At 37.5% G+C, this 72089-nt stretch overlaps 1 long non-coding RNA gene and 1 pseudogene across 1 annotated transcript; both read left to right on the forward strand.

Moving 5' to 3' along the window:
- The first annotated feature begins 4151 nt into the window (after positions 1–4151).
- LOC138809362 (uncharacterized) lies at positions 4152–48821 on the forward strand. The gene is made up of 3 exons (XR_011366820.1): positions 4152–4478; positions 47838–48108; positions 48758–48821. It is a non-coding gene; the product is annotated as an uncharacterized lncRNA (long non-coding RNA).
- LOC138809364 (U6 spliceosomal RNA) lies at positions 21826–21925 on the forward strand (annotated as a pseudogene).
- Positions 48822–72089: the final 23268 nt, after the last annotated feature.

Here is a 72089-nt window from a genome sequence, read left to right on the forward strand (position 1 = left end):
TTTCTTGCGTTTTTCCAGCTTACTCTGCCCATTTGAGATGAAAATAGCACCAGTTTTGTGCTAGAACAATATCCTAAGGCAAGCATCCACCAAAGTCTGAATTTGCACAGTCAATAGTCTACAGATACAATCTAGTTCAACAGATACATCTATTCAATATCAAACAACTATATGTTAATGGGCTACGAACCGCAAAGAAGAATTTGGAAAACCAGAAATTATTAGGGTTAGGGAGCAATGTGTGTAAAAAATAGGAATAGATTGATGTGGGAAGTCACAGGGAGTGTTAACTAAATCCTAATCTCAAAGCAGGAAATAGGTTGGGTAGGATGAAAGTAGAAAGAGAGAGAAAAAATGAAGAAAGGGAAATGGAAAAGAAAAGAGACCAGAAAAAATAGAAAAATAAAAATTAATAATATTATGCCAGAATTCGACAAGAATCTATTTAGAGAAGAATGTGAATATAATGAGAGAAGGGGAGGGATATAAAGGAGATGTGAAAACTTAAAAATAAAATGCTTAAAATATTATGTAGGTATAATGAAGTGTTACTGCTATTAAGGAATTTAAGTCTCAGAGGCATTGAATTGAGTAATAAATTTGTGGATTAAGTGTGTACACAATGGAAGATATTGTCTAATAGTCATCTACAGGTTTATCTGAGGATGTGCAGGACAAGAATTAAGTCATATAAAGAAGAACAAAAGAGGAAAAGGTGAAAAGTATAAGAAATGAAGAAAAAAAGATCAGAAGTTCAGTAGAGCTAAACAAAAACCAAAAAGATAATTAAAAAAGAAAAAAAAAAGAGAAAGAAATCAAAAAAGAAGAAAAAATGCACACACGTATCCCTAAAATAAAAATTGTAAGAGGGAAAAAAATATTGTGGAAAACATTTTTTTTTCAATCAAGGCAAAAATTAATGATTAAAAAAAGTTTTAGAAATGAAATTTTTTTAATATAAGGTACCAAAAAAAAAAGAAAGTAAAAAAAAAAAGTTCTTTGATTTTTGGGGGAGGGGTGGGAAAAATCCTGTATCTCCCTTGTGTCCATAACCATCCTCTTGTTGGAGTCTTTTGTCTGCTTTTGGTCCTTTGGCTTGGTTGGTTACTTAAGTCAGTTTATTCGAACAGGCAAAAAAATGCTCTGGTTTACCCAGGATTTTGTGATCCTCCTCCCAGGCTAGTTCAATGGGAGTCAGATCTGCTTTGAGTATCACAAAAGAGGGAGATGCAATGATGAGGCTAGGTTCTGGGTAGAGTTGAGGCCTTTCAACAAACAGTAGATTTTCCTGGTGGCTAGTTTGTGAAAGATTCACAGAGCCCAGCCTGGAGCCATTCTCAGGGTTTCTGTTTACTGGATTTCAATTGATTGTCGAGGCTGCTAAAGGGAGGGGCAGCCTCTGGCTCTGATTACTCAGTGAAGAATGCCATTACTAGGGCTGGCACCCAAGCTGGGTGACTTTTCCCTGGGTGGAGCTGAGTCTGGCAGGTCACGCCTCCGTTAAGTTCTTGTGACCTGCTAAATGATTCATTTTATTCCAAGGCTTCAGTTGGAGCTCTTTGTCAGTATCCAAGATGGAGGTCTCCAGTACGGGATGGGAGGGGTGGCATTCCTTCCTCTTTTCCCTGAGAAGGAGTGAGGACATCAGGCTTCTACTCATGCCGAGTCTTGGTTCCTGGGTCGTCTCTGGTCTGTGAACTGCAGGATGAATATGTCTGCTCCTTGTCGGTTCTTGCTGGTTTTGAGTAGAATCCGTTCACCCGCTGCGTCTGGCTCCTTCGTCCCGGACTCTCTGTTGCTCGGGTATGGCGCCTGTGGTTGCAGCTGCCACCGCTGCCGCCACTGCGGCGGCTGCTGGCAAGAGCTCAGATCTGTCTCCTTGCCTGGATTTTCCTGCTCTGGCCTGACACTCTGTCCTGTGATGGCACACTTGGTGTGATTCTCTGGCTTAGGACTGTTCACTGGAACTCTAAAACTTCTTTCTATGGGAGAGCTTGTTTAGACTCCAGCTTCTCCGCCATCTTCCCAGGTCTGACTTTCTTATCTTCATGTACAGTGATCTTCTCCTTCATCAACATTGCTGCAGATTTACCCAGATCCTGAATTCAAATTTAAAGCCTGGAAGATTAAACATCACGAATTGCAAGCCAGGGAGCTAATTTTTTTTTTAATTTTCTCAGTATGTGCTTGAAGTCAGATTGTGGCAACTCTGCCTCAAATTGGATCACCCTATGCTGGGGTACAGCCACTAGACCTACAACTGCTTCTGGGATCCTAGACCCTCAGGTCTTGCAGGGAAAGCAATGCACAGAAAAACTGTGGCATTTTTATGTTTTCTTCCTTTGCATGGTGACCCTCATGGGTCTGAATGACACTGTTGCAAAGGGTACTTCACCTTGCATTGCTGAAAGCTGCCCACGTGGCAACATAGGCCCTGATTTCAAATCCCCCTCCTAACACCAAACAATGGCAGGAGATACTAAGAAAATTGTTCCCAACCATAGGAAGAACAATGGAATTTTATCAATGTCAATGTTCAATGAGTTGATCATGAATGATGCTACTATAAATTTAGGCAGCATAATTTCAAGAGGCTAATTGATTTTTATTTAATATTTATGAAGCATAAAAAGAATATTATTACTTACAGGAATGCAATAATTTCAGGACACTGATTGATTTCATTAATAGTATAAGGATGAAAACAATAATATTAATTACATGGATGCATGATTAATACCCAGGAATTGGTAGGAATGTAGTCTATATAACTGAATAATATATAGACATCTTTAACACTCTATATAAATACATATTTATTAGCATACTTCCATCTGCAGGTCAATCTGTACTTATTTTGCTAACACCTGGGGCTTGATCTCAGGTCCTAGGAATAGCCTTTCAGCTCAATTTGCCCCAGGATGGCGTGCTGACACTCACCCATTCATGAATTGGGCCTTGTAGGCTTGTAGGCCATGAGTTCAGTTGCCAGCACTCCCCAAAAATGAATTGTGGAGTAAGAAGTCCTGAATGTCAGGTATGAAGTGGAACACATATGCAGACCTATATCTTATGTAATCAATGTTTTATGTGCCATAATAGTCAAAATGAATGGTCAATACATGAATAAAACAAACAAATAAAATAACTGCACTGAATGCAATATGGAGTCAACATATGTATATAAATATGAATCATATATGTAAATTGTACATGAATAGGATGTTTTCTAGTGGTGGGGATCTATTTCAGGCCTAAAGAACCGACTTGAATTTCTTGACTTCAAGGAGGCCAGCTTCCCCTTCCCACACAGTGCAACAGAGTTACCAAGATCATAGGTTCCAATCCCGACAGTCCTGACAGAAAAATGCCACCTTTATATTATGTAATAGTATAGTAATTCTTAGGTATTTCATGATTCCTCCATTTTATGAATGTGATTGTTTAAATGCTTCATAAAGCATTAACTAACATCGATCAGTTTCCTATAAAATAATTCTTTATAATTTTATCCTAGAATCATTCAAGAACTGCTCTTTCAATCATGACATACATCATATTCTATTGGTAATCATATGGAGAGGAATAAGTTTCTTAGGATCTCTTTCCATTTTGAGGTGGCTGGACCAGGATTCCAACTGTGGGCTATAGCTCCCACCACTTAAACCCGAGGATAGGGAACTCATCAGTCTGTCCAAGAACACCAGTAAGACAAATGATTAGGCTGGCACCAGTGGCCCTCAGCAGTCTTCCTTGATACTTACAAGGCTGTGATGAGAGGATCATGGTCGAAGTCACCCTAGGCAGGAAAGTCCAACTTCAGTGCCAACAAAGCCAGAATCCCTGTGGCTCCAGTGTGGAAGGCCAGCCTTGAGCAAAAGCAGCTCACAGACTGTGCCCATATCCTCAGTTCATGGTCTGGGACTGGGAACAAACAGCCATACACAATGATCTGTGCAGCCATGCGGCTAAAGCAGGTCACCCTCTTGTCTCCAACTGAATTGGACATTGTTCCCTGGGAAAAGGGCTGGGGGAGCTGCTATCTTCTTGACTCTGCCCATGCTGTTTGCATCACAGGATTCTGGCCACACCCCCATTCTTTCATTGTTCTTTCTGACCAATGAGATACAAGAATGGTGGCCATGCCCACATTGAATGCTGCCTGGTAGCACCAGGATTCCCTCTGTTAGTTTACACCACTACCAGCAGTTGAGGAAGGTATAGATGGCTGAGTGGTGAGAAGAGGCATTAGGCGACTGGAATATAGAAGGAAATTGAGATGCCTGCCTAGTCCCCAGCCCCCTCCCGCCTTCCCAAGGTTCAGAAATTCAAACCAGGCAATGGCACCCTGCCAGGCTGTGTAAAGCCCCAAATTGGTCAATGGCCTTGGTTCTCTGAGGCCATGTGTCTGCAATGCCGCTGCCATTCCCGCTCGCCCCACCTGGAGCAGCCTCAAGCAACTTCTCCCAGGAGCACATGTGAGTGGCTGCCCCAAAACCACCCCTACCCTGGGTCAGACACCCCTCTGAGGGCACCAAGACCCGCTACTTGTTTCCTCTCCCTGGCTCTGAGGAGCCACCTTTCTGTTTTGGGCATTTCTGAAACAGAGCCTCTATATGCTCTGGCTGGGCTGGATTGATGTCCTCCTATCTATGACAGGTATGCTCCACTGGGCCTGGTCATCTGTAGTTGGGGTGGTTGACATGTAGCAACATGCACAGTCATCGATTTAGATGGATTATCTCAAAAATTTAGTCCACAGCAGCCTATTCTTTTTTTTTTTAATTGTGAAAATACTGTCCAGAGGGGTTAAAATTACATGGGCAAGATATGAGTACATATCTTATCAAGCATTATAGCCTCCTCTTTTGTTTCCCCTTGCCATCCCATCCTCCCCCCCCACTCGACCCTCCCCATCCCCCTACCAGAGTTGTCAAGTTCATTTTCGACATACCACTTCTACGTCTCATTGTTATAATGGGTCCAAATTTAATCCCTATTTCAACGATTTGTTTTTTCCCTTCCCCTCCATAAATTATAACAACATCAAATACAGTCAAAGAAGGGATTATACCGTGGGGGAGAGATATAAAAAGCAACAAATAAATAATCTTATGAATGTACTAGAAACAATCGTATGAAAGAAAAAAATTGAATAGATATCTTAGGGTTCTTTTCACTAACATGAATTTATCTGAACTTTTATGCTTGACTCAGATATATACTAGTTATTGCAGATAAGGGAAAACATGGGACCTATGTTTCGTTGGTTCTGGCTTACTTCACTTAATATAATTTTTTCCAAGTCTTTCCATTTCCTAACAAATAGAGCAATGTCATTCATTCTGATGCAGGCATAGAATTCAATTGTGTATATATAACCCATTTTTTTGATCCATTCATCTACCGAAGGGCATCTGGGTTGCTTCCATATCTTAGCTATGGTAAAAAAGGCTGCAATAAACATAGTTGTGCTGGTAGCTTTAGTGTGGTCTTCTTTGTAAACATTTGGGTAAGTGCCCAAAAGTGCGATTGTTGGATCAAAGGGGAGCTCTATGTTGAGTGCTTTGAGGAACCTCCATAAAGCTTTCAAAAGTGGTTGAACAAATTTACACTCCCACCAACAATGAAGTAAAGTTCCCTTCTGTCCACATCCCCTCCAGAATCTGTTATCAGAGTTCTTCAGTATAGCCATTCTAACTGGGGTGAGGTGGTATCTCAATGTTGTTTTGATTTGCATTTCTTTTATGGCTAGAGAGGTTGAGCATTTCTTCATTTGTCTATTGGCCATCCTTCTTTCTTCTTCAGTGAAGTTTCTCTTTAAGGCTTTAGCCTTATTTATTGGGCAGTTTCTTTGAGGATTTGTTGTTGGGGGATTTAATTTTTTGTTTTCCAAGTATATTTTAGATATGAGACCCTTGTCTCTAGTATGGCTAGTGAAGATTTTCTCCCAATCCGTGGGCTTTCTATTGATCTTGCTAGCTATGTCCTTTGCCATGCAGAAGCTCTGCAACTTCGTGGAATCCCATTTGTCCAACCTTTCTTTGATTTCTTGTGTTTCTGGGTCTCTATTAAAAAAAATTCAACCTGTGCCAAGGAGACCAAGGGTTTCTCCTATTCCATCCTGTAATGTTTTCAGAGTGTCTGCTTTGACTCCGAGGTCTTTGATCCATTTGGAGTTGATTCTGGTGTAGGGTGATATATAAGGATCTAGCTTTAGTTTTCTACAAGTAGTTAAGCAATTTTGCCAGCACCATTTACTGAAGAGGCTGTCTTTCTTCCATTCTATTATTTTAGCTCCCTTATCGAAGAGTAGTTGGCTATATGTCTGTAGGTTCATTTCTGGGTTTTCAATTCTATTCCATTGGTCCTGAAGTCTATTCTTATGCCAGTACTAAGCTGTTTTGATTACAATTGCTTTGTAGTAGAGTTTGAAATTTTGGTATGATATTCCTCCAGCACAGTTTTTTTCTGTTGAGGATCGTTTTGCTATTCGGGGTCTTTTATTGTCCTCTATGAATTATTGGTTTGCCTCTTCTATTTCCTTGAAAAATGAGGTTGGAATATTGATAGGTATCGCACTGAATTTGTAGAGAGCCTTGTGAAGGATTGCAATTTTCACGATGTTGGTCTTTCCAATCCATGAGCATGGGAGTTTTTGGCACTTTCTAAGATCTCTTTTGATTTCCTTTTTCAGGTTTTTAAAATTTTCATCATAGAGTTCCTTCACTTCTTTGGTTAAGTTATTTCCTAGGTATTTTATTTTTTGTGGGGCTATTACGAATGGAGATGCTTTCCTAATTTCAGCCACACTTTTCTCATTGTTGGTATATAGAAAATTCATTGATTTTGAGGGGTTAATTTTATACCCTACTACTTTGACAAAGTTTTGAATCAGCTTGAGTAATTTGGGAGTGGAGTCTATTGGATTCCTTAAATACAAGATCATGACATCTGCAAAGACGTAGAGTTTTACTTCTTCTTTCCCTATTTGGATCCCCTTTACGTTTGCATCTTGTCTTATTCGTGTAGCTAGGCATTCTAATACTAAATTGAAGAGAAGAGGAGAGAGTGGACCTTCTTGTCTCGTTCCTGAGTTAAGAGGAAATGGCTTCACTTTTTCACCATTAAGTATAATGCTGGCTGTACGTTTGTCATATATAGTCTTTATTGTATTGAGCAAAGTTCCATGGATTCCTAATTTTTCCAGAACCATCATCATAAAGGGGCGTTGGATCTTGTCAAATGCTTTTTCTGCATCTATTGAGATAACCAGGTGTTTCTTATCTTTGCTCCTGTTGATGTGATGAATTATATTAATTGATTTGCGTATATTGACCCAGCTTTGCATCCCTGAAATGAATCCTGTTTGATCATGGTGTAGAATTTTTTGGATGAATTGTTGAATTTGATTGGCCAACATTTTGTTGAGAAGTTTTGCATCAATGTTCATCAAATAAATGGGTCTATAGTTATTTTTCTGTGATGTGTCCCTGCCTGGTTTGGGCATGAGGGTTATTATGGCTTCATAGAATGAGTTCAGTAGTGAACTTTCTCTTTCAATTTCATTGAAGATTTGGAGGAGTATTGGTGTGAGCTGTGTTTTTAAGGGCTTATAGAATTATGCTGTAAAACCATCTGGTCATGGGCTTTTCTGAGATGGGAGGTGTGTTATTGATGTTTCTATTTCAATGCTTGATATGGGCCTGTTAAGATGGTATAACTCATCTTGGTTTAGTTTTGGCATGTCAATATTTGCTAGGAAAAGGTCCATTTTTGCCAAGTTCTCAAACTTATTAGCATAAAGTTTTGCGAAGTATTCCCTTATAATGTTCTGAATCTTGGTTGTTTCTGTGGTGATGTTTCCATTCTCATCTCTGAGTTTATTTATTTGGGTGTGTTCTTTTCTTTTTCTTATAAGATTTGCTAAGAGTCTTTCAATTTTGTTAATATTTTGGAAGTAACAAATCTTTGTTTTGTTGATTCTTTCTATGATTTTTTTTGGATTCTAATTCATTTAATTATGATTTAATTTTAATTATTTCTTACCATATACTGGATTGGGGATCATCTTGCTGCTCTTTTTCAAGGAGACTCAGATGTCTCATTAAATGGTTGGTTTCAGATTTCTCCAATTTGTTGATGTATGAACTCAGAGCTGTAAACTTTCCTGTGAGTACTGCCTTTGCTGTGTCCCAAAGGAGCTGGTAATTTGTGTGTTTATCAGCATTTGAATTTCTTTTCTAATCTTTTCCATGACCCACTCGTGATTCAGCAGTGTGTTGTTCCAGTGTGTTACAGGATTTTCTCTGGTGGCTTTTCCTGTTGAGTTTTAATTTTTTACCCTTGTGGCCTGAGAGAATGCAAGGTATTACTTCAATGTTTCTGAAAAGAGATAAATAAGTACCCACACATATACCCCTAAAATAAAAATTATGAGAGGAAGAAAAAAAATTAAAGTAAAAAATTAAAAATTAAAAAACAACTTTTAGAAAAAAATTATAAAAGGTACAAAAAAAGAGTTCTTTGATTTTTTTGTGGGGGATGGGAAATCCTGTATCTTCCTTGTGTTCTTAACCTGTCTCTTGTTGGAGACTCTAGTCTACTTGTGTTTGATTTTCCTGTGGCTTGAATGGTTTCTTAAGTCAGTTTGAGCAGGCAGAAAAATCACAGGAGACGATTCTTGACCACAGGTGAAGCTCTGGGTACGTTCGTAACAATCAGACCTCATTCTCCTCACAGGACAATTGTGAGGAAACAAGGGATTTATACAGAGGGATCTCTGGAGCATGGCTAGGAACAGAGGGAGTAGTCTTCAGATAAGGTTCTCGGCAATTCTGTGAGGAAATGACAGGAAGATAGCAGGAAAGCGCTCAGGCGGGGCCTGTTATTAATTGTGCAACAGATGTGGGATTATGAAACAAACATTGCTCTCTCTCATCATTACCCTATCCCCATGAGGAAGCGGATCATTCACTGTGTTGAGTTTTGCAGCTGGAGATTCCAAGGCAGAGAGAAGCCAGGTGACCTACTTATGACTTCAACTTCAAAGAAAGCTCTGCCTGACTTTGCTACCATGCTCCATAGGACAATGGGTGCTATTCAGTCTGCTTCTTGTGGTAGGAAGTCCACTTCTTGTCAGTCGTGGAGCTAGAACTCTAGGCATGGGCGATGTTCCCAAAAGCCTCAGCAAAAGGCTAGTGTTCTACCACTTGAACCCACAACACTACTTTTGATTTTCTGGTGGTTCTTTGGAGATAAGATTCTCACAGACGTTCCTGCCTGGGCTGGTTATGAACCATGATCCTCATATCTCAGGTTCCTGTGTAGTTAGGATTAGAATTCTGAGCCACTGGCACCAGACTTAATTGTAATTCTGACTTTTCTCTCTCTCTCTTTCACAAGAACTGGTCACATGGGTGCTGGAGGAGGGGGCCCAGCATCCCCATGTGGCTGGAACCCAAGGTTGGTCCTCTCATTCTGGAGGTTGGCTGTGGGTCAGGAGCTCTCGCCTCAGCTTGTTGAAACAGCTCCATGAGATAAGCCCTTCTGTTATCTGGCTAGACCGTAACAGTTATTCATTGTCCATCCAGCCTTACTAGACTTATTGTATTGTATTGCTTTCTACATCATTTTCTAGCACCTGACCAAAATTATGATACGTAGTTACAGAATGAAAATGTAATGCAATCTTAAGAAAGTTATTTAGGGCTCTGTTAATGTGGCTTCATGGTACGGTGATTTCCTAGCATCCATGAAACCCTGGGTTCAATTCCTTAGTTACACACACACACACACAAAACCACTGGAAGTGGTGTTGTGCCTCAAATGATAGAGAGCTAGCATTGAGCAAGAAAAAAAAAGCTCAGGAATATTCCCTACCCCTGAGTTTATGCCCCTCGACTGGCAAAAAGAACAAAAACAAATCAAATCAAAACAAAACAAAAACATTCAGTTAGTAAATGCAAAATAAATAAACCACACTTGGAATATATAATTGTTCCTTCCATACTGACACCTGACAACAGTTCCTAATTCATGTACTTTACTTATATTAGGATACTGTGTTGAAAAAAGTCTTGTTCATTAAGTCACAGCAATTAATGCCAGGGATGTGCTTAGATGTCAGGTAACGTTTAATTCTGGAAATTCAACCATTCCTGGATTTGTGTCGTCACTGCTAATCACAAAGAGAATGGTAGGCTATGTGTGATTTTGAAATCTTTTTGGTCAATTATGGCACCAAAAATGCAGAGGCTAATTAATAGTTGTGAAAGAAAATAAGGAATATATAACTCCAGATAGAAGGAATAAATGATAGTAATTAAGGTATACCAGAAACTGTTCTTGAGAACCATTTTTGGTTATTGTAGAACTAGTTGTCAGCTAGGCTGTTCCTCATTGCCTTTAGCATTCTAAATCTCTTAGGCTAGCTCTTAATCTCTGTGTGATAAATGTATCTCCTTCTATGCTATTCTTTCATACCTTATCTCCTTTGCTTTCTAAAAATCTTATTCTTTCTATATTTCTCTATGAACATTTCCTGATACTAAATACACCTATACAGATGGCAGAGGATGCTAATGAAAGGGTCCCAAAAATCATCAGTCATTAACGTAACAAAATGGAAAAGAGGACATATTTATTGCTACTTCAATTTTTCTGAAATGCTGCAATATCATTTGGTTAAAATTTCCATTCTTTGTCTACACAGTGTCATTCAGTACACATAAATGCAAATATGAGCAGGAGTTGGTTTACTCCTGTAATCCTAGCTACTCAGGAGGTTGAGACCAGAAGATTGTGGTTCAAAGCCAGCCTGGTCAGGAAAGTCCACGAGAACCTAACCTTCAATTAACCACCAGAAACCCGGAGGTGGTGCTCTAGCTTAGCACCCAGGATCCGAGTTCAAGCCCTACAACCAACAAAAAAGGTGAAATATAACTTTAAGTTTCCCCAAAAGGAATGACAAGTTCAATAATCTTCCCAAACAAAAAAATTCCAAAATGATTCAGTGCACCTACTTTTGCTGAGTTATGTTTTGGATTCTTTTCTGGACATATGCTCTAAAAACAAATCATTTAACTAGGGATACAGGTGGACCCATTTCAACAATGAGATGTACAAGTCGTTATGTTGAAAAACAAACTTTACAACGTTGGTGGGTGGGAGGATCGGGTATGGGGAGGGGGGAATATGGGAAGGGATGGGAAGGGGAAACAAAGAGGAGGCAACAATGATTGATAAGAAATGTACTCGTTATCTTGCCCATGTAATTGTAACTCCTCTGTACGGTATGCTCACAATAATAAAGAAAAAAATTGTAAAATATTAGCTTTACAATAAACATCTAATATTTCTCATTTGAAAAGAGAAGTCTATACAGTTGATGTCACTTGGCTTTCTTACTACCTTAGTTTAAAGCCAAACCAGGTAGGAGATTCTGTCAAACTCTTATTTGTAATTACACAGCAAAAAAGCCAGAAGTGGAATTTTGGTTCAAGCAGTAGAGTACTAGCTTTGGGGGTAGGTGAGCAGGAAAGAAAACTGTTCAGGGACAGGGTTCAGCCTCTAGGTTCAAGCCCCAGAACCAACACAAGCTAAACACAAAAGCAAACAAAAAAACAGATATTTCATTGGGACCCTCCTTAAAGGAGTATTGGTCTGAGAAGTGGCTCCTTTTGCTGATCATATACACTGGATGCTTTTTTTGGAATCCTTACTGCTCTGGAGAACTCAGGACTAAACTAAAGTAATTCATAACTGACTTCTGCAACAAAAGAATCATCTCAGGGGTGAAATATCCATGCAAAAAACACTATAGCAGTAGAATTTTTTGGGGGGTCCAGTCTTGGGCCTGAACTCTGGGCCTGGGCGCTTTACCTCAGCTCTTCAACTCAAGGCTAGCGCTCTACCACATGAGCCACAGCACCACTTCTGGCTTATTTTTGCTTATGTGGTGCTGAGGAACCTAACCCAGGGCCTCAGGCATGCAAGGCAAGTGCTCTACCACAGAGCCAACTTCCCAGCCCCAGCAGAAGAACATATTTAAAACAACGTTATTTCTTTTTGTTCTATGCTGGCCATCAAATGGCACATTTTATCTTTTTGTAATACTCTCAACTACAAGTTTACAGAAAAATTATATATAAGTAAAAACACACTAGAAAAAGTCAGGGACAGAGTTTCCTTCAAGCCTTCGGATTCTCTTCTTTTACAGTAAAAAGGAAAGCACAAGTTAACTTGAACTTTGTCAATCCTCTATGTTCCATTCCTCTACTGGGATCAGTTTCCATATCCAGTAACAGTTACTTCCAGGAACAATCTATGGTGCTGCTTGAGGTATAATGAATGATTTCTGGCTTCACCGAAATAACACAAGAACACATTTGGACCTGATGTAACATGTGTTTCAGAGACAACTTAGTAAAGAGAAAATATAAAATTTATATTTTTTATAAATACATTATGCATGAGTATATTGAATTCAAACTTTGTAAATTCTCTGTAAATTGAGGCGAATTTTAAAGAGGAAGAAGGTTCCTAGATCATTTTTTGTGAGTATATGTGCTGCACATTATTTCCCAAGTGTACATGAATTTGTTAACTCGTGTTAACTATAGCAATAATAAGAGAAAGAGAAATTCTGTGTTTAAGTATAAGGGTTCAATACACTATAGAAGACTCTACAAATAAGACCACATTGAAACAATAAAGCCAAGTCCAGTATGTAGATTTATGAGAGTGATATAGAGAAAGCATTACTCCTACGTGGAACACAAAGTATGAGGCCACTCCCTTCCTAATCACGCTTGCTAATGACACAACTTTGTAGAAATTAGAATGGAAGAATAATTCTGTTTCCAATGCAAGTCAGATATAAGAGCATGGATTTAATAAGGAAAAAATTCCATCTTGAGAGAGTAGGGATTATACTAGCCATCAACTGGTGGATAAGATCACATTTTTTTCTTTCCTTTACTTATATATTTTTTGTTGGTGGTGGTCTTGGCACTTGAATTCTGGGCCTGGGCACTGTCCCTCTGCTATTCCGCTCAAGGCTAATGCTCTACCACTATAGCCACAGTGAGGCTTCCAGTTTTCTTGCAGTAAATTGGAGAAAAGAGTCTCCTGGACTTTCCTACCTGGGCTGGATTTGAACCCCAATACTCAGATCTCACCACCACCCAGCTTAGGATCACATTTCTAACAGTGTACATTCAGCATATGTATTGTGTATATTCATCTATCTTTATATGAATTCTTGAGTTAAAAATCTGGGCTACAGCTTAGACTTTACACTCACAAAAATGTTTATAGTTTAAAAGTTGTTTCTACTGGATAAATGAAACCTAAGTATGTAAAGGAGTCTGGGAAGTTCAAATTGCATCCAGCCTGGGCAGAACAGTGTTTGAGACACTATCTATAATTAACCAGCCAAAAGCTAGATTGGAAGAATGGCTCAGGTGATGGAATAACAGTCATGAGCAAGAATGATGAATAAGAGCTTGAGGCTTTTGCATACATACATATAAACATACACATACACACAGAGGCACTTATATGTGCACACACACATACACAAATGAAGCAACTCTCAGAATACATAGAAAAGTTAGAAAACAATAGAAAGTATGTCCTGAGTGAGACTAGAATCAAGTGATAATTTTTAAAATTAGAAAATCCTAAAGTGAACTTTCTTCAAAAAAGTTTGAGAATATTACATAAGTAGGGACCAGAGATAGTAAGAGAGTCAAGTAATCAATATTAAAGGGATAGGATCCATGGAGGAATGAATCAGAGACCCGGCAGGTGCATTTGAAAATGTTCATACCCTGTGTCAAATGTTAGAACATCTTTGAAAATAGTGCATGAACAGTCTGAAAAGTCTAGTGGATAATATCACTGGTGAAGTTCAGAATTGATAGTCTGTATCTAGATTAAATAAACCAAGAAGGGGCTGGGAAGGTGGCTCAGTGGTAGAGTGCTTGCCTCGCATGCATGAAGCCCTGGGTTTGATTCCTCAGCACCACATAAGCAAAAAGAAAAAAGCCAGAAGTGGCTCTGTGGCTCAAGTGGTAGAGCACTAGCCTTGAGCTGAAGAGCTGAGGGACAGCATCAAGGTCCAAATTTCAGGCCCCATTACCGGACCCAAAAATAAATAAACAAACAAACAGATAAATAAATAAACCAAGAAACTATGGTGGGGCAATGTGATACAAGCCTTGAATTCTAGCACTCAAACTGACAGGAGATTAGAGACTGTAATTACTACTGATACCTTCCCTGGACCAGGTAGTATAATTTTGTCTTAATAAAACAAACCAAACAAGAATGGAATACACAGTTGGAAATTTGGACTAATTTTTTCATTATGTTTTGAAAAGCCAAGTTTTCTATTGAAATACAACTGGTATAGAATCCCCAATTGTGTTTTATTTTTTTTAACTCTTTTAAAAAATTTTTTTTTTGGTTCCGGTTGTGGGGCCTGAAATCTGGGCCTGGGCACTGTGCCTCATCTCTTCAGCTCAAGGCTAGCGCTCTACCACTTGAGCAACAGCGCCACTTCCAGCATTTTTTCTTTTTGCTTATGTTGTGCTGAGGAATTGAACCCAGGGCCTCATGCATTGGAGGCAAGTGCTCTACCACTAAGCCACCTTCCCAGCCCCTCCTCAGTTGTGTTTTAAATGCGCTCTTCATTACAGAACATTCCTAGATGCAAATTGGTTCATGATTCCCATCCAAAATTTGCAAAAGTAAGTAATCATCATTCTGTTAGATTCCAAGGAAAGGATGAAGGATTACAAAAGCTTAAGCCTGGAGCAATAGCAAAGATCACCTAATGTAGGTCTTTATAGATCTTGCTAAATTGGAGTTTAGACTTCAAAAAATATTTTGGTTTCGTTTGTAATTTCATATTCTATAGGATACTACAAAATTCTTTTTAGGTAGAGGGTTTAATTGACAAATTTACAGATGTTTCTTTCATTCTATTTACCTAGCATATTGTTTCAAGTGAGTTATAAGGAGAAGTCAGTTAATAAATAATTCTAACTGTTCATGTAGAAAATGATAATGTGAATAATTTAGACCGAGTTGCCAAGAAATTGATGATATTAATTTATAAATTTAGAAAAAGCAATTTTTGAGGCTTTAATATAACATAGTATGAAGAGAATAATTGTGTGAGATCTTCTTTCTTCTACCTGTATGTAACACAGGAAGCAATTTCCTTAATTACGTGCCTCTGTATACAGTGAGAAAAATGCTAGGATTTGGGTTTGTTTTTATTTTTTTTTTGTTTTATTGCTTTGTCATAGGGCTTGAACTCTGGACCTGGACACTGTCTCTGAGCCTGTTAAGCTCAAGGCTTGTGCCTTACCACTTCAACCTCAGTACCACTTGTGTCTGGCTTTTGCTGAGAAGTTTATTGGAGATAAGAATCTAGGGATCCTTCCTGCCTGGGTGGGCTTTGAACTGTAATCTTCCAATCTTAGCATCCTGAATATCTATGATAGTAAAAAAGTATAAATATAAATAATATTTGCAAGAATACCAGTGGAGGAAAAATGATGCAACCCAGTATGTTGTGGTGTTCTTTCCAGAACACGGAGGGCATCACATTAGCAAGGTGTAATATTTTCCCCAATAAAGATAAGCTATTTGTGATGTGAATTAAGGGAATTTTGAGGTTCACCCTACAAGTTGGAAACTGTTGGTCTAGGATGACTTTATGGCATAAATTTGGGATTGATGGTCATAGAAATAATAGCTTAATCTGATAAATTGCTTACTCTTGAAGAATTAATTATAACCGATGCTTTATAGTTTTATCCTATACCAGAATGTGGCTATTTTTCTGTTCACTTCTCAATCTGTAACACCCCATTGGAAAATGCATCTATTGCAGAATTACATAACATACAAACAGGTACTATTTTGAATCTCTCAGGTATGGAATGTTGAGAATTTGAAAGTGAGTAGTTATTAGTCATAGGAATTTTGAAGAACACACATATTTTGTCCTCTTAACAACTAATTTACTTTTAAAAGTCATGGGTTTCTATAGAATTAAATGGTTTTCGGTTTTAGTATGAGAAAGTACTAATTTATTCTTTTTTGAAAATATTGGCAATATATTGTGAAAAAATTATCTAGTTGGTTAACATTCAAGTTGATGGCCCTCTGACAAAGAAGGGGTAATTAATTCAAATTATATGCCAAATAGTACTGAATTTTTAAAAAGTTACTACATAAAGAATAATATTTACTATACCAATACAATGAAATTTTATTTCATACAGCTTATTTTTTAAATTTAATTTTAATGTGAAAGTGATGTGCAGTGGGTTAGCAATTGTAAGGCAGTGAATGCATAACTTTTCAAACTTGTTATGCCCTCTCTCATTTTTTCTCACATTTTTCCTTCACACCCAAACCCCTCACAAGTTGTAATGTACATTTCCAACATATTGTCTTCTGAGTATTTCTAATGCATTGGTTTGCTTTTTGTCCTTTATCTTGCCATTTTGTTGTTTCTCTTCCCTTCCCTAATTAAGGTAAATGTATACACAAAATGTACCAAAATCAAACACAGTAGGAGTTATACCATAGGGGAAAAACCCAAGGAAAATAGAAATCACATAGTACATTAAAAACAACAACTGCAAATAAATATCTCTTTCCATATCTTGGAGTTCATTTTGCTCAGCATCAGCTTATATGTTCATATATATGCATAACAAAGCCACTGGAAAATAATGGTTTCATGGATACTATATCTTGAAAACAACATGTTAACTGTTTTTGATGGTAAACGTGGAATTAGGATTGGTAAATTTGCGATTCTGATAAAAGAATTTCAAAAGTGTTTTAAAATTAAGACAGGTAAATTTTAATTTTTCTAACTTTTAACTTAGCCTATTAAGAAATTTTAAAATTGCCTGGGAAAATAGGCTTTCATGCAAAGAAATCCATGGAGACTTAGCTGAGAGGGAGCAATGTGGGTAAGGTGGCTCATTTTCACAGTAAACAAACAAACCTCACAAACCTTGCTGTAAATCCTGTAGGTTCCCATGAGAATTGTCCTTACCCAGGAAATATACACTTACTGTGTGAAACAAGGTTGTAGTGGAATTTAAATTCAAAGTTTTTTTTTTTAAATATAAGACATCAAAATTTGTGAATTGACCTTTAATTACTAAACAGTAATTCTCTTAAAAAGATTATTTGGGTCAAAATATTTAGGGAGAAAGTGTCCTCCACAATGAAAGAACGTATTGAGTTTACACTTCTCTGTTTTAATACTTTCCACAATGTCTGCATGTGAAGCACTGAAACACAGAAAAAAATCTGATTGGATACTTCAAACCAGTGATTTCACATTTCTAAGTAGCTCAAAAATATAATATCCTTATTAACATGAGATAGTGAATACTTCTTTTATTACATAAGCCAAAAAGTTTGGGGATCAGAAAAGAATTGAGCAAATAGAAAAGGTAAGAAAACACGTTATTAGAAGCCCTAGCTAAGCGTTTTGGTTTCAGCAGTGGAGGGGGCCAAAACTTTTTTATATAGTGATATAGATTGTGTTAATGTTTTTGCTACCTAACGTGATTTTACTGAGCTTATTTGGCTGAGTATAATGCAGAACAAATTGAATGAAGACATGAAAATAAATTCCACCTCCAAGTAAAAGAGTTTTCAAAGAGAAACCATGAAGATGTAGCATTGGGGACGCATTATAGTGCTTCAGCTTCACTAGAATTGAAGCCAGGAACCTGTGATTAATTGGAAATCAGGCAAGAGCTAAGAAGAGGACATAGAAGTAGGACATAGAAGTATTGTCCTTTGTAACAGACAATATCATCCAAGGAATTGGTGATTTAACTCTCTTCTTCTCCATACATCTTGTTGAGCAAATACAAGACCAAGAGGAAAATAACCTATTGAAATAATTTTGCAAAGAATAACTTCATTGTTCCTGATATTGTATCTAAGGAGATTCTTAAGAGAGAAGATAAAAGTTTTATGAGAGAAGATAAAAGTGGAGTATTCTTAGGTTTCCAAGCATCTTGTTAGCAAAATATCTTTGAGGTTACAAGTGATTGAACCAAAATGTGTTGGAATATTTATTTTTGTCGGCACTTTAGACACAAGAAGATTTCAAGGTAAAAGGAAAAAGAAAAAATTATAGCTAAATATTTGTGATTATAGGTTCTTTGACTGGATTTTTGGAGACAAAGTTTTGCATTAGCGTTGGTCCTCATTAACATAGTTGTTGGATTTTCGTGGCAACCAAATGAAAAGGGGAAGTTTAATGGACTCGCTTGAATAAGTAAACAGCATGATAGAAAATAATGGCAAATAATATTTAATGAATTATTTTGAACAATTACTTTGTGAGAACAAAGAAGGAAAGATATAATTCAAAATCACTTGACGTTATTAAAAGTATGAAAATGGAGTAGTGAGGAGATTGAGAGAAAACAGAGAGGACTGTTTTCTCTCCAGTGGAGGAATAGGTTTTTGATCTTGTTTCTTCCATTCTGTCTTCACAAGCTATCAAGTGTAACTCAGGACTGGAGTATCCAGTTCAGACAAAGAGCACTCGCAGAAGAAAATATTTGCAGAAGATATAGGTGATTTATAACCTTAGACAATCTTTTTAAATCTAGTCAAAATCCTTCCCTACCCCAAACTGCCCTCTTTGAACAGTTTGTTTGCTTTTCCAAAGACTGCCCTTCATTAACTGCTTAAAATTTTGAGAGGTCATATTCATACTCTCTAGAGATTGCTGTTTGGTTGTCATTTTTGTGTGTTTTTGTTTGTTGTTTTTTTAACTGAATTTCAAAAGGTTGTGCAAGTGTTTTACAATTAAATATGTCCATCAAATTGTCTAATGCTCCTGGATCAGAATCACTCCTATCAATGTCAACCAACTCTTTCTCCAAGATTGAGTTCAGGTTTAGCACTTCCTTCATTACATATGTACATTGAGTATACTAGCTGTACTTGCCCCTTGTTCCATTTTTCATTCATTCTATTTTTTTTACTATTGTTCCTCTCTGGTTTCAATTTCCTGATAGTCATTCTGTTAAAGTGCCTGTTAATACTTTGAAAAGTTTATATACATTCCATGGAGTTTCACTCCCACATATACTTGAACTGATGTCAGCTTATATTTCCATAATTCATTCATCTGCAATAGCAATTTGCAGACTGGAGATGTGAAGCACTTAGACATGATTTTATTCGCGTTCATTTGGAAGATTAATCTTTAGTCAACAAGAAAATTTAAAAATGGCTTAGAATTTATTTCTAACTACCAGTTATTATAAATGGCTTTGTACAATGGTGTATGATTATTTTATTTTACATAGGATAATTTTTTCTACTACCTATAAGTTTTGGAAAAAGAAGAAAACTAAAATTTACTACTTAGAGGAATATGACAGAAATAAAAGACAGATTTTATTTTTGTCACATCTCTCATCAGTACCCATATTCAAAACTTAAAGTCATATTTCTTACTATGTTAGACAGATAGGGAAAATATAAAACAACACATGATAAGGCAACTATTAGTCACTTTTTAAAATGTACTTTCTTATGTGATAAAAATTTACTTTATTAGCTAATATTTGGGTTTGAAATATGGGAGGCTGATCAATTTAACACATTTCTGGAAGGCACCTACTGAACAACACAAATGGTGGGGAGTACTATTTCTACATTTTGATGAATGGTTGAACTTGTTTGCTATTGGTGCTGGGTACGTAAATCAACTCTATTGTAACTAGCTCCCTACACTTGAAAACCTTGTAATGTCACTATCATCTACTTGTAAAGTGTTATTTTGGCAAATGTGATTTTAAATAGTTTATTTGAAAATGAATATACTTTCAGGAGATTAAATATAGGTTATCTTTGGTTTGAGAATGACAACATTTTTTTATACTACAGAACCTAGTTTTACTGAAGTACCAGTGTTTTGAAGCACTAAGGATATTATCAATTAATGTTTTTCTAAATTATATTTGACCTCTAAATCAAGTATTCCTAGTTTGGTAGGCCACTTATGGATCTAACATTACAGAAACTATTTTTTGGCTGCACTGAAATCTTTCATTAATCATTAGGAGAGGGGTATTAAAAATAATCTTGTTCATTTGTAATTTTGTTCACTCATATGGGCTGGTCATCTGTAAATTGAAAGTTTGAATTACAGTACTTTCTCTCTGATTTTGTGGTCTCATCTTTCATTTTAACTTGCCTTCCATTTCACAATTAAATTCTGCTACTTCTTGTAAGGAATTGGGGTCCTGAAATATTATAGGAAATGAGAAATTGAGATGTCTTCAATTATTTTCTGTTGGCATGTTGCATGGGCCTATGTGAGAAGTCTTGCCCTTGTTTTCTGATGATACAGATAACTGGGAACTGGTATCCTCGGATCCGTGGGTCCTTCAAAAGAATAATAGCTTTTAGACATCATATCAGCAAAATTTGGGTATAATCAGTAAGAACGTTTCAGAAATATGGAGAAAAACACTTTGGGACCAGCGAGTTAAAACAATAAACAGAGCATCAGAGTAAAATCCGTTATAGATTAGCAGAAAACAATACTGTTATTTTACCATGTGAATTCAGAAGATCACGAACACTTAGAATGTATCACAAGTTTATACCGAAGATATTGCATTAATACTTTTTATATTCTAATATATATCCTAAATCTAATTATTTATATTCCATTCTATTTATTGGAATAAATGTCAATATATTTGTCAAATTATCAATTCTAGTAAGATTCACTGTGTGAAATTTAAAATCAGCACATATTTTATATTTATAAATATAAAATATATAAGTATATATAATATAAAAATTGTTTTGCATTGTTGTGTTGTGGTTAGGGAATCAAAGGCAACTCTGTTTTAAAGTATTATTCCATTATCTCTACCTCAGTGTTTGGTAGAGTTAGACTTCAAGCTTTACCATTTGTAGATTTACAGCCTAGAGGCAAGAGGAAACACTGTGATTAAAACATTACCAATTTAAGGCCTAATATCGAGGAGAAACATATGGACTTTTCCAGGAGCTATGGAAATATTTGGTGATAGAGAGTCAGTAGTGTAAGTTCCTGCTTGGTTGGATGATAGACAGGCCAGGACAGTAGGTAATCATGCGTATGAAAATTTTTTCACCTTCTTGGCTTTAGCTACTTTTGAAATGATAGGTATAATAAACAATTATATTTTGATAAAATACCTTCCATTCTGAACAATTTGGTCTGAACTGTTAATCTCTCTATGATCCCTTGTAACTAAGATTAGTTTTGTTCCAGTAAGACAATCTATGCTGTCAGGGTAAGATATTCTGGTTGGTCTGTTCCTACAAGGAAGAAGGGTAAAGGTTCAGGTAGACATTTGTCCCAGCAAGACCTCATTTGGGAAAGTTTAAGCTGCAGAAGTTTAGAAGTAGCTCTCAAGCAAGGCTTAGTTTGAACCCATTAGCTCTACAAAGCTAACTCAGTTGATAAATAAGTACTTGAAAAGCCATCACCTTTGGTCTTAGCTTTAAAGGCTTCAAAGTATGATCAAATTTAAAATGAAAACGACAAAATAGTCATTGACAAAAAAATTGTAAATATGAGCAATCGACCAAATGATATAAGCTTTTCCACTATACACAGAATTTTAGAGAAACAAGATCAATCGCATTTTAAGGAACAATAAGGGTTCCTTGTTACAAATAGGCAACCATGGATATATGCCTGTATAAAGATTGCATCATTAAGTACTTAAATTTAGAGGGTACTACATGCTTCAGCAGCAGGTCTACCCAAATTACAATACCACAGAGATTAACATGGCACTTGCACAAGGATGATATGAAAATTTGTGAAGTATTCCATATTTTTCATTCTTCTGATGCAAGAAATATAAAAACAGTTATTAAAAAGTTGATTACAAAAATACAAGTGTAACAATACATGCAATTCATAGAATTAAAGGTTAGTTTGACATCAGTGTATTAAATCTTCACCTTAGAAAGGCCTTTACATAGCATAATCTTTACAAAACTTGAAATTAGATAACATTGTCATGTTATCCCAAAGAAATAAAATAATATAAGGACCTAGGAAAAAAAGGAATCTTAAACTTCTTCTATATGGAATGCAATCTGAAAGGACACATTTATTAATGAAACTATACATTATATAAAAATGTAGAATTCAAAGTATTATATATAGGAGCGAATGAAATAGATTATGGATATTGTACAAACATAGATATACTTTTTTCCTAAAAGCACCAGGAACATCTTTAGTTTCTATACTATTCATTTCAACAGATAAGTTAAAATTATTTCTGATTAAAAAATCACAAACTCTGCAGAAATCATTATAGATGTATACAAAAAATTCTTGAATATATTTACCATGGAATCCATGAATTTTTAAAGTAAGATATTGCTGTTGCTTTGTATTGTGAAAAAAATGGTAGGGCCACAAAGGATGGACTGGCATTTTTGAAATTTAATAAACTTAACCAAAACATTAGGACTTATGAAAACAATTTGTACAGCCTTCCACAACTTCAAAGAGGTAGTGATACATACTTATCCTTTTGGCAATATTAAATGCAGTTTCTTCCAAGCTGTTCTTCAAACTTGGTTTGATATAATGGTTCAACAGAGTACCTATTCGATTTCTATTCCCAGCAGCAACATGCAAGGCGGACAAGAGGCCTTTAGTTTGGGGATTGGTATCTGCCACTCTGGTATTATTCCACATATAAGCGCTGTGCAGGGGTGTCAGCCATTTAGAGTTATTGCATGAATATCTGCCTTGAGCTACCAACTCATGGACAATGTCTAAATGTCCACTCTAGGCTTCCATATGAAGAGGGGTATACTCATACTCATCCCTAGTATTCATTTGGGTGGCCTTTTTGGAAAGTAGTCTTCACACCATAGTAAGCGGATTAATTTTGGCATCCCAAAGAAGAAATTTGCTTGGATCCTACTCCATTTTTTTCTTGAAATTGATACAATTCCTCACTCTTTCATCTTGTTCCTTGTCTGAACATGAGGACCTTTGGTTTCTTCATGTGCAGCTTATTCTAGGAATGAGAAAATAGGAAACAATGCCTTCTTTGTAAATGATTTGAGAAATATCATGTTATAGTGTAAGAGAACTCACTATTCAACATATGGGCTTTAAGAGTTTTCTAGTAGCTTTCTAATGTTGGTATCCAACATTAGAAAAAATGTATAATGCAGTAGTAAAATAGAAGTCCTTGGTATGACTACCTAAATTCTTGTTTTTTTAAAGACACTTGTTTTCATCTAAAAATAGGCCTGTCTATTTCCTTCAAGTGATTTTGATGATTGAAGATGCTTAATGAGAAGGCAAAATGTATTAGTAGTCCTTTACTATCAATGAAATTTCACTTTTTCTTCTTGGAAAATATAATGATCAAAGCAATAGTTCAGAATCAGCAAGCAATAGTTCAGAATCATGCTTCAAGTGCAAGTGAATCACCAGTAAGTAATCCTTGATTCCATTTTCCACAAAGTTTTGTCACAGATACAATCTCCCTGCCTTCTGTAGCTGCTTTCCTAGCCTGGACCTATTCCTTCATTGTACAGGAAAATTTTGGATACTGGTGGAGATGCCACTATTATTTCCCAAAAATATTGGCCACCAAGTTGGCCCCTTACCTCGTCCCTAACTGACCTTAAAGGCATAGGGCAGTCAAAAAACCCTTTGGTAAGCTCCAGGGTTCTTAATTGGACTGACAAAGAGGGCAATAAGGGAACTGTTACTCCTTTTGTTGTTCCTGACCTCCCTGTTAACCTATGGGGCCGGGATATCTTGACCCAGATGAAAGTTATCCTTGCTAGTCCCAATTCTGTGGTTACACATCAAATGCTCCGTATGGAATTTGTCCCTGGTACGGGTCTTGGAAAATCAGGAGAAGGAATCGTTGAGCCCATCCAAGCTACCCAAAAAACAGATAAACATGGGCTTGGGTATTCGGATTTTTAGTATCGGCCCCTGACCCTCCTGTGCCCCATGCAGATAAAATCATTTGGGTGGATCAGTGGCCCTTTACCCAAGAAAAATTGGAGGCAGCCTCCATGTTAGTACAGGAACAGTTGGTGGCAGGCCATATAGAGCCATCTACTTCACCATGGAATACTCCTATTTTTGTTATAAAGAAAAAATCAGGCAAATGGCGCCTTTTACAAGATCTACGCGCCGTTAATAAAGCTATGCGCCCAATGGGAGCACTACAGCCAGGCATTCCCACACTGGTGGCTATTCCTAGGGACTATTACAAAATGGTTATTGATTTAAAAGATTGTTTTTTTTTAACCATTCCCCTACATCCTGAGGACATACCCTATTTTGCCTTTAGCCTTCCTCGCATTAACTTTCAAGGCCCCATGCAAAGATTTCAATGGAAGGTACTTCCCCAATAGCCCTAGCCTTTGTCAAAAATATGTTGCCCAGGCAGTGGACCCTGTGAGAAAACGATGGCAGCGCGTCTATATATTACATTATATGGATGACATGTTGCTTGCTGCACCTGACACCCACGAACTTAGAAACTGCTATTTAGACCTTTATAAAGCCCTTACTGCCCTGGGACTACAGGTTGCCCCCGATAAAGTTCAAACACAGGATCCCTATACTTATTTGGGTCTAGAACTCCAAAATAATCAAATTCGGGTTCCTCAAATTCAACTTCGTTTAGACCATCTTCACACCCTTAATGATCTTCAAAAGTTGCTTGGAGATATTCAATGGCTTAGGCCATACCTAAGGTTGCCCACCAGCGTGCTTTTGCCTCTTAATGAGATTTTAAAAGGGGATTCTGACCCCTCCTCTCCTCTCAAGCTTACTCCCAATGCACGAAATGCCTTAAGCCAAGTTACTGAGGCCATCGCCCAGCATTTTGTTACACAGATTTCCTATAATCTTCCTCTGGTCTTAATTATTTTACATACCCCTCATACACCCACAGGATTGTTTTGGCAACAGATTCCCCACTCCAATAATAAGGCCAGCCCCCTGCTTTTGGTCCATTTACCCACCACATCCCCCAAGGTTATTGCTCTTTACCCTGCCCAGGTAGCCTCTATCATTATCAAAGTTCACTTGCTCTCTCGACAATATTTCGGCAAGGACCCTGATACAATTTTAATTCCATACACCAAAGACCAGAGTCAATTTTTACTTCAGACTGGGGATGAATGGGGCATCGCCCTGTCAGGATTTTTAGGACTAATTGACAATCATCTCCCCAATGATCCCCTTTTACACTTCGCCCAGCTATATCCATTTGTTTTTCCCAATGTTACTCAAAAGACTCCCATTCCTCAAGCCCTCACTGTCTTTACAGATGGCTCAAGCAATGGCCGTGCAGCCTTCATTGTTAACAACCATACCACCACCTTTGATGCCCCTTACCAATCAGCCTAGCTTGTGGAGTTATTCGCTATAACACAGGTTTTTATGACGTTTTTTGATAAGCCTATTAATATTTATACAGATAGTGCTTACATTGCTCATTCTGTTCTCTTGCTAGAAATTTTACCCGCTATTAAAGTTTCCTCCAATGCAGCATTTTTATTTACTCAGCTTCAACAGCTAATTCAGGCCAGGAGACATCCATTTTTTCTGGGACACATTAGGGCACATTCTGATCTCCCTGGCCCTCTTACACAGGGTAACGCTCAAGCTGATGCGGCCACTCATTCCATTTTTCCCGTTTTTGTTGAGCCTGTCCAAAAGGCTACAGAATTACATAATCTTCACCATCTAAATTCCCAGAGTATTCGATTGCTTTGTAAAATTACTAGAGAGCAAGCACGGGAGATAGTAAAGGCATGCCCTGCCTGTGTTGTCTCCCTTCCTGTACAACATCTGGGTGTTAACCCCCGTGGACTGCTACCTAATCAAATCTGGCAAATGGATGTTACCCATTTTCCTGAATTTGGAAAAACAAGATATATACATGTCTCCATAGACACATTTAGCGGGTTTGTTTTTGCTTCCCCACACTCAGGAGAAACTGCCAAAAATGTTCTCTCTCACCTTGTTTTAGCCTTTTCTGTAATGGGAAAACCAGTCCACATAAAGAAAGACAATGGCCCTGCCTATACCAGTGCCAAGTTTAAACAGTTTTGTGCTATTTTTCAGATTTATCATACTACTGGGATTCACTATAACCCCCAAGGTCAGGGCATCGTAGAACGAGCCCACCACACCCTAACAACCTGGCTTACTCACCTCAAAGCCTCTGCCTTTTCATTTTCCACTCCTAGGGATCGCCTTAGTCACACATTGTTCTCCCTTAATTTTCTAACTCTGGACAATGAAGGCCACTCGGCAGCTGACAGGCATTGGCACCCATCTTCCAGTTCTGCCTGCCCGTCTGTCATGTGGCGAGACCCCCTTACAGGCAAATGGAAGGGCCCAGATCCTGTTCTTATCTGGGGGTGAGGTTCACCCTGTATTTTAGATCAAGAACAAGCAGCCCCAAGGTGGCTGCCAGAACGCTTGATAAAACAGGTTAATGGCTTACCACAACCCAGGGGAAACCTTCCCCCTGAGGATGATGCCTTTTCTCTTGCAGATGCAGCTAGAACTCCAGACATGGACCATCCTGTTTAAATTTATTAAATAATAGATTAATCTCTTGGTTTCTAAGCCCATACAGGTTCATCACCATCGCCTTGATATGGCAGATGCAGCATTGAGATCTAGAAATTAGTGTTTTTGCCATGAGCTTGTTCCAGTGGGAAACAGCCCCCCTTCTTTTTCTTATTTAGAAAACTCTTCTTATTCATAACTCCTGACCATTCAACAGGCAAGGCCTATTGCCATAAATAGGTTCGCCCCTCCTCCTATAGGCCCCTCCACTTGGGGGAGGATGCACCTATGGGAGGAAGAAAAAATGCTCTAATCAAGGGTGCAGGTAAGACTGCAGGGGGATGGATCCGCAAGATCCCAAAACCCAAGACCCCTGAGTGGCAAGCTCTGGTGCATGATGGTTGGCATGCATACCCACAAGCCATCTCCTCAAAAAACATGCCAAGGCCTGTAAAATTCCCCTCCCCGAGTGAGGACGCTTGTTCAGAGCAGAGAAAAACCCTGCCCCTTAGAGGAACAGAGCCTCTGTCACCCCCTCAAAAAGAGCACCAACAATTGATGGTCAATTTTCTAAATAAGAAAGGGGGAGATGTTGTGAGCCCTGCAGGGAGTCTATTTGCATGATAGGCTTGACTATCTCACTGGAACATCAGGAGGCTGTTCACAGAATCTGGTCTTTTCATCCTGCCCCATACAAATACCAGTAGCTGCTTACAACCACCTTTTCACCCCCCTGTAGCTGCTAACGACCACCTTTTCACTGCCCTAAGCAAGCATCCTGCAGCTGCTATGCCCAATGAAAAAGCTTCCTTATTCTAAGCATATAAATACCCCTATGTGAAAAATAAAATTTGGCAGCTTGATCAGAATCCTTGTCTTGCTGTCCTTCGTGTCTCTTGTCCCTTCATTCCTTCTCCCTTAGGTTCACCGCCCTCGTTGAAGTCCTGCAGGTCGGGACAATTCATCTTCCATTCAACAAGTAGTAATGTTTAACAATTCCCTTTGTTTTGCTCCTTATTAAATTTGTTTCCATTTTATTTCATAAGGAAGGATGATTTCATAAATCTATTGTAGATGCAAAAATATGTCAATATATTTCTAACTGTATGCAATGATTTATACATACACATATATTACACAGGTTACAATGATAATTTATAACTTCTGTTACTATACAATTTACTGAATTATTAAAAACGTCGACGGCTCATGCCTGGAATCCTGGTTACTCAGGAGGATAAGATCTGACGATCATGTTTTGAAGCCATCCTGGGCAGGAAAGTCCATGAACCTTTTATCTCCAAACAACCAACAGAAAATCAGAATTGGAACTGTGGCTCAAAGTATTAGAGTGGTAACCTTGAGAGAAAAAGCTCAAGGACATCACCCAGGCTTTTAGTTCAAGAACTACAATCTACCCAAAAAAATCTAATTTACACCTCTGTAAGTAGAGTATTTCCATCACCTAAATGTACATCCATGCTCATTTGCAAGGTAACTCTGTTTTATCTCAAGTACCACTAAATATTATCACTAAAGTAGCATTACAACGTGGGTTCATTCTATCTCTCTAATGGATTTTTCTCCACTCAAATACTCAAGTATTACAATTGTTCTAATTATTTAAATCATAGCTTTTTTTTTACCCCTAATACTAGAGTTTGATTGAGTGTTTTGTGCCCCTTAAATGGATGTTCTTACCACTTTGTCATGCCGCCAGCCCTGTTATCCTGATTATTTTTCAGCTAGAAACTGGCTTCCTAGTTGTGTATTAACTTGGTCTCAGTGCACTTGATGTTATTCTTCCTGGAATTTAGAATAACAGGTGCATGGCATTGTGTACAGAACTTTCTGTTCAGTCTGGGCTTTAGCCACTATCCTCCCAACAGTGCACTCCCATGTAGTCACAAATTTCATAAGCTTGTCATAGCTGATTTTTTTAAATCTTTCATTTCCTGCAGGTTCTTGAGTACTGAATTAATTTTTGTTTTCTTGGGTTGTTTTGTTTCATTTGAATCTATGTGTTGAGTTGTTCCTCACTTTTCCTTTTGTTTCTTTCCCTCAAGTTCTTACCTAAAGTGCTAAGAAACCAATTCTTCTTTTTCAAGATAGTCAGTGTGAACATTATTTATTCCAAAGCAATTTCAGTATCTATGAATGGTATACACATGCTAAGCGCAGACTTTGGCATACACAGATAGATCATGAAATATATGAAGAAAATAAAACTACAGATGAATACCAGGAGGAGAATAAGCTATTATTAATTGTTTGACAGAGGTTTCTCTTCTAGTGAAAGAAATATATTGCTTGATGTAGGATTTCAAAAAATCATTTTGCTAGGAGGAACCTAAACAATCATCTAAAACTATAGACTTGAGAGTGATGAATTGACTTCCTGAATAATTTACTTTTGGGACAAATAAAAGCAGGCTTCCAAAAAGAGAGTAGATTTTAGAGAAACATGATGAATTTTATGTAAATAGGTCCTTAGCTGATTTTGTTAATTTGTGAACTAATAGAGGGAAATAAAGTACAGCAAGGTAAAAAAAAATAAATAACTTCACATTGAAATATTCATTTGTGTTTGTATATGTGTGCATGCATGTACGAGTACGCACACGAACATGTGCATATGCTCATGCATGCATTCATCATTCTTGAGGCTTGATAGTCCCTGGGAACTATTCCTCAACTTCCGTGCCCAAGGATAGTGGTCTACTACTTCAGCCACTGCTACAATTCTGTTGTGTTTTTTTTTTTTTTTATAGATAATCGCTTGTATTTTCATGATTGAACCGTGGTCTTCAGATCTCAGACTCCCGAGTAGCTAGCTAAGCTTATTCAGCCTCTGAGTAGCTAGTTAAAATTCTACCTATCCTCTGTGCTTCACTGCTCCTGAGGCATTCACAAGCCTAAGTCATATATATGTCTACTTGCTTTAAAAATATTCTTAGTGTTTGGCACCAGGGTATCACATGTGTACTCTTAACTACTTAGGAGACTTGAGGACAGAACCCAGGCCAAAATTTAGTGGACTTATTTCTCAATCTATAGCTGGGTGAATTGGATCATTTCCACCATCCTGCTCTATCTAGAAACTAAGATTGGAAGGACTGAGGATCCAGGCCAGGCAAGGTAGCAAGCTAGAAAAGTTGGTGTGCAACTCTGATGCCATTGATGATGGGAAGGCTAAAAGGACAGATCAGGTGCATGTTCTTGTGGAAAGGGAACCACTATCCTAAAATTAACCACAGATATGATGCCAGCCTGCAAGAACAATATACCCAAAGTTGAAATCCCCACATTTTCCACAACCAAAATAAGTATATACATTAACATCCAAAAACTTAATAAATCTGTTCTTTGTTCTAATTTCAGCTTTGTCTGATTATCATATGATGTGACAGAATAATTTCTTCATTAAACTTATGACAATTTAAAAAGACCTTGAAAATTCTTTCTCACTTATTAAGTGCAAATGAATGGAAATTGCCTCATTTCTTACATATTTGATTACCACTATAAATTTGTCATATGATTATTATTAATAGTAATATATTCTGATTTATTACTTTACTTTGTAACAGTTTTTAAACTTTTTGCTTCTCTGCTGAAGTTGAAGCATTTAAATAGTATCATCAAAGTATATTCCTTGGATATTTAGGGGAGTTTTTTACAATGTTTTTAACCAATGGCTTCTAAGAATTCTTAATTGGTATATTATTTGGTTTATTTTTAATTTCAAATTAATTTTATTGTAATGATAATGTACACAGGGGTTACAGTTACATAAATGAGGTAATGAGTACATTTCTTCGGGAAGGAACATTGTTATATATTCCAACGATATTTTTGTACACTCAAAACAAGAACTATTGATGCTTTTGCTGTTGCTATTGATCAATGGGTACTTTTGCTTTTTTTGTTCAAGCATTTTTTTATTATAAAATTGATATACAGAGCGTTTACACTTAATTAAGTCAACTGAAGAGTATACTTCATTTTCTTTTCTTTTTTTTGGGGGGGGGGGTCCGGTTGTGGGGCCTGAAGTCTGGGCCTGAGCCCTGTCCCTCAGCTCTTCAGCTCAAGGCTAGCGCTTGAGCCACTTGAGCCAAAGCACCACTTCCGGCTTTTTTTCTTTTTGCTTTTGTGGTGCTGAGGAATCGAACCCAGGGCCTCATGCTTGCAAGGCAAGTGCTCTACAACTGAGCTACCTTCCCAGCCCCTACTTCATTTTATTTTCTAAATTTCAAATTTTGAGCTTAAATGTTTCCTTTTGTGTCTTTTTTTTTTTTTTTGTCGGTCATGGGGCTTGAACTCTGGGCCTGGGCGCTGTCCCTCAGCTCTTCAGCTCAAGGCGAGCGCTCTACCACTTGAGCTACAGCGCCACTTCCGGTTTTCTGGTGGTTTATTGGAGATAGGAGTCTCACGGTCTCTCCTGCCCGGGCTGGATTTGAACCGCGATCCTCAGATCTCAGCCTCCTTAGTAGCTAGGATTACAGGCGTGAGCCACCAGTGCCCGGCTCCTTTTGTTTCTTTAGAGTAATTCTTTTTTCAAAGTTTAAGATCAGTTAATTAAATTTTGCATGATTTTTACACATGTAAATTATTCAGACACATATATTTTGCTTTTATAGTATTTAACATGTGGCTATTTAAAAATTAATTTCTTAATTTTATATGGTTAGTGAATCTAAATACATTTATTTTCTTATAGTATAATAATATTTGTCCCGGTAACAAATACTTACAGTATTTTTAAGAAGCACATACTTTACTAAGCAATGCTTCATTACTTGGTCACTTTTTGGAAGTACTTTTACTTGAACTAAAAAAAGAACTTTGAGCTCGGCATGGTGATTTGTGACATCCATTTTCTAGCTATGGTGGGAAGTGTAAATAGAGTTTGTAATTCGGGAGAGACTGGGAAACTATGAGACCTTAGTGTAAAACTATTCAGAGTGAAATGATTATGGATATAGCCATCCCTAGCGTTATATACAGTACCTCGCTATCATATTCTAAATCTTGAGTTCAAACACCAGTAATATCAATCATTTATTAAAATAAAAGGACACATGTTTCAAAATGTTTATTATTTAAAACTTATTTGCGAAAGTTCTCATGTCTTCTATTAATTTTCAATTTACTTAATCTATTAAAATCCAAGTATATTGTGACTATTTTCTTTCTACTAAACTTTTAAATACTACGAGCAATATTATTATTTCATATATTAACATACTTTTACTGTTTGTGATAATTTCACCTGTTTAATATGATAATATCAATATTGCAAATGTGTGTATGTGGTGTGTGTGTGTGTGTGTGTGTGTTTATGTGGTTTTTGTGTGTGTGTGTGTGTGCTTTGTGTGTACTTTGTAATGCTTGGGAGTTCACACCATTGCTTCACATATGCAAAGCCAATGGTTTACCACTGAGCTATACTGTCTAGTTATAATCCAAATAGTGTTTTAAACCATGACTTTCATTCCTATTATGCTTTTTCAAAATTATATATGATAACATGTGATCCATATTCTATCCACGCTAGCAATTTTTATTGTAATTTAGAATATTTCCACTTCCAAACTCTTGTGTTTGTTATTGATAAAGGTTTTACTTTGCTTCTTTTCTCTCTTCATTCCTTTTCCCTTTAGAGTTTAACTATTCTCTCTCTTATTTCTTTGAAAATTATCATATTCCTATTACAACATGTATATACAACGCTTTAATTTCTATTTTAATTTTTCCCATTTCCACTGATTTTAGTACCAGCTATTAGATGGATTAAAAAGAAACTTCTCTCAGGACACTTTATTTTTCTCCTTCTCTTCTCTGAAGTCTTTCTGGTTTTTGAAACATAATAGCAATCACATATAGCTCCTATGTGGTCCATCATTCTTACTCCTCTCACTTTCCTCTGTTGTTTTTGTACAACTCAAGTTGTTATCATTCAGCTTTGTTATGCTTCAGTGTTATCTAAATCTTAACTAATTCCTGAGGTAATTTTAGTTGTTTCAAGTATTCTCTGAAGACATTTTTCTATATATAATATCTGGGGTCTTGTGTTTTTTGAAGGTACAAAATATGAGTGACTATCAAACATCTAGATATCTCTGTAGAATATTGGTCCACCTGCTCATTAAACTCCTATGTAAATTCAAGGAATACAGGTCAGTCAGAACAATCTTGTAAAATGGTGTAGCTTTATCCTTCATACTAGCTTTGAATCTTTCTATCATGTTTAGTAGTGAAGACAACATAGTTCTACTACAAGAGCAGACACATAGAAGAATGTAACAGATTTGTTAAAAATAAATTCTCAGTTGTATGGTCAATAGATTTTGAAAACTATCCTATGACTTCATGAAATAAAAATAGAATCTTAAATGGGTGTATTGGCACTATTTTCTTTTGGGATTTACAGAATGATCTTAGAATACTACCTCAATCCATTTTTTTGTTTCTTTTTTTTTTTTTTTGTCACTCATGGGGCTGGAACTCTGGGCTCAGGCTCTGGACTTTCCTGCCCAGGCTGGCTTTAAACCGTGGTCCTTAGATCTCAGACTCCTGCCTAGCTAGGATTACAGGAGGGACCTACAGGCGCCTGGCCTACCTCAATCCTTATACAAAAATTTATAATAAAAAAGATTATCAAACTAAATGTGAAATGTAAAAACCTATAAGAGATAAACGTAAAAATTCATGACATTGTATAAGTAAAGATTTCTAATGGAAATCATTAGTGGCTAAAGAAAGGCAAGAATATACTGGATTATATCAAGTGATAGCATTTCATAATTCAAGGGACACTATACTCATAATTCAAAGGACACTATAACCGAAGTGAAACTTATCCAACAGATAGAGGGAACATATTTGCTAATGCTACAATGTGAATGCTACAATGATTCTGAATCTTAAGTATTTTTATATCTTCTAATTCCATATAATTTTTCCTGAATGGGATATTTCTTTAAAGACCATGTGTAAATTAATAGTCAATAGGAGGAGCATATGAAATAAGTTACTCTTTAGTATCTAAGAAAAAAGACAAAGAAAACTCACTAGTATGACCCTAACATAAAAAGGTGACACAAAATAAAGTAATGCATTTGTGGAGAAATTGATAAACTCCTCATAATGATCGATTTTTATAATACTGCAATCATTTTAGCAAGCAAGTTTTCAAGTCGTAAAGGTCAAAAAGAATTGTATATTCATTACACTTCTATGCATTAAAGAGAAGTAAAAAACGTGTTTCGAAAGGGAATTGTAGTTCATTGATAGTGCACTTGAAAATATGTGTGAGACTCTGGAAAAAATCCCCAAAAATCAAATTTTAAAGGACACACTATAGAGGATGTACGCTGGACAAATTCCTGTAAGTGAATTTTATATCTATTTTAATGTCTGTTCTAAAATTTATAGCATTTCTATTTGAAGAAATGCAAGTTCGTGAAAATTAGGCTTTGAAAACCTATGAAGGTACAATTCACTTCCAAAGCACTAAAATGTATACAATAAAAGGAGATAATATATTGCAAGTTAATTACATGTGATCCTAAGCAGGATGCCAGTGGCTCACACCTGTAATCCTAGCTAATCAGGAGGCTGAGATCTGAGGATTGCAGTTCAAATCCAGCATGAGTAGGAAAGTTTCTGAGGCACTTATCTCTAATTAACCACCAGAAAACTAGAAGTGGTACTGTGGCTCAAGAGGTACAACACAAGCTTTGAGCTGAAGACTAGATGGACAGTGCCCAGGCATGGAGTTCAAGCCCCACTACCATCAAAAGAAAAAGAAAAGAAAAAGAAAAAGAAAAAGAAATATGATCTTAGCCAACAGTTCATTGCTAGAATAATTTCTGCTCTCTCAACATGGCCTTTTTTTTCCCCAGTTTAGTCCATGGTCTTATATATGACTTGCTTGGAACCAGAATTATTCTTCCATTCTAGTTTTTACAAATTTGCATGATTAGCTACCATGATTTAGAGCTAGTAGAAGAAAGACAGTGGCCTCATCCTTCATGTTCCATTTAGGAGTAATGCTTTCTCTATGTCACTCACATAGGTCTAAATACTGGCCTTGGCTTTATTGTTTCAAAGTTGTCTTATTTGCAGAGTCTTCTATAGTTTATTGAACCATTATACTTAAACACAGAACTTCTCTTTCTCCTATTCCTATTGTTTCTCCTACTGTTAATTTATGTACACTTGGGTAATAATGCACAACACAAACACTGACCAAAAATGTTTCTGAGAACCTACTTCCCACTTAAAATTGGTCTTAATTTACAGAACATTTAGGAAATTTGAACTTAATGTACTCCAGGATAATTTTTTCATGTTTTTTTTAATTGTGAAAATGGTAGACAGAGGGATTAGAGTTACATAAGTAAGTTAGTGAGTACATTATCTAACGAACATTGTTACCTCCTCTTTTGTTTTTCCCTGCCATCCCTTTTCTCACCACCGCCCCAATTCTCACCTTTCATTCCCAACTAGTAAAGTTCATTTTCAACATAGTGTCTTGTTCATCTCATTGTAACAATGGGTCATACTGTGTACTTCTTTCAGCATTTTATTTCCCTTCCCCTCCCCATATTAGAAATTTGTATATGCAAGTTGGAGCTCACAGACCTCAAATACAGTGGAAATGGGTTATACCGTGGAGGAAGAAAATAGAAGAGAAACAAAAAAATCACATAATATATGGTAGATTGGTAGTTGGAGTGGCTTTGCTAGGACATGTTAGCTTGGTGAGGAGAGGAAGAAGTCTCGAGTCCCACCCAAACAGAAAATGAAAAATGAGATAACCAATGGCTGAAGAATTTCAAGAACAAAGGCAGGGACTGATAGTTAACCTCTAGGGGCAGTGAGGGCAGCAAGGCTGGGCCTGTGGTTGTCATGCCTCTCTCGATGCCCTTGGAAGTGAGGGCCAGCTCTGCTGTGGGCTAGGCCTGGCTCTTGCCTTAAGCAGGCACCAGGCAGGAATTGTCAGCACAGCTTCAGGCTGCCCCAAGGAGGTGGCCTGTTGTGGGTGCTGTAGCCTGGGCAGGTGCTAGGAGGATATACTCAGCAGGGCAGAGGAAACAAGGCTGGTAGGCTCCGCTCCAGCCCAGCCAAGCTCAGGGCCACTTGGGAAGTTCCAGCTCTGGATCAGGACCAGGAACTGCTCCCCAGACTAGTAGGACCTCTGGGGACCTGTGCAGTGGCCGCCACGTGTGGGTTGTGAACTTCCTTAGAATGGCCGAGGAGTCTCAATGGAGATGTGCATTTGCTTCTGTGCCTCTCCCATCTTCAGGATTCCTGCTCTCCTCCTGCCTCCTGCAACTACAGGAGTCAATTTCTCCAATCCACTGAGAGGCCATCCCGGAGATGTTCACAGGACTTTCCAGGCTGCTTCACCATGCATGCAGGGCTCACAGGGTGCCATCCTCCAGGCAAAGTTTACCACCATTTCAGCTTGGCCACCCCTGCCTAGAGGACCACAAACTGCATTGTTACACATAAATCCTGGGGTACACAAGGCCGTCCTGCAGTCTAAGGCATCCTTTCCTTCCACCTGCACAGATGTGGAGCAGCTGTGGAGCCAACTGCAACATCATGATTGATTATCTGAAAAGAAGAGGAAAAAAGCTTCATTGTTCCAGATACAGCTGCCCCTGTGGTTCTCTGTGTACACTAGCCTTGTGCTTAGATAAGGATCCCCAAAGACCACCATGGAGCCAGTTCTTATGTGACCACATTAGAGTCATTTATTGCAAGGCCGAGCCTGGACTCACGACTGTCACCATTGCAGTGGGTCAGAGTTGAGATCCCCGACCCTTCTGTTAACTGGGTAATCTTATAACAATCTTATTGGCTAGCGAGTGCAGGCTAAGCAATAATCAATACTTTGTGGAGGAGAAGGGGAAAAAAAACAAATCGTTTAAATAGGGATACAGGTGGACCCATTGCAACAATGAGATGTACAAGTTCTTATGGAGAAAAATGAACTTTACAACTTTGGTGAGGGGAAGGGGGGAGGAAGATTCGATGGGGGGTCGGGGGGAAAATGGGAAGGGATGGGAGGGGGAAACAAAGGAGGAGGCAAAAATTGCTTGATAAGAAATGTACTCATTATCTTGCCCATGTAACTGTAGCTCCTCTATACAGTATTTCCACAATAAAAAAGTAAAAAAAATTAAAAAATTAAAAATAATCTGTAACTTTAGGTACTTCTTGTCATCCACTGATGGCTATTGCTAGGGGAGTTATGGGCAGAACTTTATTGTGACATTTCACGGTTTTTCCAGGAACCTGAGTTTTAACTTTCAGTAAATGACTAATTTCAATGGGTACTTTCAGTAAAGGCCTTCACAATGGATAGTTCCTGAGTATTCAGTGTCTAAGTCCAGAATGCCTGTGCTTTGGCAAAGATCTCTCACTAGCGGTGTGTGTGTGTGTGTGTGTGTGTGTGTGTGTGTGTGTGTGTGTCTGTGTGTGTGTGTGTGTGTGTGTGTGTCTGTGTGTGTGTGTGTGTGTGTCTGTGTGTGTGTCTGTGTGTTGTGTGAGAGAGTCAGACACAGCTGAGGTTTGGGGTAAAATTCTCCTTCCCTTCAGCATTGAGTTTTGGTATCTATTGTTTGTCCCACCTCCCCAATTTTGAGTTCTAAAGTTGTCCTTCTAAATACTTTTATCCTTTGATCTTCTTGATATTCAGATTCCTAAGGTCTGCTTGTGAACTTCAACATTTGCTTCATTAAGGTGATGCCTTTCTTCCATCTTTTATGAAGCCCGTTGCTCTCTTTAAATGCAGTGTATACTGTGTTAGTGGTTTTACTTAGCCCAGACTGTGGTGGCCCAGGCTCTGACTGTTAATTCTGAGATTAGTTTAGGCCAATATGAGATACTATATTTCAGTATATCAATGAAAGAAGTTCAGCATCTTTATTGAAACAATTTCCTGGCTGTAAATACAAACAAAAACATCCAGTGATATAAATGTACAATCTGTTGTTTTTAGTTAATTGTGCACCACTGTAATGAAAAAAAAAACTTTTTACTAAGTGAAATGTGTATTTGTAATGGGAAAAAATCAAATGTTATAAATCTTAAAAATTGATCAAATACCAAAGAAAAAGAAAGACACTAATCAGGAATGAAGTACAAATGTAAGTGTGCGACGGACCAGCTCGGCCGGAGCACTGGGACCGACGGGACAGGGATCTCGGGATAGGTGGGCAAAGGAGTCGGCGAAGTGACAAACAGACACAGACTCAAAAGAGTTGCATCTGAGTGTATCTTTATTGAGGAGAATTAACATTTTTATACAGTGTGTGATTGTGACATAGATTCTTTGTTTATTTAAGCACGTAATCAATTTTTTAAAAGGCAAAGCATTGATGAATTACATGAAAATTAATGACTATCCCACCAACTGTTTAAGCTAAGTGGTGCGAAACAAGTCTAGCATATTGTTTAATAGAATACGTCATCTATTCAGCCTTTTTTATGTTTAATAATTAACAAACCTAAGACAGGGCTGTACTTACATTATACTCTTTTTAATTTTATCCAACTAATTTCATCTTTATAAGCTCCTGTATAAGGAAATGGTTCTTGGTTGGTACAGGAAATATGTTACTAACTTTATATTTTGTGTGAAAACACCATCTATTCCCTATAATGTAAGTTGGACTAAACTTAATCATAACTGTTGGGAGAATCTTTCTTTTTCTTTTATAATCAGAGGTCCCTTCTTTTTAGAACTCTCTAAACTACTGGGATAACTCTTTCTAACTTAGTTTAGTTTATTGATTTTGTCTATTAGACATATCTAGAAATTTTAAGTCTTTATATTTACTATTTATGAGCTGCAAAACCGCTTGTGAAGTTGTAGGAGTTTCTGGAGGCAACGTCACATCAGATGATAGATTGATTGGGGGATTGCCCACATTTAATCTTTGGCCTTAGTCTTTATTACTTTAGAGAAGCCATCTCTATTGGACTGGAAAAATACAACATGCTCTGTTCACGGATCAATGGAAAAATAGCCAAAATGAGAATAAAGGCAACGAATGTACAGCCAAGAAGAATATAGTAAGAATAAAGGTAGAGGCTATAAAGGTGCAGCCAAGTGTATGGGAAGCCTTGAACCAACACCCCCTTCCTGGGGGCATGCTTCCTTGAAGCTCTTTGTCCAACACAATCTCTCACGCAGACTCCGCAGAAGGTGGCGTGGCACCCATTGGTCACAGAAAGATGTCCACTCAGCTGGAAATACCAGGAACCACTGGAAATGAAGAAACTTAAGTGTTTGACCTTGTTTCTCTGGCCAGAGACTATTCATTGAACTTGCAGTCCCTTATTCTGTTGTCGAGGTCAAATCAGAAGCCATCTGTCCACCACAGGCAGCTTTATGGAAGTGCTCCGCCCACCTGCGCTGGCTTCTCTTTGCTGAACCCAGCTAAGGACTCCTTGCAGACACATCTTCATGGCTGCTTTGCCTGCTGTGATCTCTGCTCCTTTCCAAATGCTTGCTTCGGCAGCTTCCTCTCCATTGTGCCTCTCGGACTGGGTTCCCATAGTGGTTGGATACTGAGCTGCTTGTTAGAGGAGGAAACAAGAGTTGTTGTATACAATGGCAGGCCTGAGTTGGCCTGGAGGCAGGACAGACGCTCTCCCAGGTGGGACTTGTCAGGGCACAGGGCAGGCATCCTGCCACTGGGCCCTGGGTCACTGTGGTGAGCAGCAGTCACACTGGAACTTCTCTTTCTCAGAGAACAACGGGTTAATTCTGACCAGATTGTCTTTTTTAGGGAATCCAGTTCTCCACCAACTCCTGGGGGATGCCTGGGGCTTGAGTCTATGCCAGGCTCCACTCCTGTCCAGAACCTTTCATTACAAATGTTTCAACCAAGTGTACGTGGCGTGGCATAAGTGTTTAATAAATAAATGAAATTTTTGAGATTCATATCTACATAACAAATACGAAGGAAAATAAAGAGGAAAGTCACTGAGATCCTATCTTACACACCAGAATAGCTACCACCACTCAAATAAATAAACTGCTGGAGAGGTAAATAAATCAGGAAGTATATTTGGTTTTGTGGCATTGTAAACTAGTGCAACCCATAGGGATATCTTAATGGAAGTTTACACAATACCAAAAAGACAGATATGTTGATGACCTTTACTGCAATTGGATACATATTGAAGGAATATGAATCAACATGAACATACAAGTTCATGGCATTAATATTCTATATCAACCAAGCTGTGTAATCAACCTAGATGCACCAGAAAGAGGGAATGAAGAAAATGTGCTATTCATAGCTATAAACATGTTCTGGTATATGAGAAGTGAATGTTTCTACTGTATCATTGCTAAATATTTTGAATATATACCTAATCCTAATTTCACTAATTTTTGTGGCATTGTGTTTTTGCTTTAATGAGGAACATCCATATTGATTTTCAGACCAATTACAATAGGTTGAAGATTTCCTATAATATGTAGATATTAGATCAAAATTTAAATATATCAATGAACACATAGAGGACCATCATATATAGTTTATAATTTGAAGCAATTTTAAGAAGGCAACAGTTGGGGGAAAAGATGATGTTAGAAACTTCAAATATACACAGACATGGGAAAATACCAAAAAATGTGCAACTAATTACTGCTAATAGTAAAATATTTTTCTCAAGTATTAACAATGAAACTATTAAAATAATACTTAATAACATCAAATAAATATGCCATAGAAGAAAATGTACCATAGATATATGTTTCCCCATAATTTGTTTTACTTTATAACAAATGGATTAGAAGATGCTAACACATTCAAGTGTCATTGATTGAATGCAGCAAAGGAAAGTAAGAGAGAAGTAGAGAGTAAGAACAACCTGGGGTATGGATAAAGATACTCAGTAGAACTTTGTAAGGAAAGAATGTGCTCTGTTTTCCTGATCAAAATAGAGCTAGGACAGCTAACTTTTGACAGAACACTTGTAATGTAGAGTAGTGGAGTTAGTAATTTAGGTAGTAATTTATTACATTTATTCCCTACTCTTATGATGTGATTCCCTAATGATGTGAGTGATACTAGATTTTCTTTTTTTTGGGGAGCGGTGTCCGGTCCTGGGGCCTGAACTCTGCCCTGGGCACTGTCCCTCAGCTCTTCAGCTCAAAGCTAGCGCTCTACCACTTGAGCCACAGCACCACTTCCAGCTTTATTCTTTTTGCTTATGTGGTGCAGAGGAATTGAACCCAGGGCCTCAGGCATGCAAGGCAAGCGCTCTACCACTGAGCAACCTTCCCAGCCCCCTGATTCTATATTTTCTGAGCCTTTTTTTTCACCCAAAATCTCTAAATTCCTCACCCTGCCAATGGTTCTTCTGCTTCTCTCATTTCTCCTTGTTTCTGAACTAAACTCCTGTAACCTTTTGGTTCATGAGAAAGAGCTGGAGAAATATGAGGATGGCTTGGAGTCAGAGCTTGGAGGATCTGGTAAAGGACTTTCACCTGGGTCTCAGAATCAGATATTAATTGACCTCTTTGGAAATGGAGATACTCACTCACTCAGGCAGAATCTGTCATTCCTTGACTTTCTCTGAAGAAAGGGCACAATACTATGGCACAATTCAGAGAATGAGCTTTCCCATTGTCAGAAGGAACAGGTTGAAAACTAAAAGTGGCTTCAGGTCCCGAAGGGCCAGTCAGAAGCCAAGAGATCACACTTTCCTCCTCATTAGGGACCTTCTGGTAGGAATAGAGTCTGAGCAAAGTCTGACATAAACTGAGACTGGGCCTAAGGTGGAAACAAAAGAATGACCCTCTCTTTGATTACAAGGGAGTTATATAGTGAGACATGACAACTTCCTTCATATAAGAAAATTAAAGTTATCTCACTGCCACTTTGCAGGAGATCAGTTTCCCCAAAGTAGAAGTTGTTAAATGTTGTGACTGCCAGTTTGCTCTGTAGGCTGTTGTCACTCTCACCCCTTCTCATGTCAGGAATGCATTGCTTCTTTCAGGCACTCTACTACCTGTACTGACTCCTAGGCAGGAATACTGTAGGCTGTTCTTTGGCTAACCTCTTGCATTTAAAGTAGATTAGGCACAGGCTCTGCTCATGCCAAGAGGTAGATGCAAGAGGTGAATAAAAGCTCAGATTTGTACAGAACCATGATCATATTGAAAAAAATTAAATTAAATTAATAGTTGAATAATTTAGGGTTTATAGCCACAAAATTTGGGTAATTATTAGTAATACATCTAGAATCATGGATTAGGAAGAGAACTGTGAAGTAGGTTCAGGATACAATGGAAAAGACACACCATAGCCATAACAGGAGATGAGAGTATGAAGGAACTATTGGCATAGGTCCATTCATTATCTTAGGAGTGACCTTGGATAAGAGGCTTTTAGAATAATATCTAAGAGGGACTTGCTGGGCACTGGTGGCTCACACCTGTAATCCTAGCTACCTGGGAGGCTGAGATCTGAGTATTATGATTCAAAGCATTCCCAGGCAGAAAAAGCCAGAAGTGGTGCTGTGGTTCAAGTGGTAGAGCACGAGCCTTGAGCTCAGGGACAATGCCTAGGGTTCAATTCTTCAGTGCCACATAAGCAAAAAAGAAGCCAGAAGTGCTTTTATGGGTGAGTGGTAGGGAACTAGCCTTGAATTGAAGAGGTGAGGGACAGTGCTCAGGCCCAGAGTTCAGGCTCCTTGTCCACCTAAATAAAAACAAAAAAATAAAATAAAAAAACTTCCAAACTTATTTTTTCTCATAATTGAAGAGAGGCTCCTCTTACAGAAATTCTCCTTATCTAGCTCAAGGTCATCAAAACTTCAGTAGACTTTTCCTGTTGAGATGTAATGCACCTAACTCTAATGAACCTAATCATGGCTGGGAAAGTATGGTCATAGATACGTTTGTTGTATTTTTCCTTATGAATATATAATACTCAGTTATTATATATAATATATATTATAATATAGAATACATTATACATTGTATAAATAGATTAAATAGATCATAACATGTATTATGTATTAACAGACTTCCTCATTTTAGATGTAGGAACAGGCAACATATTGAAAGAAAAATGTTTGAATCTCTGAGTTATTTCTCTACCACAGGACCATACCAGGTTTCATTCTTATTACCCAAAGAGCAACATAGGAAAACGATGCCCATGGATGTGGTTCTCTGGATTTTGGATATATATATAATGAATAATATTGAATATGTAAAACTATAACAACAGATAAATAAGTGAATACCTATGTGCACACACTCCCAGTCACATTCATGTATAAGACTTTCTTTTCTATGCTCTTATTCACCTACACAGAGAGTACATGAGTTGCCCTTGAATTGTCCTGGAAGTTCTTTATTGGGATACTGTAACTTCACATCCTTTGTTCCCTAAGTAGTCAGATGCTATGTATTCAATAACAAAACTGTTACAAGCAAAAGAATCCACGCTGACACACAGAGGAACTTGGATTTCAGAAATGCCACAAATAAGTGGGAGGTACAGCAGTACTTTTCAAAATTGAATAGACTACATATTTATTAGAAAGCTTATGAGAAAAAATCATCAGCGTAGGATGATACACTTGAAGAAAACTACAGTTTAAATTACATATAGCCGGGGGCTGCAATAGACAATAAATAAGAATTTTTAAAAAAATAAATTACATATGACATCAAATTACAAAGTTCCAGGGCATTTCCCTACTCTTGAAAACTAGAGTAAAACATATTAAAAGTAAATAAATGAAAAGACAAATGTTTTATACCAAATTTCAAAACATACTATATGTTATACAAAGGAAATGCGATAAACATGCATTTTACAGTCTATTAAAATAATATGGCATGAAGAATCTGATTAACTGATTCATAAAAGTCAATACAATGCAGTTAAAACATCCGATATCTCAAGTGTTAACTTAGCAGAATACTTTCCATCTATGGTGTCTATTTTGCATATCATCCAGCCCTATCCATCCCACAATGGCAGAAGGCTTTTCCTGAGAAAGTCCAGAGACCTGTCTACTGTGAGTGCTCAATGTAAACCTGTTCCAATTCTCTTTTATTTGGGCATGTGATAGACTGACTATCTGTTAACTTGCCAAAGGCACAATTTGGACAGGCTTCCAGTAGTGATATTTTAGCTCTCAGAAAAAAAGGGAAATTGAAGACAGAGGGAAAATCTACCAGATCCCTGAAAGATTTCTATCATTGTGCTAAACCTGTAGCTTTCTACTGACAGTTGAACAAACTGCAGTAATTGCCACTCCAACCACAGGTCCAAAAAGTGGCTTTCCAAATATTGGCCTATTTTCACTTTGGTAAATCAAGACACACTATTGTGGCCCCGTTTTACTTAAACTATCAGCTATGGTTGGCCCAAAGGATAGTTGAACTTAAGAATTTCTTAAATTTTAGGTCATCACACAATCACTTCATAGCCCTTAAACATTAAAAATAACTACCCATATAAGTCTGCATTACATACTTATTACTGTTTTTCTTCATTTGTCATGATTTACATATTTGTGTATCCCGGGGCTTAGCTCTGTAATATTCCTTCTCATGTTTTTTACCACTGAGTACAGTAATTATTTCTGTATTTTTCTCCATCTCTGTTTACATTAATTCAAGTCCTTAATAGCATCCTGTCTACTGACAACTCGTAACTACTGATTTTAACAAACACAAAATGTCCCAAGTGAGCTTTGATCTCTATCTACAAACCAATACCTCATTACTATTTGATTAAGTGATAACTCTTCCAGCTGTCTTCTCAAAATACCTTGGAGTCATTTCAGACTTACAAACTTTTTCACACCTCATATTTATTCTATGACCAGGTTTCGACAAATTAACTCACTGTATATTTTAGGAAGAATATATATATATATATATATATATATATGTGTATACACACACACACACACACACACACACACACACACACACACACACACACACACACACATATATATGGTATATGAGTGCTAGTACAATGACTAAAATTTGCAGCCTAGGTTCTTTTATTTTTATTTTTTGGGGGGGTTCCGGTCGTGGGGCCTGCACTCTGGGCATGGGTGCTGTCCCTCAGCTCTTCAGCTCAAGGATAGTGCTCTACCACTTGAGCCACAGCACACTTTCAACTTTTTTCTTTTTTCTTATGTGGTGCTGAGGAATTGATCCCAGGACTTCATGCATTCAAAGCAAGCGCTCTATCATTGAGCCACCTTCCCAGGTCCTTACTTTTCTTTTTGGTTCAGTCTTTATTTGGTATAAAGATCACCTACAATATCATTACCCACACCCCTTTAATTTAAAAATATGTATATTCTGTAGCAATGTTATTGCCATTATAACCATAATTAGGAAGATAATGTAGGTTCATCTGCTCCATACATCTTGAAAGGTAATGAGGGTGAAACTTACAGAATATCCTCAGATATGCCTGGTGGAAACCTGGATTTGAATTATGGTTCTACAGCTGATCCGTATTGGGTACTTGGGAAATTTGTTTGGCCTTGTTGCCTACTTCTGTTTTTAATAAAATACTTAATTCATTTCCTAACTGGAAGAACTATCTTGAGCACTAAAATTACCCTAATGCAGGTGCAGTGCTTGGAATGGTGTCTGCACATTGTGTAGTAGGTCCCAAAGAAGTCAGTTTCTATCAACATTGTCAGAGCATCCTTCCTGAAGGCCTTAATATATACCCAACTGATGTTAATATCTGTGAAAACTTATCTTTACTAAAAAGGTCTTGTCTTCATATGAAACAATTAAAGTAATGTTGGGGCTGTCCTGTGGCTTTTATTCTGAAGGAGGTTTGCCTAAATTTTATTCTTACTCTATTAGTAGTAGCAGTAGCATTCTTTAGTGCTACCCTTCATTTTTCTAGTTCTGTGTTCCATTTGGAATACTATTGTAACTTAGTTTATAATCTTTGTTATTAGAATAAATAAACTACAACTGCTGAAGTTTTAAATAAAGAGACAATTGTAGGTGTGCATTACATTTTATGTGCTTAATACTTTCCTGAAATTATTCCTTTTAGGTTATATATCCCTAACAAACTATTTTTAAGATTTCTTATATGATTTATGGATTTATTTTATTATTCTTATATGATTTCTTAGAGATCCATAAATAAAACATCTCAGAACAGGACAAAAGAAGGTAAGAAGTTATAAAAATACTATTATGGGGGCTGGGAAGGTGGCTCAGTGGCAGAGTGCTTGCCTTGCATGCATGAGGCCCTGGGTTCGATTCCTCAGCACCACTTAAGCAAAAAGAAAAAAGCCAGAAGGGGTGCTGTGGCTCAATGGTAGAGCGCTAGCCTTGAGCTGAAGAGCTGAGGGACAGTGCCCAGGCCCAGAGTTCAGGCCCCACGACCGGACCCAAAAAAATATACTATTATGGTGTCTTAATGCTAAGTGTAAAGAACATGTAACAAAACAGTTGGAAGATTCATTTGCTCTTTTTTCTATTCTCTCACCCTTCATTGTAGAAACTTTCTCACTATGAAGTGCCAAGTCGTCTGGACATTTCAAGCCTTGTCTCAGTGACAGAAGTGATGGGATTAGGACATGTGCTCCTATGACTTGCTTTTAGGAAGTTCACAATAAAGCAATACCAGTACATTTTAAGAAACTTTTCTGAGAGATGTGCATTGACTTCCTCAATTGCCAAAATTAAATTCATATATCAAAACATCAAATTACTTACATTGTAATATATGCAGTTCAACTGGCATTACTAACACTTCCATAAATCAAATGCAAACTAAAAGCTCTATATCAAAAACCAACATCTAAGGCAGTGTTGAAAATACAAGAAGAAATACAATAAATCTAATAGAGTGAGATCTTTAACACTGGCAAGAGCAATGATAGCTGAATTTTTAACCAAGCTTGGAAAGTTCAGGTGTCCACTAATTATGTGATTAGTGTTGCGGAGTTGACCTTGGTATTAAGATTAGAGGTAAAATTCAAAGACAGCTAAGGTTGCTGCAGTATTGTAGGTCTATACAGTGTGACCCTCCCTGATAATGGTAAAGCACAGAGTAGAAGCTAAGTCAATAAAATGTATAGGAAAGATTTTCCACTGAGAATAATTGCAGGTGGTGATCATCACTCTTGCATTGAAAATGTACAGCCCATCATTCTACTTTAAACTCTAGAATATTTCTGATCTGAAGACAATTATAACACACCAATGTGCTGTGAGTGCTGAGCAGTTTAGGTGTGTATTACTGTAATATATGTAAAATCTTTAGAGGTATGGAGTGACCTGACCTTCAAACTTCATTCTGTGTTGTTAAGTTTCATGGAAAAATGTTCACAATTATGCAATTCACACTCATCTAAGTCTGAATCAGGCAACTGAGATAAGACATTTGAGTCAAGCGGAAAAGGTCAGATAATGTGATGTTAGGAAAATGAACCCTTAAATATGTATTTTAATGTTTTCGTTTCTTTCATGCATGTGTTTCTAACGCATTTATAAGATTATTTCTTTGTTGCTTTGTATGTCCCTCCCCCACAGTGTAACCCCCGCTTTCACTATATTTGATGTCAGTATAATATGTGGAGTAGATGGGGACAAACAAGTTGTTTAAGGATTCAGGTGGACCTGTTGCAACAATGAGAAGTACAAAATGTCATGTCAAAACCAACTTTACAATGTCCGTGTGTGGGGGGGAGGGGGGTATAATTGGGTGGGGGGAGGGGGGAGGCTGGGAAGGGAGGTGAAGGGTAAACAAAGGAGGAGGCTGCAATGCTTGGTAAGAAATGTATGCAATATCCTGCCCATGTAATTGTAGCCCCTCTGTACAGTATGTTCTCAAATAAAATTAAATTAAATTAAATTAAAAAAAAAATAACAAACAAAAAAAAAGACATTTGGGTCATCACTCCAGTGACGTGGTTTGTGACCTATGAAATAAATAACATTATTTCACAATGTATATGTGTTTCTGAAAATTTATGCAATACCAAATACCAAATGTACAAAAGGGACAATTGTCCATCTCTTATATATATCCGAAGTAAAGATACACTTGAACTATACTTTCTTGTTAGAGGATCACAGAACGACTGCTGATATTTGGTTTCTTTCCAGGTGCTCCTATACATTTGTGAATCTTCTCTGAGGAAGTGTTTTCCATAGTTTGTTTTGAGGTGTTCCGAATATCAGTACTGTCACTAACCACAACCATGAAACAGCAAAGATGATGGGATACCTGGCCAAAGAACTGAGAAATCACAGGAAGTTATAGGAAAGAAGACACCAGAGGACCCAAAGCCTCATTGCCAGCTTCTGGATCGCCAAATCCTGTTTAAAATGCTTTATATTCATTCTACTACAGGGGTGGGGTAATGAGAGGCTACAGGTATGTCCACAAACTGAGGCATCAATCTAGTTTGTGGTTACAACCATTAACTGAGGTATTGTTTGTATACATAGTGATAATTGAATCCCTAATTTTTAAGGAGCAGAAGGGAGCAATAATCATTACAACCATAGCACAGACATCCATCTTGTTTCCAAAGTCTTAAACTTTTATTTTCCAACAGCTCTAACTTAAATACTTTTGAGGTAATAACCCATACCCCTGTCTTCCCTTAACTGTTTGACCTTTCCAGAGCACAAGCTCACAGCCTTTTGATTGCTGTTTGAGATGGCTTCCCAATATATCCCTTTCCAGGTATAACAGTTTGACTCTAGAATCCCTCACAAGTACTATTACAGATGGGTTATTTTGAAAGGGATATTTTTTTCTAGGATAGGTTCACTTTTTAAAATTTTATTTTATTTAAAGGTACTATACAGAGTGGTTATAGTTACATGAGTAAGGTACATTCCTTGATGAATATTGTTACCCACTCCATTGTTGTTCTCTTATCCTTTCCCACCCTCAACCATACCCCCCACCCCAAAGTTGTAAAGTCCATTGCTGGTATATTGTCTTGTGAATATCATTGTTGTAATGGGTCACTTCTTTCATCATTATGTTATTTCCCTTTCCTTCTCCAAATCAGATAATGTATATACAAGATGGAAGGTACCAGAATCAAGACAGAGATGTCCAGAGATAAATCAAAGACAAATGAAATAAAATAAGATCTAGTTACACTTCTTTACCGACATCAAGGTTGATATCTGAAAAAAAAGTAATTGTTGTTTCCATGTCTTGGAGTCCATTTCAATTAGCATCATTTTGTATGGTCAAATGTACATAGCTCTAGAGCCAGCAATCCCATTCATGGGCATTTGTGGAAATTATCTCTAGATAGCTAATGGATGAAAAATGGAATTGAAAATAGCAAAGGAAAACAAATCAACATTCAGCTATTATGATTTTATAATTCTAATATGAAAGAACTGAAGCTTTTGTTTAATGAAGAAGAAAGTTTAGCCTGTAATTTCAATGCAAGGTATCAGTTGTAATGAGTCTGAAGTCTTTCCCTCAAAGATATCCAAGAGTAATATACTCATCCTCTGAAGAGTAAATAAGTAATTATTTATTTAGCTTTGCTTAATATTAATTTACATGTAGAAAATAAGTTAAAATATCTTCTCAGGCTGGGAAGATGGCTCAGTGGTAGTGTTTGCATGCAAGAGTCCCTGGGTTCAATTCTTCAGTACCACATAAGCAAAAGAAAAAACCCAGAAGTGACACTGTGGCTCAAGTGGTAGAGCGCTAAACTTGAGCTGAAGAGCTGAAGGACAACCACCATGTCCATAGTTCAAGCCCCACGACCGGACTCCAAAAAATAAAACACTAAAACTACCAGCACAAGTATGTTTTTGGCAGCATTATTACCATATCTAAGATATGGAACCAGTCCAGATGCCCCTCAGTAGATGAATGGATCAGGAAAATGTGGTATATATACACAATGGAGTTTCATGCTTCTATGAGAAAGAATTACATAGCCCCTTTCTTAAGAAAATGGAAAGACTTGGAAAAAAATCATTATGTGAAGAAAGCTAGACTCAAAAAATAAAGGCTCTATGGTTTACCTCATTTTTATTAATTAATATATGCTTAGGATAGTCCTAGCAGATAGTTTCATTTTTTACACTCTTAATATTCGCTGTTTGTGTGTGTGTGTGTGTGTGTGTGTGTGTGTGTGTGTGTGTGTGTGTGCGTGCGCGCGTGTGTGCAGTAATGAAACTGACTCAGAGCCTCAAAATCTTGCTTGTTTTTTTCACTCATGACTGACTGAATCTGTACTATTTTAACCAAGGTTTCACTATGTGTTTGATTGAACAATTGAACATAAATATCTCGTGGATTGCTACACCAGCCATCTGTGAACCATGGTCTTACAATCTCAGCCTCATGAGATGAGATACTGGCATCTAGCTCTATTGCCAAGTGTCATTTTTCATTTTGTTTTCTTTTGTTTTTGTTGTTTTTGTGTATCCAAAATCTGTATGGGAAACAAATCATTTATAATCAGGACTATTCACATAAAATTGTGTGTTGTTTAAAGATTACCTTAATAATGTAATCCTTTTGCATCCACATTATGTGATTTGATTTTTTGAACTCTATTGTTGCAGTCAAGTCAATTATATATAATTTGAATCTTCTTGTCTTGGTTTTAGAGGGTGTTAGGTGTTTAAAAACAGAATTTATCAAGGTTTAACTCTACACTACTGAAGCAGGACCTTTATTATTACTCAATGTCCTGTAAATCATAAGTTTATCACTACTTGAGGCACCATATGAGCACACATAGTTTCCTATAATACCTACAAATATTTTAGACCTCAATGCCATGCAATGCACACTTCTGTCAAATATGCAAGGGCATTCTTTGTGATTCTCCATGGATTTTCACTGTTCTTTTCTCTATTCTCCAGTGCTAAGTCATGTGATGGTCATGTTGATTTTCTCCCCTCTTATATTCATCATTGTATCTTGGGAACTACTGGTATGCATTACTGTACTTCTGTCCATTCTCCTTGTGCTTCGGCTTGTACCCCTCTGACCTCGAAGGGCTAAGAATTGGGGATATTTGCTTTACTCTTTATCTCAGACATCTATCTCTACTTTCTAGAAATACATTCATTGAATTCCTTCTGTAAAGTCTAATGTCTTGAAAATTATTACTGCATTTTCATGGCTTTGTTATTTGGCATTAGGGAAGAACATAGATCAGTACTGTAACTTAGGTAAAAGATTATTGCAATCATGCTTCAATAGATATTCTTCATTGGATAATGTGTATTTCAAGGTCTGCCTGCCTGCTTCTTTTTTTTGTTTATTTTTCAATGTAGTCTTTTCTTCTGGAAAATATTTATGTGCCTAGTGAAGATCAATTCTTACTGTAACTATTCATTAATTTTCTTCCAACCTCATTTCACAGATCCCTCTGAGTTTCTTCAGGGTCTGTATAGTGCTTCACATTTTTAAATATGTTTTAACATCGATGCATCCAATGATGAAGACACATTCCTTAAGTCACCATTTTGATGACTGAAAAGAAACCATGCTGCAATCTCACTATATGGCAATTTTCTGGTTTTAAATTCTTTTAGATTAAAATTGATGCTGGACAACAAATATTCTGTGTACAATTTTATATTTTCCTAATTATTTTAATATACTTCCAATATTATATAAAGTTAAAACATTATCACTTACTTAGTTTTAGGATTTCTAAAACGGTCAGAGTAAAAGTTCTATTCATTCACAATTTTAAGATAATAGAGTGTCCATTATGACCAAGTGAGATATTTAAAATTTTTTTTTGTAGTCCTTAAAGGTTGTGCTGGGGAATCCAGTCCAGTGCTTCATATTTCTTAGTCTACTGTAGGCCTCTGAGCCTGATGTGACCTGTGGTTTTATTTTCACTCAACAGGAATTTTTAAAAATTCAATAGAAATTATTACTTGCTTACTTTCTCCAATATCTCTCGCATACATAAAAGTAATATAATTCTACACTGACTGAAAATGGTGTTCCTATTAGAGTAATTGTTTATTTTTTGTAGCCCCACGCTTTACTAAATCTTGTCCCCTTCCTATCTCCCCTTCCCATAAAACTTGACTGGATCCACTGGAAACCCTCTTCCAGTCAGCCTGGTCCTTAAAAAGCCCAACCTTAACTAACCTACCCCCTGGTAGTCCTGCTATAAACTTTCAAAGGCCTGACTGCAACCAGAATCCTTCCTGAAAGTCCTCCCCTGCTACAGGGAAATCCTTCTTCCACTCCACCCCTTCCTGGAATCCCTGCTCTTCACCACCAGAAACCAAGCCACATCCATATCTCCTCCTAATATCCACCTTGCTGCACCAAGAACCCCACCTACATTGGGCTCCTCCCTCTAATCCTAACTTCATCCACCAGATACCCTGTAGCTAACTATTCTATTCCCTCAGAGTCCCATTGTTCCCATATTCTATTACTTCCAAGCTCCTCCCGTCCCTTTCATACCCCACTCCCAACCAAACTTCTCCCTCGACCCCTCCTGGTTTCATCAGAAACTGGATCCATAACTAGTCTAAGTAGCCGAAATTTTCAAGCCCAGCCCTAAACCTACCTCTTCCCACAATTCCCTTCATGCTATACCAAAAACCCTCCACCTCTCTATAACTGCCCTTGTAGCCCCGTCTTAATTGACCAGAAGCTTCTCACACAGCCCATCTCCTGCTTGGAAAGCCAGCCCTGCTTCACTATAGGCCTCTCTACCTCCCATATCTACTCTCTCAATGGCTTCATTGTTCCCGTGATGAATCCTCCCCTTATTGGCTCCTCCCACAGAGCCACACCCTACTCAACCCTGCCCATAATTACTCTACACCTTTGTAGACCTTCCACTCCTTCTCAAAGTCCTTCTTCCAATTAACCCCATGGCTCCAAGCCCTGACCTGTTCTAGAAAACCCCCACCACACTATCCCATCTCTCTACACCCTCATTGCTCCACTGCAAACTACTGCATCTGTTGGCCTCCCTCTGGAAGCCTCACCAGGCTCAACTGTAAATCCCTGTCCCTTTATAATCCCTTTTTGAAAGTTGCCTTGCCCCACTGGAAACCCTGTCCAAGTCTAATGTCCTGCCTTGCAACACTGAAATCCCCACCCAAACTTACTGCTCTTTTCGAAGTGGTAACTGGCTACACCAGAAGCCCTGTCCTAACTAGTGTAGTCCACTGGATCCTATCTCTGCTCTCACAAAGCTCTGGTCCTAAAAAATTCCTCTATACATTGTTACTACATCCTGCTCTGCCAGAAACCCCACCTCCACCATAACACACTTCCCAAAGGCCCGCCCCCTTACTAGCCCACTTCTTTCTAGCACCACTCTGCCCTCTCACAGAACTTGAAAAGCCTCTCCCTCATAGCTCTGCATTCCTGCACCAGAATCCCCACCTTTTGTCAGCCTCTTGCCTTCATTATCTTCCCTGCCTTATGGGAAACCTCAACCTACATATCCCACCAGGGCTCACAGTGCTACACCAAAACCCCTCCTCTAAGTAACCTCCTCCTCTGTAGCCTTGTTCTTCCTTTTCAAAGCTCTGCCCCAAACAGCCTCTTCCCCAGTGACCTTGCCTTCTTCCACTGAAAACCCATCCACCTGACAGTCTCCATCCTAAAGTCCCACCTACTCCACAAGAGACCCTGCTCCTAACAAGTCTACTCTTTCCTGTCCCCTCCCTGCTGTCTCAAAGCCTTACACAGACTGGCTTTCACCCTCAAAACCCTGCCCTGCTTTACCACAGAGGCTGTGCCAATACCAACTCCTCCCTTGAACCAGACAGGGCTCCACCAGAAACCCCACACCACCTCATCCTTGAAGTTCCCACCTAGGAACATTTATTACAAAAGTGATTTTATAATGGTCACAGAATTCATACTAGTCCATATGATAAGAAAGAAGTATTGACAAAATACAACAAAAATTAGATAGCTATTAGATGCCTTAGTCTAGTTTGGGGTTCTGTTAACAGGCAGATTCACATTGTGTGAAAATGTGTGAAGATGATTCCTCTAACTGGAAAGCATTCTTTGAAGCATCAGTAAGGTTTCATGAGTGATCATTTTATTTCTAGAATTTTCGTCCACATTTGTGTCCATTAACTTATAAATATAAGTTATTTTAAATCCTCTGGTTTATTTGAGGAAAGAGTATTAAGATGTAAAAAGATGACTTTCAAATCATCTCTCTAATGAATAATTTTGGACTTACTTACTTTACTATGTACTAGAATTTTTAGTAACAGAAATTCTCTACCAGAAACCCCTTTGAATTTCCTACTTCCACTAAAGTGCCCTTTGGAAAAGATCGAAGTGAGATTATACAGGTAGAATGTCAGAAATAAAAACGTATTTGAGATCATAACAAAATCATGATAAAGACCCTACCCAATGTGGTTTAAATTTTCTAATGAAAGGAACGTAAACATATTTAACTGCAGACTTTCTGAAGACTAGAAGACAAAAATATAAGAAATTTCCTCCTATACCACGGTTCTGAAAACAAAACAAAACCAAGGAAAGACAACATAATGAAACAGAAGGGAATGAGAAACTTGTACATGTGATATAGAATGTAAAGATACACTGAATCAGGTAAAAATAATTTTGGACACAATACCTGGTTGTTCAATATATTTCATTGTATATATTGTTCCTTTTTAACCTGTGACATAATATAGGTCTCAGCAGGGATCTGTCAAGGTAATTGTGTAGTTAGTCAATTTCATCATTGCAAGATCATCAGGATGATAAACTCCCACACACCTTAACATACCTGCAATAGCTCTAGACATACATTCCTATTGGTCCAACAGTGCAGGGCAGACCTGTATTTAACCCAACTTTTGTATGCGGTATGCTATATTTTTTTTCAGGCTTGATACAAAATGTCTCTGCCCAGAATTAAATGAAGGCATTTATAGCTAAAATGATTAGGGTCATTGTTAACATCTAAAGCATGCTGAGGTTTTTCTTTATACCTCTCCTTTTCCCTTTCTTTCTTCCTCCCTTTCTTTCTTCCTCCCTTTCTTTCTTACTCTCTATCTTTCTTTTCTTTTCTTTTCTTTCTTCCTCTCTTTCTTTTCTTTCTTCCTCTCTTTCTTTTCTTTTCTTTTCTTTCCTTTCTTTCTTTCTTTCTTTCTTTCTTTCTTTCTTTCTTTCTTTCTTTCTTTCTTTCTTTCTTTCTTTCTTTCTTTCTTCCCTTTTCTTTCCTCTTTTAGGAAATGAGTATGAATTTAAATATTTTGTTTGCTGAACAAGTATTCTACCATTAGAATAATCCTTTTTCGATTTATTTACTTTGTTCATAGGTTATCCATTTTGCTGAGGGCTGAACACAGGCTAAGTTCCTCACCTCTGTCTGCCAAGTAGCGGGGATCGCAAATGCATTCCAACATGCGAACCTTTAGGATGATATGAGACTCTTATTACTTTCCTTGCACACTGGTTCTGATCTGTGATCCTCTCAAATTCTACCTCTTCAATTAGTGATGTGAGTTCCAGTAGCCTGCCCTCAGTTTAGATCGTCTAAATGAATTATTGAAGGCAATTTCACTTTAATCTCTTTTTTGCCAGTCCAGGGGCTGTTATAGTTTTATTTCTAGACAAATTTTGTGTATATACGCACATTAGCGTTAAAATATTACTTTGTTCCCCTCTTTTCCTTTTTAATTTTCTTGGTCAAGGGGCTTGAATTCTGGGTCTGGGCGCTGTCCCTGGCTGGTCAGATCAAGGCTAGCATGTTACCACTTGAGCCACAGTGCTACTTCTGGTTTTCTGGTGGTTAATTTGAAGTAAGAGTGTCATGGATTTCCTGCCAGGACTAGCTTTGAATTACTATCCTCAGATCTCAGCTCCTGAGTAGCTAGGATTCCAGGCATGAGCCACTGGCACCCAGTAAAAATGTTACTTATTTTAAGTTCTGTGTTTTAGTTGAGGGAGTAACCTAAGTGTGTAGAAATTTAACTTTCAAGTTACCTCTCTAAGTAATTTCAGAGTTTCATTTTCATATTCATTGCAGTTATTAATAACAAAAACTCCCAAAGTAACAGAATAATCCTTCATTTTCTCCTTCCCATAGGTACTATTGGAAGAGAATAAGTGAGATCTTAGACAATATGTACTTGAAATTATAAAAAAAGTTATATTGATGATACATAAAGAGCCAGATAACACAACGTGCTTTGCATTTTCTAAAGAAAGGAATGTCATGAAAGTATACGTATTGGCAGGCTTTTCACCTGTAAAACAAAGAAAAAACAATTTCATAAAAAAGCTGTAGGGGATCAGCAGCCATGTAAGTGTGATATAGCATTGGAGACTACGAAATGAACTGGTTCAGGTAAAGTAATTCTTTGGAAAAGTTATCTGTTCACTAAATTTATTCATTATATTTTTTTATTTTTATTTACCTGTCACTTACTATATAAATGCATACATGTGTGTGCAATATATATATCAACACTATCTGTCCAGTGAAGTGTATGGTTATGTATGTTTAGGTAATTTCATCATGTCAAGTCCATCAAAAAGATGGACTTTCATAAACCTTAACAACCCTGCAACACCACTGCACATGCAAACTTAAGTGTTCACCATTGTAAGCTAGACCTGTGTTTTACCAAAGCTTTATATATATGGTGTTAATTTTTCATTTAGTCTTGACATAAAATGTGTGTGCTCCTAGAAATAAATGATGGCATTTATAACTACAATAATTTAGTGTAAATCTTTACAATGAACACATGCTCAGTATGAGTCGTTCTTTCTTTCCTTGTCTTATTTTATCTTTAGGAAGTTGATTTGAGTTTTGATGTTGTTTGCTATATAAGTATTCCACCACTGGAGTCACTCCACCACTCCTTTCTAGTTTAAGTTACTTTACGCATAGAGTAGCAATTTTTGGACCCAGTCCAAAAAGCAGGGATCAGGATTGCATTCCAATATCCCTACCTAGTAGGTTGATATGGCTGATACTTTCCTTCCTAGACCTATTCAGAACTGTGATCCACTCAAATTCTACCACTTTAGTTAATTTTGTGAGCTCCTGTTCTCCCTCCTTCTAGAAGATAGGACAGACATAAATAATTACAGGTAATTTGAGTGAATCATTGGCTAATATAAGTGATTTGATATTAAAGTGTAGGGTAAGTTTGAAAGTATAATCACAGTAGTCAGATATTTTGCTAAGTAATTTTGTTTCACATTAACAACACATCTTGACCAGAATTAAGGACTTACTTTTGCTGTCTGTCTAGTTGTATGTCATTTGGTAAAAAAAACTTCATGTCTTCCATGTGGGATAAAGAACTTTGAATGGTCTCATGTGCTGGTTCACATCTATAATCATGGTCAGCAATCAGAAATAAATAGATCACACTTTGAACATAGCCTAACCAAAAATTTAAGAAGTCCCAATCTCAATAAACTAGTGGATCATGTTGAATCATGCTGCCATTAATCTCAGCACCACAAGAAGCTAAGTCTCTGCCTTGTAACTGTTTCACTTGAGTAACTGGGACTCTTGGAGGCAGTCACCTCTATGGATGCAGAACCTGGGCTGAGATTTAGCAAGAGGAGGGAGGAGTCTGCCCCACCTTCCCAGTGTGAACCTCACAGAATGAAGTGAGCATGCTTGCTTTCCTCCTCAAAACGGCTTGAGATGCCATGCTGCTGAGTGCTCATTATTTGATTCCAGTGACCTGTGGTAGAAGTAGAAGGAAACATTAAATAAATTTCACATATGCCAATTGAGCTGCTCTCCCAGCCTGTGAGTTCAACTCAGCAAGTGTTCATTATTTGAGAGTTGAGAATGCTGAGGCAGGGGAGAGAGGGAGGGTGAGTGAAAGAGAGGAGAGATAGAGAAAGAGCTGGGTGCTGGTGGATCACACCTGTAATCCTAGCTACTCAGTACGCTGAGATCTGAAGATTGCAGTTCAAAGCCAGCCTGGGCAGGAAAGTCCGTGAAACCCTTATCTCCAATAAACCACTCAAAAACCAGAAGTGGTGCTGTGGCTCAAGCAGTAGAGTGCTTGACTTGAGCTCAAGATCTGAGGGACAGTGCCCAAGCCCAGAGTTCAAACCCTACGACCAACCAATAAAACAAAAAAGAGAGAGGGGAGGGAGAAAAGAAAGAAAGGAAGGAAGGAAGGAAGGAAGGAAGGAAGGAAGGAAGGAAGGAAGGAAGGAAGGAAGGAAGGAAGGAAGGAAGAAAGGAAGAAAGAAAGAAATTAAGAACATGATTGAGAATGAATTGTTTGGAGTCAGGAGTCATATGTCAGAAGTACTACCTGTATTTGTTGTTAGGTCTGCCCCAGGTCATGCAGACCCTATGCAGCCACTTCTTGGCTAAGTTTCAACCCTTTATGTGTTGCCTAGTATCTGGCACACCTGGAGGCAGCCACCTCCCCATCCTGTTAAGTCACAACCTGGTCAGCCTCTGGTCCCACTTTCTATCTGACCAGAAGTGAGTCCCAGAACTTGAAGTCACATCCAGATCCAGTGTGGCCAGAGATTCCCCCAAACGGCCACACCTCATCTGGTTCTTCACATAGATACATCCTTGCCAGAGGTTGGATCGCCCCATTTTTTTTACATGCATTTCCACCATGTATGGCATAGGCAGCAGTTCAGTAAATAAACTTCTTTACCTGACTGAAAACCCTGTGGTGTTCTCTTCATTGGCTACCTAATGAAACTCACCTAATTAATATACTTTACACTTCAGAGTTTCTAGTTATGAATCCATAGATATTTTTGTGACACATGTGAGATCAGTATCTACAAAACATATTTACTAACATCATTTAACAGTATAATTGTGCCTAGAATCTTTAATAGCAGCTTAATTAATGATAATGTCTATTTTGTTTGCTTTGCTTTGCTTTGTTTTTGCTTAAAGTAATAGAAGAGTTGGTGAGACAATCTGTGTGAAGACTCAGGGTCTGTGTTGGAGGGGCAGAATGATGCTGGCTCCGGCCTCAGGATTATCTGAGGACTGTGTTTGTGTATGTGGAAAGCTCTTGGCATGCCGGCCTAGAGAGGGAACATGTTCTCTCTCCCTATCTCAAAGCTATCATGTCTCAAAGCTGAGGAAGTAGCTCTTCTGCTTACTTACGCATAGACAAACAGCTAGTCAAGCATTTTCCAGAGTACAGGGAAATGGTTTGAGCTTGCTCTTAAATAGTTTAGATAAAAATATACAAAGACTTATCTCATAGTTTAAGCAAAATTGTATCTGTTGAAATTCTTTGTGTGAATGTCTCCTGAATAAATCTTGGCAAAGATAATACTTGCTTGTCTTTAAATACCCACTAACAATAAAGCACAGCATGCAGTGGCAATTGCTGTTTGCACTCTGCAACCCCTGTATCCGCGTGATTTTGCGACCCTTACCCAGGAACCCCAATGCCTGAGACGTTGACAACTGGCACACAAACAGGGACCCTGCAGTGTTGAATACAGGAAGGGATATTCAGGTAAGTACTTTTAATTACAGGGTGATGGAACAAGTTAAGTCTACTCCGTACTTACATATGCTAAAATATTTACTTGCTGCTTATGGTGTAACTATTTTTTCTTTTGACATAGAAATGTGTATTAATGTAGTTAGGGAATGGAATCCTTGGTTCCCCGTTGATGGGGCATTAGATGTTGATAAATGGAAAAGAGTAAAGTATTGTAGAAAGAGATGTTCGAGAAGGGGAAAGGATTCCTGTTAGATTTTGGTCCATTTGGGCTATTTTACATACCCTTTTTAAAGCTTTAAATGAGAAAAGATTAATAGCGGACTTAAAGAAAGAGGCAGCGCCTTCTATTGTAGGTTTACTATTGGACTCGGAGGTTAAGGACGCAGTAGATAAGGCTGCATCACAATTACGAGAAAAAACAAGAGGTAAAGAAAGCTGAAAATGAACAAACTGAAAGCGTAAATAGAATGTCTGAGCAAATGGAATTGATTTTATCAAGATTACTACATATGGAGTTAGAAATTAGCAGAGTGAAAGGATAATCTGAGAAGGTGAAAGTAAAACAGCCTTCCTCTCCTCAGCTTGCGGAAGCAATTTTTACCGCATCACTCCTTCACAAAACAGAAGGCTCAGTGAGTTTGATGAAGAAATGCCTATTTTTCCTTATCCTGTAATTTGACCACCTCCTATGAATGGTATAGCTCAACCAACCAGATATGAGGGTGTTGCTGTCGATGATATTGGTAAACTTAACAATCAGTGACTTATGGTCCTCAGTCTCATTATGTTAAGGAATTACTTAATGGGCTTGCCCGATAATTTTGCTCCCGAGGATTGGAAAATGCTTTGTAGAGCCTTGCTTAAGGAACCTGAATACCTACAATGGCAAATGTAGTTTACTGAGTTATATACAGAAAGGACTAGACAAAATGCACAGAGCAATAATCCACGCCTGCAGATCATAACCTGTCCTATGTTGAGGGGAACAAATCCATATGCAGATGCTCATATGCAAGTGAACTCTCCTGAAGAGATCCATGAGCAGTTATGAGACATAGGTATTGAGGCATGGGGGAGGATTCGGCTGGTAGGAGAGCATTACGGCTCCTGGACTAAAGTAATTCAAAAACTTAATAAACCCTATGTTGAATTTTTATCACGATTGACACTGACCTTGGAACATACTGTTGTGGAAGAGGCTGCACTGCAACAACTACTAGGCATGTTGGCTTATTAGAATGCTAATGAGGACTGTAAACGAGCCCTATTGCCTATTAAAGAATCTGGGGATGTAAATACATATTTAAGGGCGTGTAGAGACATTACATCCGAATCCCGGCATTTGCAGTTGTTTGCTGAAACTATGCCCACTACTGGCATGCTTTACAAACCATCTAATCTAAAATGTTTTGGATGTGGTCAAATGGGACATATAAAGAAGAACTGTAAAAAGGCTACTGATGTTAACAAGAGAGGACCAGAAATTTGCCCTAAATATAAAAAGTAAAGCACTGGGCAAGAGTGTGTAGATAAAAAAATAGACAATAAAGGAATTCCTATAAAAATGCTTACCCTATTCAGGGAAACTCTCCATCTGGCCAGCCCCGGGACCCAGGATTAATAACTGAGGGTAGCCAACCATTTTTCTTCCTCGTCCCTGCCACAGCCCACAGCACAGCAATGGACATGCCAATTCATTCATCTACTGAGAGGCATATTGGTTTAAAACATGCTTGCATGTAAGTATCAATTATGGTCATTCAAAAATGACAGATGTCACCTCCCCAGACATACTAAAATCATGATTTCTAAGTAGGATAGGATTTTATGGTGGTACAAGTGTTGAGATATATGGATGAGTCTAATGTGTATCTTGCACTGAATTAGGCAGGAAGATATCCAATATCATATGGGATAAAAAAAAATGGTAGTAAGAAGATATTCCCTTGAGAAAGATATAGGAGGCTGACAGAAGTATGGAGAAATTCAGATAATTTTGAAGGATTTAGAAATGCAAGCTCAAGTATGTCTCTTTAAGTGGAAGGGCAAAAGAAGGTTAAGAGAAGAAAATAACTGAAAGCAGATCATTGTCCCAACGTAGAGTATAAAAAAAACATAACCGATAACTTCCAAGTTAAAGAGAGACCAATATAATTCGTCCCACTTAATTTAGATACATGCAAAATATTTACTTTGCTTTTTCCCACTTTAATGCTCCAAAATAAATGAAAACTTATAAGAAACGTTATGTGATTGTCGTTACTTCAACCTGAACACTAATTGTGATGAGCCCTCTTTTTCTCAGTATGCTCTTGGAAAATACTCCCTAAATTGATGATGTTGTGACTGATTAGAGAGTCAGTGTATCAGGTTTCAACTTGTATGATAATCCCAGAATAGTTTAATGCAGTTTTTTCTCAAGGTATACAAGTATATTGTCTGACGCTGTACTTTGAACACACCTTCACACCTGAGCACATTATTTGAAATTGTACATCAGCATTTCCTTGGCACATTCTATTTTGTGCCTTTGTTTTTTTGCATGTTCCTTTTGATTGCTCTATTTCCATTTCATCTGTACAAACTGCTAAGAACATTGTCCAGCTACCACTTCTTGTTTGCAAACACCGAGTCTATTTATGGAGGTACTTTGTCCATGTTAACCAATAGGGTAGTACTCACTCTCTGAGGATAAAAGTTCCACAGTGTAACTCTATGCCAACATTAGAAGATGTAGAATTTAAGGCATTTTGAGACAAACGGTGATATTTGAATTGAAAGGCTTCTTAGAGACATTTTCTTGGAGCTCATTAGTTCTTCTAAGGTCAGAATAAAAACATTTGTTCCCAACATTTAAAATAAAAAGGATCTGTTGAATTAATGGATCTAGAATTTTATGGCTTCACATTCATATCTCAAAATTTCATCAATATGAATTACATCTCTACCAGTTCACCAAAACACTGTTCGTATTGAACTTGTCTATGTCCTTTTAGTTTTCAAATCCAAATAACATATTTCCTTCAATGTCTCTGTAAGAGTTTTGACCTTTTCTTCCTGCAAATTCTTTCTTTTCTTTTCTTCTGTAAATCTATTTCTATTACTTTTTTGTTTCCTTATGTCTTTCTTCCAATCTTGTCCACACTGGTGCTCACATTGCTACACTTATGTCATAACTTTTTTTTCTTCTTCCCTTTAATAATGCCCCCAATTTTTATCATTCTTTTTCATATTCATGGTCATGGATATTTTGATGATATCTAAACAGATCAATCTTTACATCTGTTTAATATTAACGTTAGATCTATCAGAGTTTTTTCCCCTAAATTGATCATTTTCACCTGTAATCCCTATCACCAAGAACATGACTAACACATTTGCCTGGCCATAGATGTAGAACCCTTTAGATTTCTTGTTACCCTTCTTCTCCCACCCATTATATAAGAGGAATGATCAAGGTTTTCTCATTTCTGTTGCTAATTTGATTTCTTTTTTTTGTTTTTGTTTTTGTTGGTCATGGTGCTGGAACTCTGGGCCTGTGTGCTGTCCCTGTGCTCTTCAGCTCAAGGCAAGCACTCTAACTCTTGAGCTACAGCACCACTTTTGGGTTTTCTAGTGGTTTTCTTTTTACTTTCCTAGCGAGTCCATTAAACTTCCCTCTTGAATTTGGTTGTCATGAATACCCAACTTCTATGTTAATGAGGGCAAACTCTAATGTAAAACTTTGTCTCCAAAAACCAGTCCAAGAAGATGTGATCACAAATATTTGACTATACTTTTTTCTTTTTTTTAACCTTGAAAGTCTTCTTGTGTCTCAATTGCCAACAAAAATAAGTATTCCACCACTTTTGGGTTCAATCGTTTCTAACATCAAAGACATATTTTGGTAACAAGATGCTTAGAGGAAACCAAAGTATACTCCACATTTTGTCTTTTCTATTAAGTCTCTTCTTAGATATAATATCAGGAAAAGTGAAGTTATTCTTTGCAAAATTATTTCAATTGATTATTTTTCTCTTGGTCTTGCATTTGTTCAACAAGTTGTATCGAGGAGAATAGAGTTAAATCATCCATACCTTGGATGACAGTGTCTGTTACAAAGGACAATGCTTCTATGTCCTACTTCTATGTCCTCCTCTTAGCTCTTTCCTGATTTCCAAAGAATCACAGCTTCATGGTTTCAAGTTTAGTGAAGCTGAAGGAATATACGGCCTCCCCCATTGCTCCATCTTCATTGTTTCTCATTTAAAACTCTTTTAAGTTGCCTCATTGGGATGTGTAATTTATTTTCATGTCTTCATTCAATCTGTTCTTTATCGTAGTGAGGCAAATAGGCTCTGTAAAATAACTTTAGGTAGCTAAAATATTAAGAGAATCTATATCAAAAAGTTTTGGTATCTCTCTCCACTGTTGAAGCCAATATGCTTAGCTCGGGTTCTAAAAAGAGATTTCTTACATTTTTCATTTCCTCAATTCTTTTTGATCCCAAAATTTTTTTGCTTATGTAATAAGAGAAGTGTTCACTATCTCATCTTAATAAGGATATTATTTTTTGTGAGCCACTTAGAAATGTGAAATCATTGGTTTGAATTATCCTATCAGATGTTTTTTCTGTGTTTCAGTGCTTCATGTGCAAGACATTGTGGAAAGAATTACAAACAGAAACATGTAAACCCAATACATTCTTTCATTGTTCAGGACACTTTCTCTCTAAATATTTTGACTCAAAATATATTTTTCAGAGAATTACAGTTTGGTAATTAAAGGTCAATTCACAAATTTTGATGTCTTTTTTTTTTTAAAGAACTTTGAATTTAAATTCCACTACAACCTTGTTTCACAAACTGAAAATATATTTCCTGGGTAAGGACATTTTCAAGGGAACCTACATGATTTCCAGCAAGTTTTCTGAGGTTTATTGGTTTGTTTGTTTGTTTGTTTAATGAGCCATCTTCACCCACATTGCTCTCTCTCCACTAAGTCTCCATGGATTTCTTTGCATGAAAGCCTCTTTTCCCAGGCAAATTTAAAATTTCTTAATAGGCTAAGTTGTTAAAAATTCTGAAGAATTAAAATTTACCTGTCATAATTGTAAAACTCTTTTGAAATTCCTTTATCAGAATCGTGAATTCACCAATCCCAATTCCACCTTTACCATCAGAAACAGTTAACGTTGTTTTCATGACATAGTGTCCATGCAACGATTCTTTTCCAGTGGCTTTGTTATGCATATATATTAACATATAAGCTGATGCAGAGCAAATTGAACTCCAAGATATGAAAACAGAGGCTTTTTTTCTTTTTGCGGTTGCTGTTTTTAAGGTAGTATATGATTTCTATTTTGTTTTGGGTTTTCTCCCTATGGTTTATCCCCCTGATTTTGGTACCCTGTATTTTGTGTATACATTTACCTTAATTAGGGAATGGAAGAGGAAAAACAAAATGGTGAGAAAAAAGACAAAAGGGCAAACCAATTGAATAGCAATGCTCACAAGACAATATATGAGAAATGTACATATCAACTTGTGAGAGGTATTGAGGAGAAGGAAGACTGTGAGAAAAATGAGGGAGGAGGTAACAAGTATGAAAAGTTATGTATTAACTACTTTACAATTACTGATCGGATCATTGCAAGATAATGTTAAAGCATGCATAGATGCCTCACCAGCAGTCACTCAAGGAATGGCATATGCTGCAGCAATGAAAGGAAAACCATTCAGTTCTTATGAACAAAAATTACATAAGACACGACCTCAGGCCAGAAATTGGGTCTGTTTCTCATATGGCCAGTCAGAACACATGAGTAAAGATTTTCAAGAAAAGCAAAATAAACCTAGTAACAATAAAAAGGATAAAGTGCCTGGACTTTGTCCACGATGAAAGAAAGGCAATCATTGGAAAAATGAGTGTAGATCAAAATATCATAAGGATAGAATTCTCCTAATAGCAGAAGAAAGGAGACAAAAAACAAGAAGAGGGGTGCTCCCTCTGCCCCTTAAATGAAAGAGGGGAAACACCTACGGTTACACAAAAATCCCCTAAGGGATCAGTTCCATTAAATCCCTTGTCTCCTCCATTTACAGTATGGGATTTGCCAAGAGCTACTCCAGGAAGTGCAGGGTTTGATCTGGCAGCAAAAAGAGATTACATCATCTCTATCATGCATGATGTTCAGCTAATAGAAACTCAAGTTTATGGTTCTGTAATTGAAGGAACTGTGGGCTTGATAAATGGTAGAAGCTCAAATTATAATAAAACTTTGAGGTATTAACCGGAGTAGTTGATGAAGATTACCAAGGGGAAATTAACGTAACCGTAAGGTCTTTAAAAAATATGCAAATACATATGGATCAAAGATTAGCTCAAATCTTAATTTTAAATTATGTCCATCTTCCAAATCAAATCCTAAAACAAGATCGAGGTACAGGAGGTTTCAGTTCCACAGAAACTGTGGCCTGGGTACAATCTATTTCTAAGGATTGACCCATGAAAACTATAAAATTGGATAGAAAGCCTATTAAAGGTCTCTTGGACACAGGGGCAGATCCAACATGTATTTCAGGAAAAGACTGGCCCTCATCCTGGCCAATTATGAAGACAGAATCTACATTAATGGGGTTGGGTATGGCTAACAATGTTGCTCAAAGTTCAAAAATTTTAAAGTGGGAGTGTGAAAATAGATTTGGAAACTTTCAACCTTATATTATATCTTCTTTGCCCTTACATTATGGGGCAGAGACATTTTGCAAAACATTGAACTAAAATTCGTTACTGCAGATTCCTTTACTGTACAAAATTTTTCATAGGGGCCGCTGATGAGAAGTTTGCTGATGCAATATCATGGAAAAATGATCAGCCTGTGTGGGTTGATCAGTGGTCCCTAACTCAAGAGAAGATACAGGCTGTAGGACAATTGGTAAATGAGCAAATACAGAAAGGATATTTAGAGGAATCCAATAGCCCTTGGAATACTCCAATTTTTGTAATTAAAAAGAAATCTGGGTAATGGATGTTGTTACAAGACCTCAGAGCCATTAATAACACCATGTATGACATGGGGGCTCTTCAGCCAAGACTTCCATTTCCTGTGGCTGTTCCTAAAGGACATTATATAATAATCATTTATTTTCAGGATTCTTAAACAATAAAATCGGATCCTAATGATTTTCAAAGTTTTGCATTTCATGTGCCCTCATGTAATTTGAAAAGGCCCCGGCAGAGATATCAGTGGAAGAACTTGCCACAAGGCATGAAAAATTCCCGTACATTGTGTCAAAAATTTGTGGATAAAGCTTTACAAAAAACTAGGGAAGAGTTTTCTAATGCTTATATAAATTCATTATATGGACGATATTTTAATAGCTGCTGAAAGTAAACATTTAACAGAACAAATTTTAACAATTAACCATTGAGCAATTAACCAACTTTGGTTTGCATATTTTCCAGATAAAATTCAACATAATAAACCTTTAAATTATTTAGGAAAAATAATACATCATGTCACAAAAATGAGTATTAGGCTAGATAAATTAAAAACATTAAATGATTTTCAAAAATTACTAGGAAACATAAATTGGGTTAGACCCTACTTGAAAATTACCACAGGAGAATTACACCCATTGTTTGAAGCCTTAAAAGGGGATTCTAATCCTAAATCTAAGAGACAATTCACTCCAATAATGTTAGAAAAATGTCATTGGTGGAAGAAAAGTTACAAGCAAAAGTGGTCCAATTGGACTATAATAAAGACTGGGATATTATAATATTAAAGACATCTTATATAAGATGTTTATGGCAAGATGGAGTCCTGGAATGGCTTCACTTGCCTCACAGTCAGACAAGAATGATAGCTTCTTATGTATATTTGTGCAGCCAACTCATTGTCAAGGCAAGGAGTAGGTCCTGAGAGTTACTTTAGAAAGGAATGTATAAAATAATTATAACTTGTAATAAAAAACAATTAAAATATTATTACAGAATGATGAAAATTGGAAATTAGCATTACTAAATTATACAGGACAAATAAAATTTCATGTTCCTCCACATCCTTCATTAAAATTTGTGGAAGAGGGAAAAACCATATTTCCATTAGTGGTAACAACACTTTTCGAAGGAGCTCTAACAGTTTTTACTGATGGGTTCTCAAATGGAACTTCGGTTGTATACATTCCAGACCACTTCCCTATTATTAAAAGGGATCTGACATTTCAGAGCAACAGGCGGAAATTATTGCTGTAATTTTAGCTTTAACCACATTTCCCCAGCAGCATAACATTTACACAGACTCTAAGCATGTGGTTAACTTATTTCCTGCCATAGAGACAGCTCTTTTATCAGGACAATCAAAAATTATAGACTTGTTACAACAGTTACAAAAATTAATTCAACTTAGAAAAGAAAAATTATTTATAGAAAACATAAGAGACATACAAATTTACCAGGTCCTCTTTCATTTGGAAATATGATGGCTAACTTATTAACTAGAGAAACCATCATGCTTTATTTATAATTAATCACCTTAATACTAATCAACAAAATCTTACACTTATGCAAAAACATTGGAGCGAAATTGGATTTAAAGTTCAGCCAAAAGTTAAAAGGAAAGATTTGCTCACAGGCACCTGATGTATTAATCACCTCGGGAAGAGGGTATACATGTGTGTTTCCACAGGAGCCGAGTCACCCATCTGGAATCGCAACCGACTTGTGTGCCCTACAAAAATAAGAGAAACCCAGGAAAAAAAAACAAAACAGAAGATGCAAATGAAGAAAGCGATGGCAAAGCTCAAAAGTCTTCACCTTTCTCCTCAACAGGCGAAGACAACAAAAGAAGCCCAACCACCAACCTGGGAATAAATTAAGAAGCTCACCCATTCTGCGGAGGAGATTGTTGTTTCTACAGGAAAGACTATCACTGTTGAAAATACGTTTCTTGCTATGCTTGCCATTATTGCTGTGCAGGCAGTGTCTGTTTCAGCAGAACAATACTGGACATATGTTCCTAATCCTCCTCTTCTACATCCTGTAGGATGGGGTGGGGGGATGAGGATATAATACAAGTAATGACAAATAATAGTGACCTGTTACTGGATTTGGAGGACTATTCTAATTTTCATATGACTTCTCAAACAATTAATTATGAAGGAATGACAGATACCACTCCAATTTGCATAACGGTATCAGGAGAAAATCTCCACAGGTGTTTGCCTATAAACTATAGAACTTTTTTGACTGATACCCTTGATCAGTCCAATGATAAAAAGTTCAAAAAAAGATTGATGTGGGAAATTGGCATGACATTAGATTTTCATACTTATAACGAATCCTTTTTCATTCCCAAGAGGAATATACATTTAGATAACTGCCTACAAAAATATCATGACAAAGATCAGTTTGGGGATGTATTAATTACCTCACCGAAATGGTGAGAATGTGGATTTCAAAAGGCCTCTTTTTACAACCCTTTGGGGCACCAGATAGTATTATTGATTTTTCCATTACTAACCCCGATTATGATTATGCCACCTACTTAAAACATAATTCAGGAAAGTTTAATGGCTATGCTCCTGATAGGCACGGGGAACTCCTGAAAAGTTGGCTCACTCCAGCGTGGGTGGCTTCCGTTTTGGTGAGTCACCCTCCCTTTCACAATAAAATGGGCATTCATCTGTATTTGTTTAGTCTTTTTGCAGCAACAAACATGATTTTACTGAAAAAGCCCAAAGAAACTAAGAGTACTGCAATTGGGGTAAGAGCATGTGTAGATTATCCTATGGGAATTTTAGCTAGAAAACTAGATAATTTAATCATTATTAATCAAGGAAAATCTTATTATATTAGCTGTAAGGATTATATTTTTACTAATTGTCTTACTTCTTCTCTGGATAAAACATATTCTGGATTTGTTATTTTAAAAAGACGTTCATATGTAATGTTATGTGTAGATCTATAAAATGACCCTTAGTTTAAAAATTCTGCTTTACAAATGCTGAAAATTCTGGATATTGTGTTTCAGCCAAAATGCTTTGTTGCGGCCTTGATTTTAGGAATAAGTGCTTTATTAACAATAATTAGCTCTTTAGCAATTTCTACAGCAGCCTTAGTAAATGAAGTAAACACTGATCATTTTGTTACTGATTTAAACAAATATGTTTCATTACCCCTAGCAGAACAACAAATTATAGATAAAAAGTTAGAAATGAAAATAAATGCTCTGGAGGAAGTGGTTCTGGCTATAGGTCAGGAAGTTAAAAATTTAAAAACACAACTCTCAGTTAAATGTCATGCTAGTTTTAAATATATCTGTGTTACTGTTCTAAAATATAACATTTCTTTTAATTGGAATGCCACCAAAAATCATTGGTTAGCAGTCTGGAGAGATAAAGAAATCTCTCATGTTATGGAGGCTTACAGGATAAAATTACAGCAGTTAGTAAAGCTCATTTAGATGTAAAAAGTTTACAATCTTTGGCAGCATTATTTAAGCATAAGGTGGAGGCCCTCAATCCTCTGGATTGGATTAATGTAATAATTATAATTACCATTGTCAGATCAATTCTCCCAATTCTTATTCTTATATTTCCAGTCATTTTCCGGATGATCTTTAGATTTATGTCTTCTGTGCACCAAGACATTCATGAGCTTCAATTAAAAAATAAAAAAGGAAGAAATGCCATGATACCTCCTGCTGAATCTGCATGAGAGATCACACCAGACAAAGCATAAGCTTCATGGAAGCATGCTTGCAGGAAGGGGGTGTTGGTTCAAGGCTTCCTATATACTTGGCTGCACCTTTATTGCCTCTACCTTTATTCTAACTATATTCTTCTTGGCTGTACATTTGTTTCCTTTATTCTCATTTTGGCTATTTTTCTATTGATCTACGAAGAGAGCATGTGAAGCCACTTACCCTCGTGCCTATCCTTGATCTTCTCTGCTCTCTCTCTCTAATTCTACTCCTCTTGCAGGCCGCCTCAAATCCTCTGCGCATGTACACCTACCCCTGGGAGACCCTGGCCACAGCTGACTACACAGTGAGGCCCCCGGACCCTGGCTCCTCCTCACCTCTGCCCAGTCCCCTCTTCCCCTTGGCTCTGCCCCCTACCCTTGCACACAAGAGCAGCCCTGACTGGGCCCTAAGCCTTCCAGGCCACGGTAATTACAGCCTCAGCTCAGCTCTACAATCCCCGCCAACCCTAGCACTTGCTCAGGGGATCGAATCTCCCCTCAGCCCCACCACTAGAGGAGACTCCTCCAAGCCTCTCCACTCCACATATCAAGAACGTGCACAGTGACCCAGTTAGAGAGAGAGACAGAGAGAGAGAGACTGAGAGACTGAGAGAGATTGTTGGGGAAAACTACCTCTCAAGGACTCAGAACATAGCACCCTTTGAGATGACTCAGCACACAGCATACTTCAAAAAACAGCACAAAGCACACTAAGAAAAAGACTCAGCACAATGTGTCCTTTGAAGGACTTAGCATATAGTAGCCTTTGGGATGACTCAGCACACAGCACCCTTTGAAGGAGGGAGTCCATAGCACGCTGTGTATAGGACTCAGTGCGTGGCATGCTTTGAAAAACTCAGCACGTAGCAGTCTTTCGCAGGACTCAGCATATAGCACCCTGTGTTAAGACTATTTAAATACTTATACTTCAGCAGAAAAGCAACATGTTTAACAACTGTTACAAATAAAGTAATAAATCAGAATATATTACTATACTAATCATTGAATGGATTTTTAGTGGCAGTCAAATATGTAAGAAAAGAGGTAATATACCATTCGTTTGCACTTAATAAGTGAGAAAGAATTTTCTAGTTCTTTTAAAATATATCATAAGTTTAATTAAGAAACTATTCTGCCATGTCATATGATAATCAGATAAAGATGATATTAGAGCAAAAAACAGATTGTACTAAGTTTTGGGATGTTAATGTATGTATTTATTTTGGTTTTGGAAAATTGTGAGGATTTCAAATTGGGGTATTGTTCTTGCTAGGCTGGCATTATATCAGTGGTTAATTTTAGGATAAGGGTTCCCTTTCCACAAGAACATGCACCTGATCTGTCCTTTTAAGTTTCCCATCATCAATGGCATCAGAGTTGCACACCAACTTGTCTAGCTTCCTGGATCCTGCAGTCCTTCCAATCTTAGTCTCTAGATAGTGCACGATGGTGGAAATGATCCAATGCACCCAGCTATAGATTGAGAAGGAACTCCCCTAAAATTTGGCCTGGTTTCTGTTCTCAAGCCTCCTATGTAGTTAAGAGTACAGATTGGAGCCCCTGGTGCCAAACAGTAACAGTATTTTTAAAGCAATTAGACATTTATATGACAGGTTTGTGATTACCTCAGAAAAAGAATAAAAAAGCAATGAAGCATAGAGGACAAACAGAATTTTAGCGAGCTACTCCGAGGGTGAATCAGCTTAGCTAGCTACTCTGGAGGCCGAGATCTGAAAACCACTTTTCAAAGCCAGTACAATCATGAAAAAACATGTGATTATCTCCAAAAAACCAGAAGTGCAGCAGTGGCTCAAGTGGTAGACCACTACCTTGGGCACAGATGCTTAGAGCAGGAATGATGAATGCATGCATGAGCACATGAACATGCACGTGTGTGTACAGTCACGTGTGTGCACACACACACACACAAATGAGTATTTCAATGCAGAGTTCTTTATTTGTTTTTTTTTTTACCTTGCTGTACTTTATTTCCCTGTATTAGTTCACAAATGAACAAAATCAGCTAAGCACCTATTTACATACAACTCATCATGTTTCTCTAAAGTCTACTCTCTTTTTGGCCGCCTGCTCTATTTGACCCAAAAGTAAATTATTCAAGAGATCAATTCATCTCCCTGATCTCTGTAATGTTAGATGATTGTTTAAGTTCTTTCTAGCAATATA

The sequence above is a fragment of the Dipodomys merriami genome, unplaced genomic scaffold, assembly GCF_024711535.1.
Source record: "Dipodomys merriami isolate MVZ:Mamm:240054 unplaced genomic scaffold, mDipMer1.0.p SCAF_495, whole genome shotgun sequence".
NCBI classification, from domain to species: domain Eukaryota; kingdom Metazoa; phylum Chordata; class Mammalia; order Rodentia; family Heteromyidae; genus Dipodomys; species Dipodomys merriami.